The 61467-nt window shown below is 40.2% G+C and overlaps 2 protein-coding genes and 1 pseudogene across 2 annotated transcripts; 2 read left to right on the top strand and 1 right to left on the bottom strand.

The window, feature by feature from the left end:
* Positions 1-16278: 16278 nt before the first annotated feature.
* MBTPS2 (membrane bound transcription factor peptidase, site 2) lies at positions 16279-60255 on the top strand. Its single transcript, XM_068962285.1, has 11 exons — positions 16279-16378; positions 19530-19678; positions 21592-21802; positions 32206-32309; positions 34251-34378; positions 43127-43245; positions 44148-44328; positions 52894-52988; positions 53342-53537; positions 58858-58933; positions 60033-60255. The coding sequence occupies exons 1-11, from the start codon at positions 16304-16306 to the stop codon at positions 60253-60255; spliced, it is 1557 nt and encodes a 518-aa protein (XP_068818386.1). The 5' UTR covers positions 16279-16303.
* On the bottom strand, positions 24106-26142 carry LOC138071032 (heterogeneous nuclear ribonucleoprotein A1-like; annotated as a pseudogene).
* Positions 38174-39978, top strand: YY2 (YY2 transcription factor). The gene has a single exon (XM_068962286.1). The coding sequence runs from the start codon at positions 38213-38215 to the stop codon at positions 39218-39220; it is 1008 nt and encodes a 335-aa protein (XP_068818387.1). The 5' UTR covers positions 38174-38212; the 3' UTR covers positions 39221-39978.
* Positions 60256-61467: the final 1212 nt, after the last annotated feature.

The following is a 61467-nucleotide window of genomic DNA, read 5'->3' as shown; positions in this document are numbered from 1 at the left end:
TCACCTGCCGAATCCCTTTCTTGGCCTGGCCCCCTTCTCCTCACTTCCTCTTCCACTTGCTTTCTGTCCAGTGGAGGAAGGGATATTCAGGGAAGGCCTCAAGGTCACTGTCTGTTTTCTAAACTCCTGGTTCTGATGTTTCAGTTAACCAGGTTGATTAGATCCATTCAGATGTAACCCAGACTCATAGGAGGTGAATTAGTAGCAGCATTCCAAATTAATAACTTTCAGTGCAAGTGTACTGATAGTTTCCAGGCAGACCAGTGGATAAGACATTGCCTCTCTTGCAAGATAGCCTGCTTACAAGGCAATAGAAATTCAGGAATGGCTAAGTTAGCCTGTGATAACCATTTCAAAACTTCAGTGGCTGACAGCCAGCAAAGGGTATGTCTACTCACACTACACTTCGAGCACAGCTCTGCTCCATGTCATATTCACTCAGGCTGTTGAGGTAAAAAAGGAAAACAGAGTTCACAAACTACAGGAGAGGGGTACTGAAGAGAGAGAATAAAAGAAGGTTTTTTTTTTGTGGGGGGATAGCAATATAATCTATAGAAAAAGCTCCACTACTTTGGACACCTGATGCAAAGGGCTAACTCATTAGAAAAGACTCTGATTCTGGAAAGGCTGACAGCAGGAGAAGGGGACGACAGAGGACGAGATGGTTGGATGGCATCACCGACTCGCTGGACATGAGTTTTACAAGCTCTGGGAGTTGGTGATGGACAGGGAAGCCTGGTGTGCTGCAGTCCATGGGGTTGCAAAAAGTTGGACACGACTGAGTGACTGAACTGAATATAATCTACCACAAATACATGGAATCATTTCTCAGGAGAGCCCTAGACTGAGTGTCTAAAAGCAGGATTCCCTTTCTAGCTTTGCTGTATAACCAGTTCTTGACCTTGCCCAAGTCACTTCACCTCTCTGAGCTTCATTTGTACAATCAGGACAATAGGGGACTGATTTCCATGACTCTCAAAATACCTTCCAGCCTAGAGACCAGAGGTTCACGATGGCTAGACTAGGGACCCACTGACAGCCAGAGCCTGAAGCACATCACCAAAACTTTACTCTGAAGACTCTAAAACTCTTCAGACTCTAGGCTATAAAAAGCCTGCCATCTCCACTAGGTTTCCATATCTGAACCCCAGACCAGATGATTCAAGTGACTCTGTCCTCATTTCTCCCAAGGAGAGCTGGTAAGTACCATTCTACATGCAGAGAAAAGAACATGGAGTGAACACCCCTAGCACCACTGGCTCTAATCCCCTCTTGGAACTCTCTTATAACTGTCACCTGGGTCTGTTTTGTGGCTTTGAGGGAACTCAGGTCTCCCCAAACTTTGTGACAAGTTCAGTCCTGTCCCGAAATGTCTGCAGATCCCTGGGAGCTCATGATTTCCTGTATTTCCTGACCACTTCTCGGTAAGATTTCCAGCTCTTGCTGATCACACATTTCTTCCTGTTCTGTTTTCTCGTCTCAGTTCAAGAGGGAAATACAACCCCTTATCCTTCATGCAGTTGAGGGAAATCAGCTATGCCAAAAGCTAAAGAATTCTGTGTCATGTATCCCCAAAGTTAAAAACCGAAGTAACAAGAGATCCTTAATGCTTTGTTCTTGCAACATTTAATTCCTCTGTTCTTCTGAGTGACTACTGTAATTCTTTTTAAGTAGTCACCTGAATATTTTTCCACGTGAACAGTCATTCTATTTACTTTGATTCCCTTTGTTTTCAAATGTATACTTGAATTGCTTTTCAAAGTCATCTCTATTCATTTATGAATACAAGAGTCTCCATTCCCTCTGGATCCCAACACAATTTCTGGAAAGGAGTGGGAGGGTTGGGGTGGGCATCTTGAATTTTGTACTCATAAATAAGAGTAATGGTAAAACTGATGTTAAGAACTCAGGCAAATTAACCTTTGGCTCTGGCTTGGGACTTGCTCTCCTCCTTTCTTCTCACATGAATTTTTTTTTTTTTTTTTTTTTAGTAAATGTCAAATGTTCCTATTTCAAAAATTTCTGAGTCTCTGGTCTCATTGCCACATCAGTTTCAACAGAAAACATTCCCCAAAAGTCTAAATTTACAGAAAATACCAAGTACTAGATGACCTTGTTCTGAAAGTCACAGCGCCCCCCCACCAGGAATTTCTCAGGTATCCAGCCTGCTGCCCGATTGCCTGTTCACCCTGCTCTCATTCTCAGCCTCATACTCACTCAGTAAGTCCTTGCTTAGTTGCTCCCTTGCTTTCTCACTCTCTACTTCCTTCCCCTTCTCTTTCCTGTCTTCACTCACTCTGGGAATTCCTATCCATTTCTATATAGGCAATTTTGCCTACATCTTTGTTGTCTCCTTTCACGCACTGTCCGCATGCTTCATCTTCCATCGCCCAGGCAACCTATCAAAGGACTTAGACCCTTCCCTAAACTCTGGTAGCAGCTAATATAATCGAAATTTCATCCTCCTGTGCTAGCTTAAAAGGAATCATTTGGTAGAAGTACAAGTACTCCTGCTAGGATGGATTTGAGCAACCTCAGTAACTGTGTCACCAAATTTCCTATCAGTGACCTTAGTTTCCCAGTATCTAGGAACTGGGCTTCCTGTCTGTCCTGGTTCTTTCTTGCAGCAAACATACTCTCCAAAATCCAGGGGCTTAAATAACCACTTCTTTCTCTTTCACCAATCCCTTGGTAGACTGAGCTCAGCTGGATGGTTCTCCTGCTCCACATAATGTCACATAGGATTGCAGTCATCTGGGGGCCCAAGAGGTCTGAAACATTCAAGATGTCTCATTCATGAGGCTTGTGGTAAATACTGGCTGTCCACTGGGATCTCAGTTAGGGCTGTTGACCAGCATATCTGAGTTCTCCTTTACATGGCTTCCTCATGTGCCTTGGGCTTCTCACAGCATGGTGACTGGGTTATGAGAAGGGAGTGTCTCAAGAGTGAGCAACTTCAGAAGCAGAAGCGTAACTGCCAGGTCTCTTAATGACTGGACCCAGAATTCCAAGAATATCAGCATAAAGTGAGTTGAAAGGCCAGCCCAGATTCACAGGGAGGGGAAATAAGTTATGCCCTTGCTATGAAGAGTGGCATGTGCATAGAGAGAAGGAATTACTGGGGCCATTTTGGGAGACTAGCTAGCACAGTGTCTTAACACCTAGGAGCTTCGTGCCGACCTCCCCAGTATCTGCTGTCAGATCACTGTGATAACTCAATGTTGGAAAATCTTCATAATTATTCATACAGGCATACCATACTGACATTTTAGATTTTGGGCTATCCGAAGCTAATCATATTCCACTAGTCCTTTCCATGTAAACCAACTTTTTGATTTGAAATTTTCTTCATAAATCTCCTAGAATATTTTCTCTGCTTCTGTTATTTTTAGACCCTGACTATACTGTTTTGGAGAAGGCAATGGCACCCCACTCCAGTACTCTTGCCTGGAAAATCCCATGGACGGAGGAGCCTGGTAAGCTGCAGTCCATGGGGTTGCAAAGAGTCAGACACGACTGAGCGACTTCACTTTCACTTTTCACTTTCATGCATTGGAGAAGGAAATGGCAACCCACTCCAGTGTTCTTGCCTGGAGAATCCCAGGGACGGGGGAGCCTGGTGGGCTGCCGTCTATGGGGTCTCACAGAGTCGGACACGACCGAAGCGACTTAGCAGCAGCAGCAGCATACTGTTTAGTGTCCAGTCTGAAAATAGAGCCCAGATCAGTTGTTTTAACAGGAAAAATTTAATATACGGGTTTCATAAAGCAGGTGTCAGAGGGTTGGAAAAGCCAATGGGGAACACTGACCTAAGACAAAGACAATAACTGCAAGAAGCAGGTACCGGCCCTGGGACTGAGGAAGGAAAGGAAAGAAGTCAGAGTTGTTGGAGCCTCGGAGCTCAAAGAAAGAACCCCATGGAGCCGAGACCCAGACCCCGGAGGGGTGAGCTGCTCGGCTGGTGCCTCAGAGGCGTGAGAAGACAGCCTTGCCGAACTGAGGAGAGGATGACGAGCTGGCTCCAAGAGGATTATAAACAACCTGGAAAGTGGGACCAATTGGTGCTGGAAGCCATGGCTACTGATAAAGTATAGTCGCCGGCTAATGCCAGACACAGACGGCACCATCCCTTCTCTGTCTCCCAGCTTGGCAGTCTCTCCAGTGCCCCTTTGCGCAGAGCCCAACGCTGACAGCTGGCAAAGCACACATGTTTGTGGAATCCCCACCGACCCTAGCATCACAAAGAAGAGTTTGGAGTTGAGAAACAATGGCTTAATAACCTGCGTACTGCATCACACTGAGGGGCAGCAGTTTTACTGAGTTATTTTCTTTTGATGAATATATTTATAATATCACTTATGGGGATTAGTGCAGGGCGAGCACAGAAATTGCTAAATCTGTGAGTGAAAACTTACTTTAATGTACACTCCAGGGGCAATTAGTGAACATTGGAGGGCTCTAATCAGTAATCCACCCTCAGCAGGTAGCTATGCAAACATGGCCATCTGAATCTGCCCTGGGGCTTTTATATTAACTGAAGGGGTGTTGAAAGAATTTCCCAATGGTCAAATGAGAGATGTTCAAGATATGTGATGGGCTGGGAAGACTGAATGGGGCTCATAACTCTTAAGTAGTGAAAGACAGGAATCCCACATACCCAGCAGCCTGACATGTGGGCACAGCATTCTGGTGTGTGCTGCCTTCAGAAAGAACAGCAGGGCCTGATCTGACCTACTCGCTGGTCTTCAGAATAGTGCCGAGTCCACCCTGGATTAAACCTTTGAGGCCAGGGGCTTGTAGGAGTAACTAGGGAACTGACAGTAAGGTCAGCTCATAAAACAGGCTGCCTGTTTGGGGACTGTTGGCTCTAAGTACTTGTGTGTTTGGCAGAATTGGGTCTGCAACGTGCTGTGACAGTGATCTTCCATCTGCTTGCTGGGCAGGAGATCCAGGAGGCTCATGTGTCTCTGATCACTAAGTCTTTTCCCATATTAACCCAAGAACCTGGTGATATCTGAGCAGCCACACTGGCATAGGTTGATTTACAAGGGCTCAAAGAATGCTAGGGGGAGAAGCGCAAGGAGAGGTCATATGTAGGGGCCTGAGTCACAACAGCGTGGGCAGCAGATCATCCATCCATGTATACACTCCTTCCAGGGCTTATCCCCGGAACCTCAGAACTGTGTGTGTTCAGAAGTCATTTCCTCACCCTGTAGATGATGATCCTCCAGGACTCCAGATCCAAAACAAGCCTCTCCCTCCAGCCTGCTCTCCCTCATCCAGGCCCTGCCCTGCTGGGCTTCTCTCTCTGGCCACCAGATCAATTCTTGTCTCCACTTAGAATGTTCAGTGTCCTGTGGGTGAGGAGGTGGGCAGAGTTCTCCAAGGCCGTCATTAAGCAGCTATGCTGAGAGTTTCACGGTAACCTTTGAAATAATTGGGAGCTGATGAGTCACAACACAAAGGACGGGAGATATTGTACATTTGTTGTTGTTTAGATGCTTATTCGTGTCCGACTCTTTGCAATCCCATGGACTGTAGCCTGCCAGGCTCCTCCATCCATGAAATTCTCCAGGCAAGAATCCTGGAGTGGGTTGCCATTTCCTTCTCCAGGAGATCCTCCCAACCCAGGGATGGAACCTGGCTCTCCTGCGTCTCCTGCATTGCAGGCACATTCTTTACCACTGAGCCACCAGGGTTAGGAAGAGGCTAATCATACAATCTAGAGGGTCTCCACATCCCTGCTCCTGCATATAACGTGAAGTTTCCAAAGTCTCTTCATAACCATCTCCCACCAACCCCCCCAACACAAACACAAACACACACACTCTTCCCAAAGGGATTACTGAACTCATTTGAGAAATAATCAATTCTGTGTTGCCAATCATGCCCAGAAAAACCAGCCCATGTTTTTAAAGGATCAGGTTTTATGTAAGAAATTCAGAAAATAAAAAATCAATAAATGCATGAGTCAATTCCATGCCCCAGGATGATTTGGGCCTTTGGGAAAAACAGAAGCGGTTTGGCACCTTTGCTTGTGATTTCTGTTCTACTGTTTGGCTGGGATGGGAATTTTCCAACACATTCGTGCAGTTCATTAAATATGTTATTGTGTTGGCTTATGTTTCTCTTTCAATTTAGGAACTCAGCTCTTAGAAAACATTTGCCTGAAATGAGTCCAAGTAGTTTAGGCCTCAGAAGCAAATCCATTTTGACTAATAAAAGACTAATTTTCTAAATAAGCAAGATGGTTTCTCTTAAATGAGAATCTAATTGTGAAATCCTATATCCTTAAATCTAGCAAATTACTACCAGAGACGCTTCTAAGCCTATGCAACTTGGATCAGATTTCTCATCATCAGAAAAAGGAATAATTTCTCTATCATCAGAATTTGAAATGAGCTTCAAAAACATGGGCCTCAGCTGGCAATTACCTCTTGAAGTAAACAAATCCATATGCTGGGACCCTGAAAGATTTGGGTTTCTTCCATGACTTTTCCCAACCCCTCTATGCACACCCCTACCCTCCCACCCCAAACACCCTCCAACAAATCACTTTCAAATCCTTAATCAGCCTTCCTGTCTGCTCTTTATTGAGGACTAGGAGTGGTTCCTGTCTTTAATTAAATTTTCTTCCTCAAATTCCGAAGACAAAACAATACTGTTCAAATTTTCATGCAGAGCAGCTAGTCAGGTGTGACTGATAGACCCTCCCAGCCCTCAAGCCAGACTACATAAATTGACACCTTCTAAAAAGGAAAATTAGCAAGGAACATCTGGGTCTCTTCACTCAGAAATTCATCTAAGAATTAGTCTCCTGGCTATAAATAACTTGGAGCGGTGTATCTCACAAAGACAGATTCGACCACTCCCTCCTAAGGGAGATATGCCTTTGTCCCTGGACATCCAATCAGCCACCAGAGCTAATCAGTATTCCAGCTGCATCCTCTGAACTGTTGCAAACATTATCAGCCCAGTTCTGTCTTTTTTATTACAGCCACAGGGTAAAGCCTCTCTTCAAATTACTGGGGTAACCTGTAGGCTGTCTTGCAATGTAGCCTGTGGACAAAAGTCTAACAAAGGGGAGATATGTGTGATGAAAATAAACAGCACAGAGGACTTTGAAAAATACAAAGGCTTTGCACATTTTTCATTGCCATGAGTCTTCCACACACACACATATATATATACTAGACTTTTCAAACTATATTATTATGAGCAGATCCTCAAACCAAATTGCATTCTTGGTTGTTTGTCCTCACTTATGTATACATTCATTAAGTATTAGGTCGGCCAAAAAGTTTGTTAGGGTTTTTCCGTAAGCTGTTATGGAAAACCCCAAATGAACGTTTTGGCCAACCCAATAAAAACAAAATGAGTACTCTCTCTATGGAAGGCACTAATGATGTTAGGTGCTGGGAATGGTGAAATAGAGTCACAGTTTGCAACCTCATGAAGGTCACACATAGCCTATGAGGGAAGATAGTCAATTAAATTAAAAAAAGAAAAAACAATGCCTGTGCTAAAGGCTCTGATAAAATCAGGTGTTGGAGCTTTGGCAATGCAGAGAGGCAGCAACTAATTCATTCCTATAGGAGGTGATATTTACATTGATGTCTGGGAGACCTTTGGAGTAAATAGGGGCGGAAAGATAGATGTGGGGAAGGGAGAAAGAAGAGTGTGTCAGGACAAGGCAGGAGCATGGAAGAAGGCTGGAAAGTGAGAGATAGTATTTCCTATAATTGGACCTGAAAGATGGTCAGGCGAATAGAGTGAGAAGAATTCAGTGAAGGAGGTAGAGAGGTTGCAAGAGAAGAAAGTGGAAAAGTAAGAAAAAAAATTGTGAAGGGATTTGGGCTTGACCCTGAGGTCAAGGAAAAGTAGGATTCGTTGTTATTCTCAGTTCTTCACTCCATTCATACTACAGAAGTGACCATGGCTCCACAGTAGGCAGAGTGCACATCTCTGCCTTTGGGTTTAGCAATGTGACTCATTTTGGCCAATGGAAAGTTGTCAGAGAAGGCCAGAGGAAGCTTGAAGGAGCTCATTCAATTGGACTCCCCCTCCTGCGGTCCTGAGATCAGCTAAGAAAAGGATATGCTTTATGTAGTTGCTGCCCCTTCAGCCTGGGCCTTAGGATGGCAGATACTTGATGAACTAGACCTAAATCCAACTAGAAGTCTGGGGTCCTACCCAGCTGAAAATAGCCTTGGCTAGCTGAACTGCCACCAACCTACAGACCCAAGAGCGTGAAAACAGTTTTTCTTTTGGTAAGTCACTGAGACTTGGGATTGTTATATGGCAAAACCTGACTAACATACAAAACAGTGGCACAGTTTCCTAGAGGGGAGTGACATGGTCATAATTATAATTTAGAATGCTCCCTGGCTCCATTATAGAGAAGAGACTAAAGGAGAGAGAACAGGTTAGAAGAGGTGGAGAGACCAGTTGGGAGATAGTTTTGTTAATCCAGAGAGAAATGATGGTGGTCTTGCCTAGGGTGTCAGCAGGAAAGAACAGAGAGAAGCGCTGATAGCTGTTTGATATTCCTTTAGTGCAGTGTTTTTGTTTTGTGAGGTTTTTTCTTTCTAACATAAAACCTATTTTCCTCTAATACCACGATAAGCATAATCTCTCTAAGACATTAGAACTCAACAGCCTGTTTAGCAGTTCAGCTTCACTTGTTCATTCAGGTATTTATTCTACTGGCTTTTGTTGAATGCCTGCTGTGTGGCAGAATAATAAGATATGACATCCCTGCCATCCCAACGCCCACAGTACAGGAAGGCAAGACAGATATATAAACAAGTAATTGCAATATTATGTTGGAAGTACTATAATAAAAGTGAGAATAAAACCTACAGAAACAGGACTTCCTCAATGGTCCAGTGGTTAAGAATCTGCCTCCCAATGCAGGTGATGTGGGTTCGATCCCTGGTCAGGGAACTAAGATCCCACATGCTGCAAGGCAACTAAGTCCACACCCTACAACTAGAGAAGCCTGTGGGCCGCAACCAGAGAGAAGCCCACGCGCTGCAACGAAGACCCAGCACAACTAAAAACCAACAACAACAAAAACCCTACAGGAACATAGAGGCCAGTCCTTTCTTAATGTTCCTGGAGTCACTTATATTCATTCATGTGGGCAGGGGGGTTTGTCTCTTATATTCACTAATATATGTCAGATACCTAAAAGAATATGCCTAGCACCATATTTAGGAGATGACTAATAAATATTTGGGTTTTGTGCTTAGTTTCCCAACTTTGGCTCAAGTTCACCCTCCCATCTCTTTCCAGTCTGGACTACCTCAGATAGCACTCCCGGGAACCCAGGTGGTGGTCAACAGTTTTGAGTAACAAAGAGAGTATAGGAGGAAGACTGAGAAGACATCACACTGGACCACCAGGAAACTGCTACTGACTTCACATTTTTAAAATTTATTTATTTGCTGTGCCAGGTCTTAGTTGTATCACGTGAGATCTTTCCTTGCAGGGCACAGACTCTAATTGTGGTACTCCAGCTCAGTAGTTGCTGCACGTGGAACCCGTTGCTCCGCGGCGTGAAGAATCTTAGTTCCCCAACAGGGATCAAACCCGCATCCCCCCACATTGCAAGGCAGAGTCTTAACCAGTGGACCACCAGGAAAGTCCCTGCTGTTGACTTTTGAGGCAGAGTTTTGAGAGAGTGCTGGGATAGGAAACCACACTTCAAGTGTCCGCATCCTGCTGCTTGTGGTCTTATGTTCTCCATCAGTAGGGATCAGCATACTCACCATATGAACTGTAGATGCTGGAAAGAAGGTACACAGCTGAGAAGGGCTTAATGAATCCACCCTGGTCTAAGTCTGGCTCTTTGTTGTTACTGTCTGTGAACTTTCTCTCAGAGATCCTGATTCACACTAACCACGAGGGACAAAATCATACATATGAATATGCATCATGATTAATTTTTGTTGAGAAATAATAACTATTTTGTGGACTTGTTTTTTCTTAACTGTCTGATCAGTATACTTTTTCCTTTAAATAAGCTACATGGTGTGTCTATTTATCAGAAGGTGGCTTGAGGCATATGGAATTGGAGCAAAGAAAGAGAGTTTAAATACAATTAGGTTTTCCTAATCTGATTTAATTTCATGAAGTGTCCGGCCTCTTGGAGGGTATTTATTGAAACTTCCAGAACTGAAGGTGTACTGAGAGTACACAGGCTGCGGCTGGCCTGAAGGCACGGTGGGCTACTCATCCTGAACACTACTAGCCAGAAGGAGCTTGGTCATGAAGTTAGCGTGCTTCATTTAGCCAGTTTTAGAGACTGTCTCCTCACGACAGTGTATAGAAAGGCACTGCCCATATCTCCCTGCTCACTCTGTTTTTTTCTAGGGCTCCATTGCTGGCCACCCTTGTTTCTTTTTTTTTTTTTTAATGTATTTATTTTTCATTGAAGGATAATTGTTTTACAATATTGTGTTGGTTTCTGCCATACATCAACTTATATCAACCATAGGTATACATATGTCCCCTCCCTCCACCCTTGTTTCTGATTCACACTTGGGTCTCTATGAAGCCTCTGTAGGGAATTCACTCCATCAAGGCCCTGGGGCCTTCCCACGTGGAATGCTTCAATACAAAAGAGTAGACTAGGTGGATAAAATTTGTTTAAAGAAAAAAACAGCAAGCGAAGCAGTGCTAAATAAATGAAAATTTTGCTGGCCCTTCTTATAAAGCTGGATGTAGTACTATATAAGGCCGGCACACTGCTTTTTTTAATTTGTCTATTTATTTATTGGCTGTGTTCCCTCAGATCCTTATAGTTATGGAGGCTGCCTTCTCCAAGTGGGTTCAAAGGTGTACCCCTGACCCACGAATTTGCTTTCTGGGACTAGAATTAACAGGAGACTCTATTTCACATCCTGGCCCCAGCACATAATTGAGTTACTGCCTTGTTTGAGGTTTTGCTTACAGGGAATACTTTTTTGCTATTTCTCTTGAACTTTGGAGTCGATGCAGATTAGGGGCTGGCATTCAGCCATTACCTATAGATACTACCAGGCCAAGTAGCCAGTACCTCCTTGGGAATATGAATTCATAAGCCAAAATAACCAGATATCTGAAGAAGATAGATACCTCAAAAGGAAAATGGCAGACGGGAAACCAAGGCCGAAGGTCATGCAGCGCACCCCGGCCTCAGGCACTCCCACTCGGATTTTGCAACCCCATGGACTGCAGCGCGCCAGGCTTCCCTGTCCATCACCAACTCCTGGAGTCTACTCAAACTCATGTCTGGAGTCTACTCAAACTCATGTCCATCGAGTAGGTGATGCCATCCAACCATCTCATCCTCTGTTGTCCCCTTCTCCTCCCGCCTTCAATTCTTCCCAGCATCAAGGTCTTTTCCAGTGAGTCAGTTCTTCACATCAGGTGGCCAAAGTATTGGAGTTTCAGCTTCAGTATCAGTCCTTCCAATGAATATTCAGGACTGATCTCCTTTAGGACTGACTTGTTTGATCTCCTTGCAGTCCAAGGGGCTCTCAAGAGTCTTCTCCAACACCACAGTTTAAAAGCATCCATTCTTTGGTGCTCAGCTTTCTTTATGGTCCAACTCTCACATCCATACATGACTACTGGAAAAAACATAGCTTTGACTAGACAGACCTTTGTTGGCAAAGTAATGTCTCTGCTTTTTAATATGCTGTCTAGGTTGGTCATAACTTTTCTTCCAAGAAGCAAGTGTCTTTTAATTTCATGGCTGCAGTCACCATCTGCAGTGATTTTGGAGCCCAAGAAAATAAAGTCTCTCACTGTTTCCACTGTTTCCCCATCTATTTTCCATGAAGTGATGGGACCAGATGCCATGATCTTAGTTTTCTGAATGTTGAGTTTCAAGCCAACTTTTTCACTCTCCTCTTTTAGTTTCATCAAGAGGCTCCTTAGTTCTTCTTCACTTTCTGCCCTAAAAGGATGGTGTCATCTGTACATCTGAAGTTATTGATATTTCTCCCGGCAATCTTGATTCCAGCTTGTGCTTCATCCAGCCTGGCATTTCACATGATATACTCTGCATATAAGTTAGATAAGCAGGGTGACAATATACAGCCTTGACGTACACCTTTCCTGATTTGGAACCAGTCTGTTCTAACTGTCCAGTTCTAACTGTTGCTTCTTGACCTGCTTACAGATTTCTCAGGAGGCAGGTCAGGTGGTCTGGTATTCCCATCTCTTGAAGAATTTTCCAGTTTGTTGCGATCCACACAAAGGCTTTGGCATAGTCAATAAAGCAGAAGTAGAAGTTTTTCTGGAACGCTCTTGCTTTTTTGATGATCCAACAGATGTTGGCGGAGAAGGCAATGGCACCCCACTCCAGTACTCTTGCCTGGAAAATCCCATGGACGGAGGAGCCTGGTGGGCTGCAGTCCATGGGGTCGCTGAGTCGGACACAACTGAGCAACTTTACTTTCACTTTTCACTTTCATGCATTGGAGAAGGAAATGGCAACCCACTCCAGTGTTCTTGCCTGGAGAATCCCAGGGACGGGGGAGCCTGGTGGGCTTCCATCTATGGGGTTGCACAGAGTCGGACACGACTGAAGTGACTTAGCAGCAGTAGCAGCAGCAACAGATGTTGGCAATTTGATCTCTGATTCCTTTGCCTTTTCTACATCCAGCTTGAACATCTGGAAGTTCATGGTTCACATACTGTTGAAGCCTGACTCAGAGAATTTTGAGCATTACTTTGCTAGCGTGTGAGATGAGTGCAATTGTGCGGTAGTTTGAACATTCTTTGGTATTGCCTTTCTTTGGGATTGGAATGAAAACTGACCTTTTCCAGGAACCTGAGACAGAAGTAATCAAATCGACCTTTTCAGAGTACAAGTATTTCTTACATGGTAGTGACTGAAAAGATTCTATTATTCTACTCCAGGAAGATGCTGCTATTAGTCTACATGAAACAAAACTGAAACAGAGAATGAAAAACCGAGATGACTGGTTTATTGAAAGCCAATTGTATGAAAGAGAGCATCTACTTACGTGGTAGATGACACTCATGTTTACTTCCAGGTATATTCTTCTCTACTTCTAGGTATACAGAGGATTATACTCCTTCTGCCCTTTAAGTGAGGCACATCTATTTGACTACTTTAGGTTCATGAAACAGAAATGGAAGTAATGTGTGCATGTCTGGTCATAGGATTTTTCTGCCAGTGATAAACACTCTAGTCCTCTTTCTCTGCTGCATTAAATCCTGAGCCTCACTTTGAGAACTGGGCATGATAAAATGGAATCTGCATCAGTCTACCAATTTATGTTGGATATGTAGCACAAACAAAAAGTAAATCTTTGTCATTTTAAGCCAATGGGATTTTAGGGCTGGTTTCCCAAGCTTATCTTGGCTGATATAAGTTAGTGTCAAAAATGTAGAGTATAATGACCCAAGAAGTTGATGAGAAATAAATATTCTTGAAGGGAACACCAAACTCTAAAAATCTGAATACTTATATTTAACAACAAAATTGTTGTATTTTAAAATTAGTATTATCTAATATTTATAGTTCATGTTGATCCTGGTATCTCAGAAGTTTATTATATGACAGTGATATTCTGCTTCAGCCAAATACTGATTTTTAACATGTAGCTGTTTTTTTCAGGGGGGTGGGATCAAATCCATGCCCCTTGCAGTGGAAGTGTGGCATCTTAACCGCTGGACAGCCACGAAAGTCCCTAATATGTAGCTATTTTCCATTCAGCAAAAATGTATACTTGGTGCCCCTCTAAAAATATATGCTATATAAAATGATATGAATAAAAGCCTGACTTTGCATTCTTTAAGACAATTACTTGACAGAAACCTGAAACTATTTGTAAAGTAGATCACATTTATTCTAAGGAGAATACCTTGATCTTCTGGAATACAGATGGTTTTTACTGCCACCTTGCATCCTCTATCTTGTCTTTTCTGCTGCCACCAGCTGCCTTCCATGACTGATAAATTTCAGAAACCAGCAGGATTCTATTTAGTGTTTTGTTTTGACTGCTGGATCCCTAATGTGAACATCAAGTCAGTTGAATAAGTAAAAATTTAGGTTGGGAACAGAAAAACACAATCAACTCATTTCCTACATATTTTGGATAATCAGATAGCCACAAAGTATCTGTTTTTTTTTCCCAGCAAGTGGTCCAGACAAGGCTTTAGGCTAACAAAAGAGAAGCACTTTAATTCTTAATTTTCTCATCATAGGAAAAAACAGTTAAAAACTACAGTCCTTATACAAGAGCAAACAAAAGTCAGTTCAAATACAATAGTGTAGCAACAGTCTTAGTGTAGTTTTAAGCTTCAATAACTTCAGAAGTACAAACTCTATGAACTTACACATAACATCACTTGAAAAATAAAATTATTTAAATTTCTTTCATGTTTCTTTGGTCTCAGAAATTTTTGAACAGTAAATATAATTCAGTTTTTTGTTTCAGTCAATGTTTGCCTTCCTTTGGACTAAAAAATTTGAAATTTAAAATTATTCAAAATTCTCCAAGTTAAATAACTGTAAAAGAAATATAAATAAATTTTCAAGTGATGCTTTTTCAAGTTTGTAGCATTTATACTTCTGAAATTATCAAAACCTAAAACTGCATAAAGACTTTTGGGATACCTGTACATGGAAAACTGTGATATCACAGGGTGCTTGAATATAAACTTTTATAATTATACTCAGCTTTGTTTGGCTCAGAGGTTAAAGCCTCTGCCTGAAATGCGGTAGACCTGGGTTCGATCCCTGGGTCCGGAAGATCCCCTGGAGAAGGAAATGGAAACCCACTCCAGTACTCTTGCCTGGAGAATCCCATGGACGGAGGAGCCTGGTGGGCTACAGTTCACGGGGTCGCAAAGAGTTGGACACGACTGAGTGACTTCACTTGTTCAAAATAAATTGAAACATTTTATTACAACACATAAACACACATATATGCAAGAAGATGTAAAACTGAATCATAAGGTTTCTTGAAGCTTGGAAGAAATGGTGCTAAATTATTAAAACTTTAGGAAAAGTATGAAAGAGTGAAGCAAATGAGTAGCAGTATCTCTCATACAGGTTTCTTGTATTCACTGTATTTTTACTTTGCAAGAGGCTGAGGGGGCATTTTTATTTGGGATTCTTAAGATGGTATTCTCAATATTTTGGTATTAGTATTACTATTGCTGCTGATGCTTTTTCAGAGAGCTAAAACAAGTTTAACTTTTAAAGACACACACAACTCCATAAATATTAGTTTTCCTTCTCATTGGAAATCATCTAGTTGACTGGTTCTCAATCTTGCCTGCAAAGTAGAATGACCTGTTTAAAAAACACGGGGGCTTGGGTCCCATTCTGAGATTCTGATTAAATTGGTCTAAGCTATAGAACGGGCAACAGGGATTTTTAAAGTTCCCTGGTGATCCTAATGTTACAGCCAAGGTTGAGAACCACTGCTCCAGGCCAATATATAATCAAGTACATGCCAACATACAAAAATATGTAAGGGTGTTTAGAAATTTTTTTTTAACGTAGCACCAATCTCAAATTTTATAATGGAAAAGGTTGAGAAATGAACCTAAAGCTCAAAATATGTTGAACAAAATAAGCCAGACACAAAAGAGTACTTATTGTATGATTCTATTTACACAAAGTTTTTACAAAGAAAACGAGGGGTAGGAATAGGTGGAGGACGAGAGGGTTAACTGAGAATCGAGAGAAGAAAATTCCCGAGATGGAAACGTTCTCTATTTTGATTAGGGTACATGGAAGTTATCAAAACTCAGCGAAACAGTTGAAATCTGTATTGTAAATACAGTTGAAATCTGTAAATAACGTTTCAATAAAAAGAACGATTGAACATAATTAATTTAAATCTGGATACCTAAGACAGTCTGAGTGGCGGAGACGATTATTATTTCGGATGACCCCAAACTCTCACTAGATTAAAAGGAACTACACACCCCAGACCAGAACCAGAGAGAATGGAGACCTGACAGCAGGGAGGGCCAAAGACTAACAAATCGCTAGAGGGCTCGAAGCCGTAAACTAGCTGATGCCTAGGCTGTGGCGCCCAAGTGTTCCGCGAAAATAAGCCCCCGCGCACTTTTCCGGTGCGAGCATCGCGGGCCGAGTGTCCCACCAGAAGGATCCGGAAGGAAACGAGGCCACTACGAGAAAGGAACCCGTGGCAGCTTGGTCCCTGCTCAGATGCTGGGGCTGTAGGCGCCGCGCGGTCAGCTGGTTGCAGCTCGCAGGGAGGACGCCGGCCCTTGCCTTCCCTGCGCTGCCCCCGCCGCTGCCATGATTCCGGTATCGCTGGTGGTAGTGGTGGTGGGCGGCTGGACTGCCGTCTACCTGACCGACTTGGTGTTGAAGGTGAGGGCCTCGGGCCTAAGGCCCAAGCCCGTGGTGCTCAGGGTCAGGGCGCGGGACCCGAGGTCTTTTCCCCTGCCCTGTGCCTCCCGGAACGGAAGCCGTGCGGCCGGTGTCCACTTGCGGCCTTCCGCGTGGCGCGCGGTCCGGTGGAGTAAATAAAGCCCGGCTGGCTGCGGGAAGGGAGTGGCGACCTGCACGGCAGCCGCGGTCGCATTGCGGGGCTCCGTAGGCCCCGCAGCCTTCGGGTCCTGCCCGGGAGGCGCCGGTAGTGGGCTCGGGAGGGCTCGCCAAACCCCACCGCCCCTGAGAGGAAAATAAAATGTCTGCCTGAGAAAGGCATTGTTTGCCCTCGTTGTCTTTAAGGTCGCGACTCTCCAGAGAGTCTGGTAAATCAAGGTGTGATTTACATCAGTGGTTTCAGACTTTAAAGTGCGTACGATCGTCTGCAGTTCCGGTTAAAAAGCACATTCTGATTCAGCAGATCTAGGCCGGGGGCCTAAGATTCTGCATTTCTAGCCCGTTCCTTACTGCTGCCAATGCCGCTAGATAACTGACCCCACTTAAAAGTAGCGAGGATTTAGATAACTATTTACTTGAATTCTACTTTGTATCTTAGACGCCGTTTCTTCACGCTAACCTCCCCCCGCCCCCCCGGCCCCCCGGCCCCACCGGCCCCCCCGCCCCCGCCGTCCCCCCGCCCCCCCGCCGTCCCCCCGCCGCCCCCCCGCCGTCCCCGCCGCCCCCCCGCCGCCCCGCCACTTAATACCCGTCCCCCTCCGCCGCCGCAGACCGCTCGTACGCAGCCCATTCTTAAGTTACTTGGGTAGCGGGTATTAATTGTCTGACCACAGACTTCAAGCAGCCTTTTGAAGTTGCATATTGGGGGTTGGGGGTATTGTATGCGAGGAATGAAATCATGTAACTTCTCTAATATTTAATGAAAGTTCCAATTATGACTAGTTCAAACCTTCATGTTATGAATACCGTTTTAAATAGAATACTGTAGTTTAGTGTGTGTGTTTTAAGTTTAATGTTAGAATGAAATGATACTTAATGTTACTTTGTTGCATTTAAACTTGCAAAGTGTGTTAGCCACTCAGTTATGTCTGACTTCTGTAGCCCGCCAGGCTCCTCTGTCCATGAAATTCCCCAGGCAAGAATACTGGAGTGAGTAGCCATTCCCTTCTCTAGGGGATCGTCCCCACCCAGGGATCAAACCTGAGTCTCCCGCATTGCAGGTAGATTCTTTACCATCTGAGCCACCAGGGAAACAAAACTTGCGAAGTGTAAAGATAATACAGTAGAACCCTTAGAGCACGGGGCTGGACTTTGCCACTTCCTAACCATTGTGACCTTGGGCAAAAATTCTCTCTGTTCCTCTTATTTCTTCATCTTTAAAATAGGTGTAATAGTTGTAAAGACTTCCTGATATTGTAGAGAGGATTATGTTATTCATCCACGTAGAGCCCATTGTCACTCAAGCTGAGATTCGAGGACTGGCAGCACTTGCATCATCTGGGAAATTGTCAGAAATGTAGACTCTCAGGCCTCATTCCTGACCCACAGAATCAGAATCTGCATCCTCGTAAGATCCCCAGGTGCTTTCTCTCCACACACTTGGCATAGTGCTTAGCATGTCATAAGCATGCCAGTGCTTATTTACACAGTGATTTTGTCGTTTGGAAAAAACAAACTCACATGATTTTATGTTGCATATGTGACAGAAATCCAAAATAAAAGTAAAATTTTCAAACCTTTCTAGTCTAGTCCAGTGTATGAGGTGATCAGGATGTCACTTTAAGTTCAGTAACAGCTCTTAACTCCCTAAGAGAGCACTATTCCTTGAGCAGAAGTCCTAACTCTCATTCAAAGTATCTGCCTGGGGAATGGAGAAATCTTGGGTTTTAGGAGCCTGCACCTTTAGCTTCTCTGCTCCCAGTTTGGTCTGCTGTTTTATGCATAGTTTGTCTAGGATTTCCTCAGTAGACACCTGGAGGGGTGTGTCACTCTCCGTTTCCAAGTCCTAGAAAATAAACAGGTTTAAAACTTTACCTGAAGATTGAGAGCAGAGAACATTATGGATCCAAAGGCAAACACATACCTATATTCACACTCAGATCATATTTTATGACTGATAAGACTGAAATATCCTCTAGAGACAGAAATTTCTCAAATGGATGGGCATTTATATGACAAAATACTTATCATACTTACTATAACAGATAAGAGGTCAGTAGCAGTGTATATAAAGCAGCCTTATATTGTCCCAAATCCTACATTACTCAAGGACTTCAAACTTTCCTAATGGTAAAACTGTTTATTGAGCTGCATATAAGCAGCTGTCTCCCCAACCCCAAAGTATGTTAAGGAATTACTGAAATTAAGATGACTTTAGATAAATTTTGTATTTTTACATGGTCAAATCCAGGCTAAGTTCTTAGGGTTGTTGCTCAAAAGAGTATAGAAAGCACTGATTCCAAATAACCTGTCCCCTCTGTTGGATCGGCTGGGGTCTTTTTAAATTATAACACAAGACCTCTTGCTGTGTAACAAGGCTTTTAGACCTGTGCTGTCCTGTGTGGTAGCCACTAACTACATGTGGCCATCTAGCATTTGAAATGGGGCTAGTCCGAACTGAGATATGCTCTTAAGTGTAAAGTTGACATTGAATTTCAAAGACTTAGTGCATAAGTAAGTAAGAAAACAAATAGAATGTGTAATATTTCAATAATTATATTTCAATAATTATATTGATTATATTTTGAATGATAATATCTTGGTTATTTTTAGTTAAAAATACTTTAAAATTAATCTGTTTCTATTTGCCTTTTAAATTTTCTTGGCTACTGGAAAATTTTCAATTGCACATGTGACTCACATTATATTTCTTTTGGACAATGCTGTTCTAAGCAAACATTTTTTGCCCATGGGCCGTAATTTGCCGGACCCTGAGCTCAGCAGACCAGCTAGTCCAAGACTTATACTTTAATATCCTGAAAAAAATAGATAAATGTAAAGCTTTAAAAGTTATAAACATTTGATTAGTCACTATCTTGCTTTCCTGTAGAAAACACTTCTTTTTTAAAATTTTCTTAAACATTATAAATTGTTCTTCAAATTGAATGATGTAGAACTTTTCTTTCTCTCTCAGTCATCTGTATATTTTAAGCATTCTTATGAAGACTGGCTGGAAAACAACGGATTGAGCATCTCCCCTTTTCACATAAGATGGCAGACTGCTGTTTTCAATCGTGCCTTTTATAGTTGGGGACGGCGGAAAGCAAGGATACTTTACCAGTGGTATTCTTCATTTTCTCTTTATTGGTTTAAATTAGTAATTGTGATCCTGAGAAATACATGTTAAATGAATTGTTTCCATCGTTTTCAGTTTACTGAGTTTTAAAATGTTGACCATGTAAAAACTTTCTGGCTTTATATAAGTGTATGGGATTGCATCATCGTGCTTTGCACACATTCACAGTCAAGATTCTCTGTCTTGATCTGGGTGGTGGACACATGGGTGTACGTACATACATAAAAATTCAGTGAGCTGTACACGTCAGTCTTACACATTTTACCATGGAAGTTATACATCAATGGAAAGGCAAAACGCATATGGAGCATTTTCCACCAGGAAAACAATCTTAGAGAATTCTCTCCTCCATCATCACACATAGAAACAAGGGTTGTGGGAGTAATAGGGCTTCCAAAAGTCTACAGGCTTTCCTCTGTGCTTCGTCTGTGATACCCATCCAGAGGAAGGATATTTAAAATATTTATCCTCCTGTAAGGCCTATGCACAAACAAACGCCAGCCAGATTGCAGCAGCAGGGTCCTGGACTCCTTGGCTATGCTAGGCCTATCCCTTTAATTTAAAATATTTTAAAAGTCATAGTTTATAGTGTTTATGGTTAGGGGATTTATAATGCTCTCCGGGACACCCTAGAGACTGACAGTTTCTGTAGCTGAAGAAGTTTTAGTATGAGAGTAGAGGGTCTTTGTCTAAATTCCTTTTTGTTAAAAATTTAGCTCCAGCTGGAGTAGAGCTAAATATCAATAATGAGGTAATCAAAAAGCAGAAAACGCAAGAGCAGATCAAAGCAGACAAAACAGAAATAATAAAGAGCAGAAATCAATGAAATAGGAAGTATACAGTAGAGAAAATCAACAAAGCCAAAAGCTGATTCTTTGAAAAGATTAGTAAAATTGATAAACCCGTACCATGACTGATCAACAAAAAAAGAAAACAACTAAAAATCAGAATTGGAGGAAGAAATATTACTATAGATTCTGAGACTCATTTATTTATTTTGACTGTTCTACACAACTTGTAGAATTTTATTAATAGTTCCCCAAGCAGAGATTGAACCCAGGCCCTTAGCAATGACAGCATGGAGTGAGACTCATTTTGAAAGATGAAGCTATTGTGAACAGTTCTATACATATAAATTTGACAATTTAAATGAAATGGACAAGTTCCTTGAAAAAACACAGCTTATCAAAAAGTTAGAAAATGTAATAGATTATTCCCAACTGTAGAAGAATGACTTGTAATTATTAACAGTAGAAAAAACTGTTCTTAAGTTTTACCACATTACTAGTTTAAGCCCATGACAAAATTCAACTAAAATAAAATCCAAACAGTAGAATCAGTAGATAAAAAAGAATGGATTTCTATAATGTCAAAGAGCTTTCATAACTATGTGAGAATAAGATAAAAACAATGCTATGTAAATGAGAAAAACAATATGATTGGGAACAACATTCGGCCTCTTCAGTTATGTGCCATGCTGTGCCTGCTTAGTCGCGTCCCCAACTCTTCACAACCCAATGGACTGTAGGCCATCAGGCTCCTCTGTCCATGGGGATTCTCCAGACAAGAATACTGGAGTGGGTTGCCATGCACTTCTCTACAGGATCTTCCTGACCCAGGGATTGACTCCACGTGTCCTGTATGGCAGGTGGAATTTTTAGCACTGAGCCACCAGGGAAGCCCCCTTCAGTGATAAGAGAATTGTAAGTTAGAACTGCTTAAAGAGCCAAGTACCTGTGCTTCAGTCAAGTATCTGAAGTTCAGGTAGGAAAAAGAAGCAAGAGTTATTGACATTTTTAGACATTGTTTTGAAGCTATGAAATGTGGCTGGTTAACATATTTTTTAGTCCGTGGATTGTGAGGGATTGTACATTTATGTAATTTTTTTTCCTCTTGACAGGTTCAATTTTGGAATGGTGTTTGGCGTAATTGCCATGTTCAGCTCTTTTTTTCTTCTGGGGAAAACGCTGATACAGACTTTAGGCCAAATGATGGCTGACTCTTCTTATTCCTCCTCCTCCTCCTCTTCCCATTCTTCTTCCTCTTCCTCTTCTTCCTCCTCTTCCTCCTCCTCTTCCTCACTTTACAATGAACAGGTGCTCCAAGTTGTGGTAAGTGCCTTATTACTGCTCTAAGTAGCTTTGTTGAAACATAGATATAATATATTCCTTCTGGATAGCATAATTCCTATCCATAATATAAATGTGAAAATATATCAAAAGTCTTACAATCTCTCAAATTAGTTGCTTAAACAAAATCATTAGTAAGAATATAGCAAAGAATTGTTGCAATACATAGTAGGAGGAGGAAGAGTAGGAATAGTAATAATAGAACAAATGAACTACCGCCAAGACTGTGAACAATTACACAAGTATTAGATTTAATTCATGTTTTTTTTTTCCAGTGCAGATTTGTTTTTTTAAATTGAAATATAATTGCCATACAATACTATATAAGTTATAGGTGTGCAATACAGTGATTCACAATTTTTAAAAGTTGTAATCCATTTATGCTGCTGGTGCTAAGTTGCTTCAGTCGTGTCCAACTCTGTGCGACCCCATAGATGGCAGCCCACTAGGCTCCCCCGTCCCTGGGATTCTCCAGGCAAGAACACTGGAGTGGGTTGCCATTTCCTTCTCCATTTATAGTTATTATAAAATATCAACTGTATTCCCTGTGTTGTAAATTATATCCTTGTAGCTTATTTTATACCTAATTAGTAATTCATATTGTCTTCTTGAAGTGTTGAATAATTGTTACTGTCAAGGAATAAGCATACTGATTTAAAGTCTCTTTAATGTAGAAATAACTTGCATCTTAACCCTGTGCAAAGTGTTCCCCTTTACTCTTCATGGCTTTCAGACTGTAAGCAATAATATCCTTTTAATTAAAGGTAAAAGACCTTTTGAATGATCACTGTGATTTCTTGATGTGAAAAATAATATACTGAGTTGTACTTCTTTGACTGTAAGCTGCTTATTATAATTCCCACTTTAAGGAACATGTGTAGACCTATACCCTATCAATTCATGTTTCCAGAGTTTGAAAGGGTACTTTACCACCAAATACCTTTTATTTTAAATTTTTTTCATTAACAGTTTCCATTTCCATGAATCATGGATGTTACATTTTTAATGTAACAGACTGTTGCTGCTAAGTCGCTTCAGTCGTGTCCGACTCTGTGCAAACCCATAGATGGCAGCCCACCAGGCTCCACCATCCCTGGGATTCTCCAGGCAAGAACACTGGAGTAATTAGTGACTTTAAAAAATTGAAGTATAGTTGATTTACAGTTGTGTTAGTTTCAGGTGTACAGCATAGTGATTCAGTATTTTATTCTTATAGCAATCTAGGAATAAGTATTGTTGTTATCCCTGATTCACAGATGAGAAAACCGAGGCACAGAGCTATTAAGTCACTTGGCTGTGGTCACAGCTAGTAAATGATGGTTCCATCACTCACCTACCACTGACTTTAAGAAAGACCAATAATTTATCAACTATAAAGTAACTATAAAGTAACTTTGACTTGTATCTAAGAGATATATGGTGGAAGGTATAATGTATAGGAGCTAAGATGGGATATAGAGGCAGGGTCTGGTTTATGAAGGGCCATTCTAAAGAGTTTTTATTTTATCTATATAACAAGTCTATGTAAAATGGACTGGAGTAAGGTTTCACTGGAGATGAGGAGGCCATTTGAGAGGGCATTTGGAATAATTCATGTCAGAAGTTATAAAGATCTAAACTAAATTAATGATAAGAAGAATGAAGGGCTGGATTCAAGGGATCTTCTGAAGTGGAGTTCTCAGACCTCAGTGATTAAGTGAATGTGAGGCTGGAGGGAGAAGAAGGAGTTGAGGATGACTCTCAGGATACATGATTGGTTATTGTTTGCCAAGGAAGAGGATAGTAGAGAAAGAAGCAAGCTTAGAGGAAATATGATCACTGGCCTGTGACTGCTAGGATTAGAATAGGAAAAGGTTTTTTGTGTTTTGTTTTTCCTGTGGCTTTTTAGTTTTATTTTAGTTTAATGAGTTTTTTTTTGGGGGGGGGGGGTGTTTGTTTGTTTTAAAAGATATTTATTCAGCATCATAATCAGACTATTACATTTGGCAATCAATAGCATGGGTACAAAAAAAACTATGTTAAAACTCTTTATTGAAATGCTTTACACTTCCCACCAATTAGAAACTAAAATAGTTTGTGCAGTTAGTCACAAATATAGTCCTCGAGGTTTTTTTTTTTTTTTTTTTGCCCATACACATGAGCATTGTCTAAAACATGTCTTCTTCGAATCAGCAGGGCCCTGCCACCACTGTGCTTGACTGAGTTTACAAATCTCTTGTAACTTGTAGCTTCCTGGTCACTTCGCTGGCTCTCCTCTCTTGCTAAGCTTTGTTTCCTGGCAGTAATTAAAACCTCCCACTGCCATAGCTACTGCTGCTGCAGGAACCACTATAGCCACCTTGGTTTCATGGTTTGGCAAATTATTGGCCTCTGCCACCATAGGGGCCAGAACTTCTGCCTCCAAAGTTTCCTCCTTTCGTGGGTCCAAACTTTGAAGATTGATTGCTGTAATTGCCAGAATCATCATAGCTTCCGCCACCTCCAAACTGCTTCCATCATTACCAAATTCTCACAGCCACCATATCTACCACCACCATGGCTGCCACTGAAGCCACCTCAACCACTGACATTTCCTCCACAACCAAAGTTGACATTCCCACCAAAACCACCTCCATGACTACCACTAAAGTTTCCAGAACCACTTCTATGTCTTTGGCTGGATGAAGCACTAACCATCTCTTGCTTAGATACGGTTTTCCTTATTTCACAGTTGTGGCCATTCACAGTGTGGTATTTCTAAATGACAATCTTGTCTATGGAGTCATGGTCATCAAAGGTTACAGAAGGCATTCTTTCTGCTGTTGCCTCAGTCACTTTTTTCCCCCCATACTGTTCAAAATAACATGTTAGGTGCTGTTTTCATTATCTTCTTTGATGCCACCAACAAAAATCTTTTTCACAGTTAAGTGGGCACCAGGTCTTTGAGAATCTTCTCTTGAGACAGCCCTCTTTGGTTCCACAACTCTTCCATCCACCTTGTGTGGTCTTGCATTCATAATCGAATCCATCTCCTCCACTGTGGTGTATGTGACAAACCCGAAGCCTCTGGAGTGCTTGGTGTGTGGATCCCTCCTTACCACACAGTCTGAGTGTCCTCCAAAGCTCAGAATGGCTCCTCAGACTCACAATTGGTTGTTTCAAAGCTCAGACCTCTGATGAAGAGCTTCTGCAGGCTTTCTGGGCTCTTTGATAGACTCCAACTTAGACTTGACTATAGTGGAGGAGACTTCAGTGATGCTTACGTGGCATCATCCACAGGCACAAAGAAGCTAACAAGCTTTTTAAATTAATTTTTTATTTGATAAATTTGACATATTATAATTTGTAAATTTAAGGTATACAGCATATTACTTTCATACATTTATTTATTGTAATATTGCCATTGGAGCAATATCTATCAGATTATATTATTATAGTATAGTATTATTGATTTTAGTCTTTATACTGTGCGTTAGATCTCTGTGGCTTATTTGCCACTCATTGCAATTTTGTACCCTTAAACGCTCATTCTTATCAGCACCCCCTATCTTCTGGTAACCACCATTTTACACTCTTTTTTTTCTTTTTAACAGATTGGACTTTTTTAGATTCTATGTATAAGTGATACCATTTAGTACTTGTTTTTCTCTGACTTATCTCACTTAGCATCATGTGGTCAAGGTCTATCCATGTTGTTGCAAATGGCAGGATAGCTTCCCTTCTCATACATGAATAATATTCTCTTGTGTATGTATATTGCTACATTGTTTTCATCCATTCATCTATTGGTGGTCATTTGGGTCATTTCCATAATCTTTGCTATTGTGATAAATATCAGTTCAGTTCAGTCACTTGGTTGTGTCTCACTGTTTGCAGCCCCATGGACTGTAGCACGCCAGGCTTCCCTGTCCATCACCAACTCCTGGAGTTTACTCAAACTCATGTCCATCAAGTCTGTGATGCCATCCAACCATCTCATGCTCTGTCGTCCCCTTCTCCTCCTGCCTTCAATCTTTCACAGCATCAGGGTCTTTTCAAATGAGTCAGTTCTTCACATCAGGTGGCCAAAGTGATAAACATAGATATGCATATACCTCGTCAAAATATTTTCATTTCCTTTGGGTGTATACCCAGAAGTAGAATTGATTGATCATATGTTAGATCTATTTTAACTTTTTGAGGAACCTCCATATTGTTTTCCATAGTAGTTGGACTAATTTATATTTCCACCAACCGTGCGTTAGGGTTCCTTTTTCACCACATCCTTGCCAACACATGTGTTGTCTCTTCTTTCTTTTTTAAAAAAAAATTTATTTGGCTGTGCTAGTTCTTACCTGAGACATGCAGGATCTTAGTTTCTGCTTGCAGGATCTGGTTTCCTGATCAGGCATCAAACCCAGAACCCCTGCACTGGGAGCACCAGGGAAATCCCTCTTCTCTGCTGATGATAGCCATTCTAACAGGTGTGAGGTGTTATCTCACTGTGGTTTTGATTGGCATGTTCCTGATGATTAGTAATGTTGAACATTTTTTCATGTGTCTTTTGGCCATTTTGAGGTCTTCTTTGGAACTAGTACTTCTGCTCATTTTTTAATCAGATTGTTGGGGAAGGGGTTGTTTGTTTTTGTTAGTTGTTTATATATTTTGGATATTAATCTCTTATCCAGCACATGGTTTGCAGAAATTTTCTCACATTCTGTAGGCTGCCATTGATTGTTTCTTTTACTATGCAGGAGCTTTTGAGTTTAACATAATGTCATTTGTTGATTTTTCCTTTTATTGTTTGTGCTTTTGGTGTCATGTCCAAAAAAAGTCATTAACTGAATGGCAAAGTGATATTTAGAGGAGAAATTATTTCTTTTGTTTTCTTTTCCACTTATTCATAGAGCTCACAAAATATTGACTCTGTTAGGAGAGCCATGCATTGGAGCCATTAAGAAGTCCACTGCCCTCTGTATATCTACCTGGCATGTTTTTGTTTAGGTTTGTTATATCTCCTGACTTTGATATGAGCGCTTGTAGCTCAAAGAACTAACTTTCTGTTTATTCTGTAATTATCTATGGCCTCATTCAGTATTAATTCCCAAAAACCTGACACTCTATGTTATTGAGAGATCAGTATTCTGGTACATCTAATGCCCTCTGTGATCATGGCTGAGACAGATGGGCAGTCAAGTACCATTGCCAGCAAATAAGACCTACCATCTATTGGTATAGTCACATACTCAAATCCTTACCTTATTTCATTATTAAACCCATTGACATAATAAGGAAAAGGAATCAATATCCTATTGGGTCAAGCCTACTGATTTATTTGAAATAAAGGTAAGATAACCTGAATAATTTATGATATAGAGGAAATGTATGAGAATCTTAAGTACATCAGTTTAGAGAGGTATCAGAGATAAGAAAACTATAGGTCTGAATAGACAGATACCTGGCAACATGGGAAAGGAGCAGATATGTAGAAAAAGGTACACTGATGTTGGCCTTGGAGTACACAGTGAGGCAGGGCAAGGGCTAATAAAATTTTGCCAAGAGAATGCACTGGTCATAGCAAACACCCTCTTCCAACAACACAAGAGAAGACTCTACACATGGACATCACCAGATGGTCAATACTGAAATCAGATTGATTGTGTTCTTTGCAGCCAAAGATGGAGAAGCTCTATACAGTCAGAAAAACAAGATCAGGAGCTGATTGTGGCTCAGATCATGAACTCCTTATTGCCAAATTCAGACTTAAATTGAAGAAAGTAGGGAAAACCACTAGACCATTCAGGTATGACCTAAATCAAATACAATGGAAGTGACAAACAGATTCAAGGGATTAGATCTGATAGACAGAGGACCTGAAGAACTATGGATGGAGGTTTATGACATTGTACAGGAGGCAGTGATCAAGACCATCCCCAAGAAAAAGAAATGCAAAAAGGCAAAATGGTTGTCTGAGGAGGCCTTACAAATAGCTGAGAAAAGAAGAGAAGTGAAAGGCAAAAAAAGGAAAGATATACCCATTTGAATGCAGAATTCCAAAGAATAGCAAAGAGAGATTTTAAAAAAAGCCTTCATCAGTGATCAGTGCAAAGAAATAGAGGAAAACAATAAAATGGGAAAGACTAGTGATCTCTTCAAGTAACTTAAAGATACCAGGAGAACTTTTCATGCAAAGATGGGCAGGTCCTTGATGCATGCCCAAGGACAGAAATGGTATGGACCTAACAGAAGCAGAAGATATTAAGAAGAGTTGGCAAGAATACACAGGAGAACTGTTCAAAAAAGATCTTCACGACCCAGATAATCACGATGGTGTGATCACTTACCTAGAGCCAGACATCCTGGAATGCAGAATCAAGTGGGTCTTAGGAACCATCACTAAGAACAAAGCTAGTGAAGGTGATGGCATTCCAGTTGAGCTATTTCAAATCCTGAAAGATGATGCTGTGAAAGTGCTGCACTCAATATGCCAGCAAATTTGGAAAACTCAGCAGTGACCATAAGACTGGAAAAGGTCAGTTTTCATTCCAATCCCAAAGAAAGGCAATGCCAAAGAATGCTCAAACTACCACCCAGTTGCACTCATCTCACACTCTAGCAAAGTAATGTTCAAAATTCTCCAATCCAGGCTACAACAGTATGTGAACTGAGAACTTCCAGATATTCAAGCTGGATTTAGAAAAGGCAGAGGAACCAGAGATCAAATTGCCAACATCCATTTGCTAGATAATAGAAAAAGCAGGAGAGTTCCAGATAAATGTCTACTTCTGCTTCATTGACTATGCCAAAGCCTTTACTGTGTGGATCCCAACAAACTGGAAAATTCTTTTTTTTTTGGAAAATTCTTAAAGAGATGGAAATACAAGACCAACTGACCTGCCTCTTGAGAAATATGTATGCAGGTCAAGAAGCAACAGTTAGAACTGGACATGGAACAACAGACTGGTTCCAAATTCGGAAAGGAGTACGTCAGGGCTGTATATTGTCACCCTGCTTATTTAACTTATATGCAGAGTACATCATGAGAAATGCCAGGTTGGACGAAGCACAAGCTGGAATCAAGATTGCCGGGAGAAATATCAATAACCTCATATATGCAGATGATACCACCCTTATGGCAGAAAGTGAAGAACTAAAGAGGCTCTTGATGAAAGTGAAAGAAGAGAGTGAAAAACTGGCTTAAAACTCAACATTTAGAAAACTAAGATCATGGCATCTGGTTCCATCACTTCATGGCAAATAGATGGGGAAACAATGGAAACAGTGAGAAACTTTCTTTGGGCTCCAAAATCACTGCAGATGGTGATTGCAGCCATGAAAGTAAAAGATGCTTGCTCCTTGGAAGAAAAGTTTTGACCAACCTAGACAGCATATTAAAAAGCAGAGACATTACTTTGCCAACAAAGGTCTGTCTAGTCAAAGCTACAGTTTTTCCAGTAGTCATGTATGGATTGAGAGTTGGGCTATAAAGAAAGCTGAGCGCGGAAGAATTGATGTTTTTGAACTGTAGTGTTGGAGAAGATGCTTGAAAGTCACTTGGACAGCAAGGAGATCCAACCAGTCCATCCTAAAGGAAATCAGTCCTGAATATTCATTGGAAAGACTGATGCTGAAGCTGAAACTCCAGTACTTTGGCCACCTGATGCAAAGAACTGACTCGTGAAAAGACTGATGCTGGGAAAGATTGATGGTGGGAAGAGAAGAGGACAACAGAGGATGAGATGGTTGGATGGCATCACCAACTCAATGGACATGAGTTTGAGTAAGTTCTGTGAGTTGGTGACGAACAGGGAGGCCTGGCGTGCCACAGTCCATGGCCTCGCAAAGAGTCGTTCAAGATTGAGCAACTGAACTGATGTTCTTGAAAAGAGTTGCTTAATAGGATCTGAGTAGAGAGAACTTCCGATAATGAGCATCATAAAAATGTACATATCCTCTGACCATTTATTTCCACCTCTGGAACTCTAGGTTAAGGAAATCATTCCAAATTATAGAAAAAGTAGTATTTATCAAGCTTTTTATCCTAACCTTTATGAAGAATTGGAAACAACCACAATACATAATTGAGGATTGCTTAAATTATGGGATTGTCATTCAGGGTAATTTTATGAGCACATTAAAAATGATGACTATGAAAGCTAGTTTCTTAATTAGAGAAAGAACTCTTAGAATCAATGAATTTAGAAAGCAGTCCAAGCAGCATGGTTTGAATCTCTTCTTCAGTTACTAAAAAAAGGCTTCAAAGTGAAATCCCTTTGTTATACACAAAAAGAAACTGTAATTGAATTAAAATTAAACTGTGAAATTAAAAAAGACCTTGAAAGGAGAAAAATCAAGTTTCTGTTTATAGGAACACAGAATGAGAAAGACATGCATAAAATTAATGGCAAAACCATGACTATAGATATATTTGACTCCATAAAAATTTTTATGTATAAAAAACCAAAAGCAAAATAAAAAGACAAAAATCGTGGGACTACATCTATGGCATGAATCACAGAAAACAGATGATTGATATTTTAAGTGTTCTTACAGTCAATAAGAAAACACAGTACTCTAAGGAGAAAAAGAAAATAGACAAGTCAGGAGTAGGCTACTCAAAAAAGATCTCCCAGTGGTCAAAAAGTAGGGGAATGGGTGTTCAACTTAATAAGCATCAAAGAAATAGAAATCAAACGATGGGATGCTTTTTATTCCTCTGAAATTGCAGATTTGAATAAAATGAGTTTGCCCAAGGTTATGGAAGGGTCTGCTTTTGGAGAGCAGTTTGATCTGTGTCAAAATTTTTAAAGTATAATTGTTTTTATTACCTCTCTGTTAGGCATGATGTAAATGGTAGACAAGGATTATCTCTTGCAATCCTCAGAATCACCCTTTTAGGTAAATAACATGGTTATTTCCATATTAATGATGTAGAAATTGAAGTGTTAGAGGAATAATCCAAACTTCAAGGTTCCTTATATAGTATAATGGAGCCAGAACATCAGACACATCTGATGTTGTCCCCAGAGTGTGAACCAACCATGCTTGCCTAACAGTTTATCCCCTAGATATTTATGTATCCAAGACTGAATATGTTTATCACAGTATTTTGTAAGAGCAGAAACCTTTCAAAACAATTGAAATGCCCAACAGTCTACTCCATGAAATACAGTGCAGGTATTAAAAAGCATATTGAACCAGAAAATATTCATGGGAAAAGGTTTGTAATACTATTAAGTGAAAGGGGCAGATTTCAAAACCATGTTTATAATAAAAATATAGTTTTTAAAGACGGAGAAGCTCTTTTGCTGACGGAGAAGTCAGCAAAAACAAGACTGGGAACTGACTGTGGCTCAGATCATTTTCTCAGTCAGCGCCAAAGAATTGATGCTTTTGAACTGTGGTGTTGGAGAAGACTCTTGAGAGTCCCTTGGACAACAAGATCAAACCAGCCCATCCTAAAGGAAATCAGTCCTGAATATTCATTGGAAGGACTGATGCTGAAGCTGAAACTCCAATACTTTGGCCATCTGATGTGAAGAACTGACTCACCGGAAAAGACCCTGATGCTGGGAAAGATTGAAGGCAGGAGGAGAAGGGGACCACAGAGGATGAGATGGTTGAATGGCGTCACCAACTCAATGGACATGAGTTTGGGTAAACTCTGGGAGTTGGTGATGGACAGGGAAGCCTGGCGTGCTGCAGTCCATGGGGTCGCAAAGACTCAGACACGACTGAGCGACTGAACTGAACTGACTGATGTTCCGTATGGCTTTCTTTTTGCATTAAACTTCAATTTTAATATATTTATGTGTCATTTTGATAGTGCTTTTCTCACCAATGTACTAGACAAACTGATGAAATAGAAAAAATGAAGGGTATGGTGCTCCTACACCAATAAGGCACTTTTATTTTGCTCCCTTTAATGATCAACTCTCATATAACTTGATAGTAGTAAAATGAAACTGACTGAAGAGGGGGTGGAGACTTCCTGTATCACTCACATAAGTACTTGAAACCTTGCAATAACACTTTGGCGGAAGGACTGGGAATTGTAACAAGAATTCCCACATTGGGCTTCCAGCCCTGAAGGATGAATCAGCTGCTGAATCCTTCACTGTCCCTCTGACTTTCCTGGCACTCTGCCAGGTTCCCTAATTCTTCCCCGTGGTAAAGAGTTTGGGAAGCTAATATTTCAATGTTTTAATCTAGTGTTTCCTATTCGCTTTAGATTTATGTGCTTAGTTTAAAAAAAAACAACTGGTGTTTTTATTTTTATTGTGATGGGAATGGAGAAGTGGACAATCAGTGTTTATATTACTTTTAGCTTACAGAACATTGGATTTGGAAGTTTAGATGTTAGTACAGAGTGAACATCCAGGTCTCTTGGTGCCCAAGTGTGTATTTGTCGTTGTTTCTATGAACAGGTTCCTGGCATTAATTTACCCATCAACCAACTGACCTATTTCTTCGCTGCAGTCCTCATTAGCGGTGTTGTACATGAAATTGGACATGGAATAGCAGCTATTAGGTAATATTTCCCTCTTTCTCTCTCTATATATACAGGATGCAAAAAAAAGCATTTCATTTAGAAGGACTTACTAAAATGTGGGACTTCCCAGGTGGTGCTAATGGTAAAGAACCCACCTGCCAGTGCAGGAGAAATGAGAGACACAGGTTTGATCCCTGGGTTGGGAAGATCCTCTGGAGTAGGAAAAGGCAACCCACTCCAGTATTCTTGCCTGGAGAATTCCATGGACAGAGGAGCCTGACATACTACAGTCCATGGGGTCACAAAGAGTCGGGCATGACTGAAGCAACTTATCATGCACACATTACTAAAATCTGCTACATTTGATACTTTTTCTTTCTGTGACTACTGCCCAGTGCATATCAACCATTATTACTTTAAGCTACCTTCTCTTTTGTAGACATTAATATATTGATGAATATGCTTAGTTAATTGTGCACATCTATAATCTGGGTCTTTCTACCCTTTGTCCTTTGCCAGCATGGTTATATCCTCATGGTGCATCACTATTTTCATCCAATCCCAAAACCTAATCTTTATATTCATCATTGGATCAGAATGATAACCACTGCAGTCAAATCCCACCCACCTGCCTTCTTAGTACTTACTTTGGTTCATCATCTGAAATACTTTCCTGCTTCTACTCATGGCCTCTGCTGCCTACAGCAAGAACACTGAAAGCTCTGGGTTTGTTAATAAATATAGCCTGTCTAGAAAACCAAGTGGGAAAAGATAAGGGAGGATGAGACCTGGGACTTGCTTCAAGTATCATGCCCTGTTCTTGTCTTGACTCTCCAAGTGTATCATTGTAATTATACCTGAGCATTTTAAAGTCTCCTAAATGTGTGAAATCATGATAGGGGAGAGAGTAAGTCACAACTCCCCTTTATTCCTGATAATGAACACACATACTGATGGGAATGTGTTTCATCCTTTGGGTGTGTAGACCACATAAAAAGTTTTAAAGGAGAAGATTTAATCATTTCTTATTACTTTCCAGTTGCTTATGAAAAGAGTCTGTTGACTCTCATCTTGACAGAGAGTCTTGACCCTCATCTTGACAGAGCATATACTGTTACACAGGTGTGCCATGTAGTGGTTTAAATGGGCGGCTAGTTTTTTTTCTTTCACCTTTGCTTCCTCTTCTTTAGCTCTGTAGCTTTTAGGGTTTTACATAGAAAAGCATTGTTATTAACAGTTTAATAATTCATAATGTGTTTGTGAAATAGTATGGGTAATTTTTTATAAAATCCCAGTTGCTGAGGAAAAGTGAATTTCACAGTCATCTTAGATATTTAATGCTAGGTGACAGCACAAAATATTTAGATGATGCTTTTTGTCAGAGTAGCTGTGTGGTCTTATGAGGCTTTTAAATGTAATTCCATTTTTAGAGAATGAGTTGATTAAAAAAACAGTTCTCTTGAGGACAATCTGAGGCATTATGTATTTTAAAATGTACTTAACATTAATTCAGCAAGAATACATTTAGATAAAATGCCATCTTTACAATAGCTAAGACAAATATAAATATTTAAATTATTTATTAATATTTGAATTCTATTTTCTACCATCTCCTTCCCTGAAAATAATTCAGTAAACCATAAAAATGTTTTTTTTAAGTTTCTCATAGAAATACTATTGCTTTGTATTTGTGACTAATTTTAAGTTATTTGCTCAGCATATTGGTTTCTAAAAATTTTGAAATTATAAGTCTATTTCAGAATGCCCTGTTTTACAAAATATAACTTCACTGATAACTAAATCTGTATGCTATTATAAAACTATGATATACATGTATATCATATATAATTCTTTGTCCAGAGAGACTTGTATTTTAAACAAGAATTTGAATCACATTGGGGCGTTTTATGATTACATGCATTATTAATTTGAAAAATGTGATACTAGTAGTAAATTCCTTTTTCTTATGTGATTTCTTAGGGAACAAGTTCGATTTAATGGCTTCGGGATTTTTCTCTTCATTATTTATCCTGGAGCATTTGTTGATCTGTTCACCACTCATTTGCAACTTATATCACCAGTCCAGCAGCTAAGGATATTTTGTGCAGGTAAAATATTTAAATTTCTTTATATATCTGTGTGTTATTAGTGGTTTTATGGAAAGTACTCACATCACAAATGAAAACATCTCACTTTGTGGTTGATAAACTCAGATTATAAGACTTTGAGTTTGAAGTACTAGAGCAAAATAATTTACATTCCAGTTTTTTCCCCATTTTTTAACATGAGTTATTTTTAAAAGATTAAAAGTAAAATGAGCAGAGCATACAATGAAAATGTGGCTAAAGCATTGAAGTAGACATGTTCAGTTCAGTTCAGTCACTCAGTCGTGTCCCGACTCTTTGTGACCCCATGAACCACAGCACGCCAGGCCTCCCTGTCCATCACCAACTCCCGGAGTCCACCCAAACCCATGTCCATTGAGTCTGTGATACCATCCAACCATCTCATCCGAAGTAGACATGGGAGGTCACTAAATAATCATAAGCAGTATAATCCATGATGAAAATGTAATCATGCGTCTTACTGAATAAAGTAACAAATCATCAAAACAAAAATAGAAAAAAGTACCAGGAAAAAACAGAAATGTAATAAAGGAGGCTTGTCTCTCAGCAAATGGCAGTTATGTACAAAAAAGTCTTTATCGTTGAAGCTCTGATTACTAAGATAAAAGTCAATAGTAATGTCAAAACCTATACCATGACAGTTTATTTTCAAGTGCCCAGGAAACTAATAAAAATTGGCCAGTTAAATTCCAAATCATAATTGCAGTATTTTTTAAAATGGTAATGAAGTAATGTGTAAAGTTTTGCTAAAATGAAAAGTCACTACCTTAGGCAATTATTATGAAATAAGAAATGAAAGTAAATCAGTTAAGTAGTCAACTAAAGAAATGAGAAAAGAACTATGAAATAGGTAAGAATTGATGTAATTAGTATAGATAGATAGATACAGTTCGTCAATCGTGTCCAACTCTTTGCAACCCCATGGACTGTAGCCTGCCAGGCTCCTCTGTCCGTGGAATTCTCCAGGCAAGAATACTACATCAGTTCAGTTCAGTCGCTCAATTGTGTCCGATTCTTGGTGACCCCGTGGACTGCAGCATGCCAGGCTTTCCTGCCCATCACCAACTCCCGGAGCCTGCTCAAACTCATGTCCATCAAGTCAGTGATGCCATCCAACCATCTCATCCTCTGTCGTCCCCTTCTCCTCCTGCCTTCAGTCTTTCCCAGTATCAGGGTCTTTTCCAATGAGTCAGTTCTTCGCATGAGGTAGCCAAAGTATTGGAGTTTCAGCTTCAGCATTAGTCCTTCCAATGAATATTCATGACTGATTTTCTTTAGGATGAACTGGTTTCATCTCCTTGCAATCCAAGGAGCGAGCGTCTTTTAATTTCATGGCTGCAGTCACCATCTTCAGTGATACTGGAGCCCAGGAAAATAAAGTCTGTCACAGTTTAAATTGTTTCCCCATCTTTTCGCCATGAAGTGATGGGACCAAGGGATTCTCAAGAGCCTTCTCCAACACCACAGTTCAAAAGCATCAATTCTTCGGTGCTCAACTTTATAGTCCAACTCTCACATCCATACATGACTACTGGAAAAACAATAGCTTTGACCAGATGGACCTTTATCTGCTAAGAATACTACAGTGAGTAGCCATTCCCTTCTCCTGGGGATCTTAGCAACCCAGGGATCAAACCCCGGTCTTCTGCATTGCAGGCAGATTCTTTACCATCTGAGCCACTAGGGAAGCCCCATAATCAGTGTGAAAATACACAAAAAGTGTAATAAATTAGAAAAAAAACTTTTAAATTCAAGAGTTCTTGGAAGAACAAAAAAAGATTAAGCAATGGAGAAAACATTTATACAGAATTAGCAGTCAGATTGGGGAATGACAACTGATACAGAGAAATTTTAAACAATTATAAAAGTGTTCTTTGTTCATCTCTGCAAAAAATTTTCACAAACCTGGATAATTATTTTTTAAATAGCCTAAATTAACCCCAGCAGAGATAGAAAAATATATATAAATAGGATGATTCAGTTCAGTTCAGTTCAGTCTCTCAGTCGTGTCCGACTCTTTGCGACCCCATGAATCGCAGCACGCCAGGCCTCCCTGTCCATCACCAACTCCCGGAGTTCACTCCGACTCACGTCCATCGAGTCAGTGATGCCATCCAGCCATCTCATCCTTTGTCGTCCCCTTCTCCTCCTGCCCTCAATCCCTCCCAGCATCAAAGTCTTTTCCAACAAGTCAACTCTTCACATGAGGTGGCCAAAGTACTGGAGTTTCAGCTTTAGCATCATTCCTTCCAAAGAAATCCCAGGGTTGATCTCCTTGCAGTCCAAGGGACCCTCAAGAGTCTTCTCCAACACCACAGTTCAAAAGCATCGATTCTTTGGCACTCAGCCTTCTTCACAGTCCAACTCTCACATCCATACATGACTACTGGAAAAACCATAGCCTTGACTAGACAGACCTTAGTCGGCAAAGTAATGTCTCTGCTTTTGAATATGCTATCTAGGTTGGTCATAACTTTTCTTCCAAGGAGTAAGTGTCTTTTAATTTCATGGCTGCAATAGGATGATTACCACAGAAGAAATTAAGGAAGTTGAAGAATGGTCCTGAAAGTTCAATATGTAGAATTATTTCAAATCTTGAAGAAAAGATTTTTCTTTTCAATTCCAATTTAGCATAAACTTTCCAGATTACATATAGAAGGAAACCAAGAATTTTTTTAAAGTCGGTGTACTAACACTGCTGTATCCTGTAAATCACACAAAAAAATTCTATAGACAGTTGGTGTATCTAAACAACACAAAGATGGCTTAACATTAGGAAATGTTATATGTGAATGTGGTAAACACTGATTACCCTTAAGGGAAAAATATCACCTCAGCAGATATTGAAATGGGTATTTAATGAAATTCAACATCCATTAATGCTTAAAAAACAAAAATCTTTCGTAAAAGTGGAAATAGTTGGATATTTACTAATGGTATAAAACTTAAAAGCATTTCTATTTAAGCACTGGTCTCTAACCTTTTGGGAACCAGGGACCAGTTTTGTGGAAGACAAAAACCAGGGGTTGAAGGGTGGATATGGTTCAAATGGTAATGCAAGTGATGGACCAGTGCTAGTCTGTGGCCCAGCACCTTGTATTAAAGGAAAAGACAGGCATTCCCACTATCACTGATACTGTTAAATGTTCTATAAATGTGGGTCAGTGCAATTAAATTTAAAAAAGCATAAATATTAGAAAAGGATAGGTCTTCTCCTCCCCCCCACCCACCCACGCTATACTCATACAGGTGGTGGGGTAGAAGGGGATAATTCAATGAAAATGAAACAAAAAATTATGCAGAGCCTGGTTGCTATACTGAAAAGAAACACTTGCTTAGCACAGGTACCGGGGTGGGAGAGAGGGCGCATGTGCGAGCGTACAACTGTGGGCACGTACTGGACTGTGGGCACGTACAACTGTGAGGCGCCTCAGCGTAGAAGCGCATGTGCAAGGTGCCGCAAAGCGCATGTGCAAGGTGCCGCAAAGCGCATGCGTGCTGCCTACCCAGGCGCACTTGCGCCTCTTCCGGCTCGTGCTCTGCAACCGCGCGCACTTTCTCGCAAAGCACGCGGTTTTCTCCTTTCGGCTTTTTTTTTCCGCGGCCTTTTGGTCACCAATCCGCTGATTAGTAGCCTCTGAAGAGCCCTCAGCCATGGACTCCCACGAGTCATTCTACTTCACAGACGACCTGGAGTTGTATCCAGAGATTGTGGGGCTGCAGCAGGTGCAGGTGGCGCCCCTCTCTGAGGAGAGCCTCTACGAGGAGACCCACTATGAGGAGACCCCGACTGAGGAGAGCGTCTCTGTGGAGACCATGGGGACTGAGGCGATCAACGAATACAATGATGTCGCCAGCAATTGGTTCCACGGTGGCCACCACTATCCACCTCTGATTGCGCTGCAGCCTCTTTTTACAAACAGCCCAGCCCAAGCGGACTGCGACCGAGAAGTCATGGTGCAGACGCAGGAGGAGGTGGTGACCTGCTCCCAAACCGAAAGCCTTCAGGCCAGTGACCTCGACGACATCATCCCAGGCCTCGACGACAGCTACTTTGAGCAGACCTTGGCTCCTCTGTCAGGCTCCAAGTCTTCCTTAGCCTGCAACCGCACCAGGAAGCCCAGCAGCCACGGCCAGAAACGCAACGGTAAGAAGGGTTCCCCGGGCGGTGAGGCGACGGCGGCGGGAAGCAGCTCCGGGGCAGGCCCCAAGAAGTGGGAGCAGAAGCAGGTCCAAATCCAAACCCTAGAGGGTCAGTTTTCTGTCAGCATGTGGTCTGCAACCGATAAAAAAGACGCTGAGGCTGGACAGACTGAGAACTCAGTTCCTGATTATTCCGAGTACTTAACGGGTAAAAAACTGCCTCCTGAGGGAATTCCTGGCATTGATCTCTCAGATCCCAAACAAGTGGCCGAATTTACTAAAATGAAACCTAAAAAACCCAAAGATGATGTGCCGAGAACAGTAGCTTGCCCTCACACAGGCTGCTTGAAGATGTTCCGGGATAAAGCTGCTTTGAAAAAACATACGCACACCCATGGTCCCAGAGTTCATGTCTGTGCAGAATGTGGCAAAGCTTTTGTTGAGGGCTCAAAATTGAAACGGCATCAACTGGTGCATACCGGAGAGAAGCCGTTTCAGTGCACCTTTGAAGGCTGCGGAAAACGCTTTTCCCTAGATTTCAACCTGCGTACCCACGTGCGAATCCATACCGGAGATAGGCCCTTCGTGTGCCCTTTCAGTTGTTGTAATAGAAGGTTTTCGCAGTCAACTAACCTGAAATCTCATATCTTAACACATACTAAGAATAAAAATAACCAGTAAAAAGAAGGGAAGACTCTTCCCAGGCTCAGAAAGCATCTTCCAGTTGTGTAATTGAAAATGAATATGCCTCTCTTTCGTATACTGTTACTAGAAAAGAATTTTGTGACTGACTCCAATATATCTAAGGTTTAAGTTTTGATAGATTTAGTAAAAATAAAAGGTGAAAAAAAAGAAAAAATAATTCTTCATATAACATTGTTAAGAAGTTTTGTCTTGTTCTGTAGTTTTGTCTTGTTCTGTAATACCATTTGAAAAATAGGATTTTGTAATGCTTGCTTGTGAATCTCACATCAAAAGACTGCTCTTTAAAAAAAAAGACTGTTCTTTGTCCAACTGTGATAAAAATGGGACTTTTCACACTACTTTAAAAATGAAGTTTTGCCTATTGTTTCAATTTTTGAAGTTCTGTATTTTCTAAATGTTCATGTTTATACTTTTTAAGAATATGTTTAGTACTAAAAGAAGAATATGCTTAGTAGTTCTGTATATGGTTTTTCTGGAAGTAAATAACTTTGCTTGCAGGTTTTCTTTAAATGAGTGAGCAGTTACATGTATATATAACGTTTTACAGTTTAAAAAAACTTATATAGGTTTTGTTTGCTATCTTAATTTTGGTTGTATTCTTTGACATTAATGCATGTTACATAACAGTGTTTTAACTGCATTTAATTAGTAGTTTTGAATATTAGATAAGTTGTAGTAGTCAGTTTAAACCTGTTTTAGTCTTTTTACTCCCCCCGCACCCCAAATACTGCCAGGTGCTGTTGTTTAGTCCTTTCTTTGCCTGTTCAGTTAGGGAGTGGTGCTCAGCTGTGGAATACATTGTGTACGTAATGACTTTTACCATTTGGCATGTAAATCCTTTATAATAGACCAAAAATAAAATACCTGTTCTAAAGAAAAAAAACTTGTCTTTATAAGTATTGTAGCCAGAAAATAGAGAAAATGGGGAGGGTGCTAGTGGCATCTGGTGGATGGGTAGAGGCCAGGGTTGCTGCTAAACATTTTACAATGCACAGGTCAGTCCCCTACAGCAAAGAATAATCTGGCCCCAAATGCCAGTAGTGCCACTGTTGAGAAACCTTGCTCCAGAGAAAGTAAAAACGGTAACAAAATTCATTTGGTGCACTGAAAAGCAAATCATTAATGAACAAGAGGTTGTTTAAATAAAGGAAATAAAGGTACCCACATTGCAACTTACCAATCATTGGCAAATGTGAAATCTAGCAGGGTGGTCTGGTACCAGCTGCATCCCTGATAAGAGATAGGAGGCTCCCCAGAGGGTCAACGAATCAGTGTGTCTATGTGCCCCTCTGAGTGTTGCTTGGATGAGACGAGCCAGGTTTGTACGGTGGGGTCATCCTGGTAAAGAAGAAATAGGGTATAACATTTAGGCAGTTCTGTTGGACTGTACCATCGTGAGTAGTTGAGGAGAAAGCTGGATATAGCACATGGGAGTGGTGGCAAATCTAACCAGTGGGGATGGATTTTGTAAAATTGTGAGACTAGCAACAGGGTGTGGAGTGGTGGGAGGGGTGGAATAGCTGTATTCCTAGATTAGGTTCACTAGAGTAAATTCCAGTGGGTCAAAAAATCAGAGGGGTTGTTTTTTTTTTTTTTTTGGTCTTAATTTTGTTTTTTAACCTCCAATTAAAATAAATAAATTTATATTTTTAAAAAAAAGGAGCCTGAAAAAAAAAAAAGATCTATGAAAGCAATACAAGAGAACACAGATCTTCTATAATCTTGAACTGGGAAAAACTTAATACAAAGGAGCCATTTGACCACACCAAAATTTAAAATATATGCATAGGCAAAACTATAAACCTAGCCAAACAAACTGGAGGAAATTATCAAAATACCTCATATAGAAGACCAAATTCCTCAATGTATGTATTACAAATAATAATAACATAAAACATAAATAATAAAACAATATAATAATAACATAAATAAATAACGTAAAAATAACATTTTTTAATTCAAAAATGCAAACTGACAATGAATAAAAGTAAGCAGTTCTCAAAAAGCAATATAACCATTTAATAACCATGAAAAACATACAAACTCATTCATATTTAAAGAAATAAAAATGAAGACAAAGATTTTACTTTTCACCTGGCAGATGACAGTCTAAAATGATGATAGTGTTGTTTAGAGTTGTTTAGAGGGTGGGGAAACATGACAATTATAAGAATATAATGCAGACTTGGAGGTTCACTTTAATGCATATATTTTTGACCCAACAATTCCATTTTTGTGTAATTGTCCATACCTTCAGAGATGTGATCTTAATCAGACGCATAACATCATGAGCAAAGTTGTTGCAACGCTGTATGAAAAAGTTAGGACAGCCTAAGTGATCATTAGTAGGGAACCTTATTAATAAGTCAGTATGTTTTTTAAAAAATAGGTTACTCTGTAGTGGATATAAGGAATAACTTAGATATGAGTGTGCAGATAAGGGAAAAGTCAAAAGTATATAAATGAAAAAGCAAAACACAATTTCAGATAAATAGCTGGATACCATTGGTGTTTTAAAAGTTCTCTCTGTGTATAAAACAGAAAGGATTGTTTACCCAATTATGTCTTGGGCTAGAGGAACATCTTGCAGTGTTGTGGTACATGAAACATATATTATTAGCTAGAAATCTGGCTGCTGTAATACCTAAAAATAACAGTGACTTAAACACTCATAAAACATTAGAAATGTAAGTAGTTCAATGCTGATAATGGTAATTCTATGATCTGGAGGACTGAAGCGCTTTCTGTCTTAGCTTTACAATTTCCAGCGTGCAGCTTCTATGTCGTAGACTCAAGTTTAGCTCCATTATAGCTACATTCCAGCCAGTAAGACAGTCCCCTTCACCTCTGCTCGCATCCTTTTGCTGAAGTACAGTCATATGGCCACAGTCCCCTTAGATCTGGGCGATGTCTTTAAGTTACATTTCTGTCATTACAGGACACTGGTGCTGTCAGCCTCCTAGGATGTTTGGAATGTGTGGGGTGGGGGACATTGGTTGGTTGTCTCGGTGACATATATATGATATATATCCTGTCTTGTAAGCGGCAAGACCTGCACACCTGAGAATCACACTGCCCAGAGAGCTGGTATTTCCTCCACCCTCCCCATAAGAAAAACTGTACTAGAGAGCAAGGATTGGTATGGCAGGGGCTGTTACCTGGTGGTATGCTACTGAATTTTTAGCATATAGCCCTGGAGGAAAGGGCAGAGAGCTCTGATAAACCAGCATTTGCTCCTGTCTGTGGTATAAATCCTCCCACCATGGGCAATTTGAAGGCACCAACTGGTGCCTCCTGGTGGAGGAATTGATTAAAGAGGCCCAGTCAGCTGTGGCAAGCTGGTAGGAGCAGGTTCCAGCGCAACATTCAGTTCATCTATCTCTATAGAGATGGTGCAGATAGTTTATAGTCTTGATGTAAGATACATACCCCAGTTCAGCAAGAATGTTTTTTACTGCATCATAACTTTTATTTGATAGCTCTGAAATTCCTTTCAAAGATCACAAGTATGTTTAAATGAATACATAACATTTTCTGAAAAAAAGCTATGGTAAGTAAAAGATACTCTATTCACTATATACACATACTCACCCCTTCACATATATAATAAATGTATATATATTGAGAGAGAATGGAGACTCTAACAGGGTTAAATCATTAGCCTGTGGTCTTCCTAGTGTTGTAGTAACATAGTCATTTTAAATTTCAATATTTGAAATGAAAGAAGCTTATAACTGAACGTGTCTTCTGTACTAATAAATTGATCTATCTGCCTCACAGCTTCTTTTGGTGACTTTCCTAATATATCAGAATGCCGAGGTGTAATGAAATACAACTACCCTGCCCCTGGTTGAACTTATTCTTTTTGTTCCCTCTTTTCAGGTATCTGGCATAATTTCATCCTTGCACTCCTGGGTATTTTAGCTCTTATTCTCCTTCCTGTAATTCTCTTGCCGTTTTACTACACTGGAGTTGGGGTGCTTATCACTGAAGTTGCTGAGGTAAATGATAAGATTGTCTAGGGTATTCCACCAGATTTTGTGAAGTAACACTTAGCATTTTATGTCAGGAACTTTTATTCAGATTCCTCTCGTGTACAGAATGTTCAGTTTTTCCTAAAGAAATTACAGTAATCCTTTCAAATGGAAGAAATAGTTTTGTGAAACACACTGGCTCTTTTAAAATACTGAAAATTGTTTCTGTTCTGAGTTACAAGGATGATATCAAGATTTTCTACCTGTAATTTGTTGATAAAATGCATCATTTACCTTTACTGTTTGTTTCATAATTGTGCTTTTGAGTCAAATGTCTTTATTCCTAAGAAGTAAGAAAGATGAAACCTAAGCTAGACAGCCAGAACATTTCATGGGAGTTTTAAGTTATTAATGTCTTCAACTCTGTCTTTCACTCCCTTAGACTACTATGATGGTATCAAGTCGTCTCTTCGCACTTTGGGAAGAGAAAAATTACCTTTGTGAACAACTGACTCACATACTGATGTGCTGACAGTATTGTCTGCATATTTGGGACTGGTAGATAAGGTCTTGTCTTATCATTTTCTCCCTTGGTGATATAGGAAAATGAAGGCATTCTGGCAACCACTTTCACAAAAAATTTTAATTAGCAGCTTGGGGAAAACTGTCATTTTAATCTTAACTGTTGGTGAGTGAGGTTTGTTTGTTTTTTCAGTTGCAAAAAATTCAAAGTCTTAGTGAAGTATGAAAAGTATAATTGTTGGGTTTTATTTTGTTATTTTTCTAGGACTATACATCATGGATTCAAAGCTGGATGATTTTTGCATTATTCAAAACTTTCTACTTAATTCAGTGTCTTTATTATTTGCTCAGATTAATCATAGCTTGTCTTCACACATTTTCTGATTTGGTTCTGCCCTCTTACCAAGGACTCACCTGCAATTGGACCCAGAGGCCTTTTTGTGGGAGACCTTGTCACCCATCTACAGGATTGTCCTGTTACCAATGTACAAGACTGGAATGAATGTCTGGATACCATCACCTATGAGCCCCAAATTGGTTACTGTATAAGTGCATCAACTTTGCAGCAGTTAAGCTTCCCAGTTAGAGGTATGTATATTTTCTTAGCATGATATAATTTAGGACTGCAAGCAGCAGTCCTTGCCATTCATTAATTCTTAGATTATGTGTATAGATTTATTTTGTTCTAACTTCCTTAAAACAAATCAATTAAGTAATAATAGGCCTAAACGAGTAAACATCCTTCTTGGTAAGTTAGATAATAATATGTATGTTTTGTCTATTATATTTTGTTGTTGAACTTCTAATAAATTTCATCTTTGATTTTCAGAACTCTAGAATCTAATTCAGCATTTAGATAACGCTTGTGTTTAGTCAGCATTCAAGCTCATACATAACCAATTAACTAAATTCCAGTGATTAGATACCCTTGTGCTATGTGGATGGTGGCATGTCCAAAGCTATTTGGGATAGGATTTTTTTGTGTGGCAAGTGTCCAGAGAAAATCATCTTGATGTCCAGAAATACTTCCTGAAGTCAGATCTGTTGTTCTGTCTTGGAGGCAGCAGAGTGAAGCAAGTTTACCTTCAGAAGCTGCCAAATGTATTTTCAGCTCTTCCATCTCTGGAAAATCAGTCTCCCAACTCTTAATACAAAACCCTGGGGGTCCAAATTATTGAAAGTGTTGGAAAGTGCAAATTATACTCACATTTTTAAATCAAGAAATTCCTGAGTACTTTTATACATCTACTGGGATTAAGAAATATGATTAATAATTTAAAATAAGTTTACTAAATACCGTGTGTAAAGTGACAAAGTAGTAAGAACTGGTTTGAATTTTTTTTCATATGTAATCTTCCATGTATAACCTATTATTTAAGATTAACTTTTATTTGTTTGGCACAGTGGGTCTTAGTTGTGGCACACAATATCTTTATTTGCTGCATGCAAACTCAGTTGGAGCATGTGGAATCTAGTTTCCCCACCAGAGATTGAACTCAGGACCCCTTCTTTGGGAGCTTGGGGTCTTAGCCACTGAAACACCAAGGAAGTCCCTCTAACTCATTTTTAAGAGCTCTTTTTATTGCAAAAACTTTTCACACATAAATAATTGTGAAGAAAGTAGTATAGGGAATTCCCTGGAGGTTCAGTGGTTAGGACTCTATGCTTTCACTGCCGAAGATATGGGTTCAATCCCTGTTGGGGAAACTAAGATCCTGCATGTCATGCCTTGTGGCCAAAAAGAAAGAGGCAGAGTAATATAAATGAAACCTCATACATCCTTCTCCCAGCTTCAGCAATTATCAACACTTTGCCAACTTTTTCATCCAGCCTGTCCACCTTTAAAGGAAATATTTGAAAGCACATTCCAGGTATCCTGTGATTTCATTCATAAACCTCAGGATATCTTTAATAGGTGATGACTGTAAGAAACGCCGCGGGAAGAAGGAACCACCCCTATGGACCGTTGAACAGGTCCTTTTATTGGGCGGTCGCTCTCGGGCAGAACTCACGGGGGCGGGTAAGCAGGAAAGCGAGGGGGGTCTGCGAAGCAAAGGGAGTCTGCGGGGTAAAGGGAGTCTGTGGAGTCTGCGAGGTGTGAGAGGCGGGGAAGGGGTTTTATAGCCCGGGCCGGGCCTCCCATATAAGGAAGAAAACGCGGGCTCAGCGGTGATTGGTGTCCAAGGGCTCCGTGTCGGTTCCTGATTGGACGGCGAGGGCTTCGTGTCAGCTCCTGATTGGTCGGCTTGGTTGCCGGCCCGTCTCCGGGGTGTGTCTGCAGCGCCCTCTGCCGGGGCATGTCCCGACATGCCCGGGCATGCCTCAGCACGCCTGACCTTTCCCTGACCTTCATCCTGACCTCGCCCTGACCTTTCATCCTGGCCTTGCCCTGACCTTTCAATGACCTTTTAGACATGACCACAGTACTATTATCACACCTAACAAAATTAACAATAATTCCTAATATCTAATTGGTATTCACTCTTCCCTGTTTTTTTTTTTCTTTTTTACAGTTGGTATCAGTTGGATGGTATGTCTTTTAACAATTCCCTCTGACACTGTTTTAAAAAAATCATTTGTTAAAGAAACTGAGTCATTTGTTTTGTCAAATTTATCATTAACATGTTCAAGTATCCCCCACATTTCCTATAGGTGGTAGTTAGGTCTAGAGACTTGATTAGATTCAGCATCCACTTTTGACAAGGGCAAAAATACCTAGGTAGCACTCAGTACTTCAAATTGTATCTCATGCTTTTCCATGTATTGCATCTTTTCAAATAGGTATATAATCCACAGTATCTTCTTCTGTAAGAGAAGAATCCTTTATTTCATACTTAAGTCCTTTATCATTTTTCTCAAGTTTGTCTAAATTTGGTATAACTAGTATTGAATTACCAAAGCCAAAATGACATTGTTATCAAATAAAATTTCTCTCCAATAAAATCATTTTATTTAGGATATCTATGTTTCAATGTTTATAGTTAGTCTTTTCCTGGCAAACAGAATGGAAGTGAAATTTTTCTTGAAATACTCCAGAATTCTTTCCTTATTAACTTTTTGAGTATTTCACTATTATGGATCCTATGCTACATTTTGGAGGTATTTACTTAAAAACCCAAAGCAGGTTTACCGCACTCCCACACTAATAAAAAAAAAAAATCAACCCCCAAATAATAGTTCTTCAGTATATATTTCATCTCCTTAGAAGTGACTGCATTAGGATACTTGTTGATTTTATATTGTGACTGTATCTGATAAACCTGCACCTTCATTTAATCATTTTTTAATGGAGTGCCTATACTTAGCCAGATTGCAGAAATCTTAATGAGTGTAAATATAACTTAAAATAATATACTAGATTAATTTAAATGACAGGCTTGGACATTTAAGAAAGCTACGGGTTGATATTGTTTTACATGTATCTAGGTACATTTGTTTGGAGAAGGCAATGGCACCCCACTCCAGTACTCTTGCCTGGAAAATCCCATGGACAGAGGAGCCTGGTAGGCTGCAGTCCATGGGGTCCGCAAAGAGTCAGACACGACTGAGCAACTTCACTTTCACTTTTCACTTTCATGCATTGGAGAAGGAAATGGCAACCCACTCCAGTGTTCTTGCTTGGAGAATCCCAGGGACGGCGGAGCCTGGTGGGCTTTTGTCTATGGGGTCACACAGAGTCGGACACGACTGAAGCGACTTAGCAGCAGCAGCAGCAGGTACATCTGTTACCGTACATTATAATTGAGAGCATAAATATAGCCAAATATGGTAATATAAGGTAACCTATAATCCAAAAATAATTGATACTCAATTTAGAATAAAATTAGGTATGCACAATTAAAATTTTAAGAATTTATACCACTTCAAAACAGTAAAGCCACTTTGAAAAGATCTGACCCTGAAAGTGCCCATAAGCTGTCCCAGCAGTCATTTCTGGCCTTACTGCATACCCTGACTTTCCTAGGTGTATTATTAGATTTGTAAAGCTATTCCCTAAGATAGTAAACATACTAGATGTTCTCCTTTAAATGTTAACAGGTGGATTTCTGGCAAATTTTTAAAAATGTCGTAAATCTACATGAAATGACCATTCATTTTATGAAATTGTTGGGACCTTCTGTTTTTCTTCTGTCGATCCTTTCCTTTTTTAAACATTAACCTGCTAACCTAGGAGCAGCATCAACAGAGCCAAGGCTGGGTTTATTCTATGTCTGCCCTTAGTGCATGGAGTAAACCTAATGAGCTTGTCCCACACTCCTTGGAGATTGAATGGTCTTTCCAGGAAGCCCAGAAAGGATGCTGGGTGAGGGCTTGGAGACCTTTGTACCTAGAATAGATCTCTCCTTTCATTCTGAGTCAGAACAGAACAAACGTTTCCCCTGTTCATATTCAAACCTGCCATTAGTTCCATTTGAACGGAACTAAAAGTTACAGACAAGAACTAGTTTGGTTCTTTTAGGGGGACATATTTTTGGCCTCACTGCATGGCCTGTTAGTTCCACAAGCAGGAGTCATATCTGCACCGTCTGCAGTAGAAGCAGAGTCTTAACCACTGGACCACCAGGGAAGTCCCTTTGGACTATTTTCTAACAAGTAGCTTGCATTCTTTTTCTTTAGTTTGAGGGGACACTTCATATATGCCTAAAGCTAAGTTCCTTTTTTCTTTTTTGTAAGTGTTGTCTTGAATATTTGAGCTGCATTTTTAAAAAGTGTGAGATTGAATACTAAAGGCAACTACTACCTAAAATTAATCTGTGAGCCCAGACTCCTGCAGCCTCTTTGAATAACCTATATTCCTGTTCAGAGGAGGTGAGGGCATATACGTATAACTGCCTGGCAAAAGGGAGTGTTGTCCTGTATTATGCATCTTTAACTGAAGTGAGAAAAGACCATTCCTGACCTGGTTTAAGATAATGTAAGGAAAACTCTGGAAATCTTTTCCATACAGTTTGAGTACCCAGATTGTTTTTATGCCCAAATCTCTCATGTTCAGAGAAAAAGTGTATGTTCTCCCATTGTGAGTATCAAGGTAGGGTCAAGGTTTCTTTGCTCTTATCCACTGAAAAGAGAGTGTGTGTGTGTGTGTGTGTGTGTGTTTATAATTTTTTAAACTGTTTTTTACTAGGTGGTGCTGGTATAAATTCTATAAAACCAAGAATAAATAGGTTTGCCTGCCTATATTGGAACTCTAGTTACAGTTAAATATTTATTAAACTAGGGTAAGAAAATTGTTCAGTTCATTTTAGTGATATAGAAGGTAGTGAAGACTGAACTATAGACTGGAAAAGTTTCTTCCTTCCAACCTTATTCTAAAATAACCTCTGGTTTAGACCATCCTTTGAAGACTAGACTATATCTACAAGTATCTTAGGGTACATTCAAAATATATAGGTTCTCCCTGGAGTGGAATTGTGAAACTAATCTGGTCTTAATTTTCCTAGTTGTTTCCCCATCTGGGAAGATTTAAGGGACAATTCTAATCTCCTAGAGTTAAATCGAAGCCAAGAAAGCTTCTGGGACTTCCCATTGCATTCTCTCTTTTTTTTGGCTGTACAGCTTATGGAATCTTAGTTCCCCAGTCAGGGATCGAACCTGAGCCACCCGCAACGGAAGCACGGAATCTTAACCACTGGACCACCAAGGAAGTCCCCCCACTGCAGTCTTGACTATGCCTTACAATGTAGAATTGAATCAGGCTCTCGTGTTGATGCATGTGTGCATGCTCAGTGGTGTCTGACTCTTTGCGACCCCATGGAGTATAACCTGCCAGGCTCTTCTGTCCATGGGAGTTCCCAGACAGGAATACTGGAGTGGGTTGCCATTTCCTTCTCCAGGGTATCTTCCCAACCCAGGGATCATACCCATGTCTCCTGCTTAGCAAGCAGGTTTTTTACCACTAAGCCACCTGGGAGGCCCCTCATGTTGATAGCAGTATAGTAATGTGAAAATTACCTTTGGCGTCCCTGTTGTATAGGTTAAGAATTGAAAAAAAAAAAAGAATTGAGTCACAGAAATTAAGTGACTTGTCCTTTAATGTGACCCAGTAGAAAAGATTGTAAAATAAAAAATATTTTTAAACATATATATTTTTTAAATTGATAAACAGAAATGTCACAGTTTACTTCTCACATGATAACAAAATATTAAACTCTTTAAATGGAAAATTCCATATTTCAGGAGGTACTTCATCTTGTCAGGGCAGCCACAGCCATTGATTTGTGTTTTGATTGGATTAATCACCATAAGAAGCCATAACCCAGAGGTCACATATTAGTGATACGGTAGAGGCCAAATCCAGCCTTGGCACATGTGTATGATTTGACTTGCCTGGCAGTCCAGTGGTTAAGACTCCACACTACCACTGCAGGGGGCGTGGGTTCATCCCTGGTCAGGGAACTAAGATCTCACATGCCTTGAAGCCCAGCCAAAAAAAGAAAAAGTTTCTCATGAGAGTCCAGACTTAGTATTTATCTTGAAATAAAATGGATCATCTCTTGACCCTCAGTCCCAAGTCAAGTGGCCTGGCTGCTTATGCTACTTAGAATAGGATATGTATTCTCTAATTCATCACAGTCCCCACCATTTCCAATTTCCAATTTTTCCAATTTCCAATTTTTTCCACATACTATCCACTTTAAGCTTTTTATTAGACATGCCATATCAACAGTGATATTAAATTATTGACTTTCAATTCTCTGTTGCTGACACTCCTCCATGAAAAGCTAAGTATCAAGCATCAGAGGTAAATTTTTAAAAATCATTACTGATATAAAGGCAAGTAGCATAGAACGTCATCTATGTATTCAGTGCATATTGAGCTATCCACCTTACATAAAATACTGAGAAACCTTTCCTTCATAGACCTTACAGTCTAATCGAAGAAATAGACCATGTCCACATTACAGTACAAAGTTAAATATAAGGAATGATGAGAGATATTGGGAGTTGTGAGAGTTGATGGCAGTTGGTCTTGACTGAAAAGATGAGGACATGTTCATAACAGCAACTCTTAAGCTGGTCCTCAACAGTGAGTTTAATTTCAAGAGACTGTTATAAATGAATCTTGGCACCACAAATCAGGGAACTGCTAATGATTTGGTTCAGCAAGAGAAGAGTGTGAAATAAGGTAATTAAAAAAAAAAGTAGAAATCTTTGTTTTAGGCTATGAAGGGCTTTATTTGGAAGCAATGCAGGGTCTTTGAAAATTTAAATTATTAAATAAAAGAGCTACATTCTCAGAGTTTTACATTGGAAGGTTAATTATCAGGTAGGTGGTAAAATAGATGCATTAAAATTCTCTTCAAATGGGTCAAGTGAGAAAGAATTGAAGTCTACCCTTTAGTGGGAATAGATAAAGAGAAGAAGAATGAGGTAAATATTGGTGTGACTTGGCAACTGATTAGAGAGTATACTGAGGACTTTTGCCTGGATTGATTTCTTTTTTTAATTCTAAACACCTTTTTACCTTAGAGTTTACCATTAGGGCTGATGAGTGATTATAGGCACGAGTTTGTGCCATTAGATGCTCATAGTTTGGTTTCATATTTTAAATATTACTCATCACCCAGAATTTAAATACCCATTCAGTTATGGTAAGAAAACAAAGCAAAACCACCCGCACAGCCAGCCATTGCAGAGGAGAAATTGGTGCATCTGTTAGTTTACTTCACCTGTGTTTTGCTCTTCATGTCGGCAGCAATTTGTGTTTAAGGAGATCCAATCTAATCAAATAATCTAATCTAGAAAAGAAAGATTTAAAAACAAAAAATCTTTGCCTGAAATAAAAATCCTTGTAAAGTCAGATTGTATATCAACAACCATTTTCATGCTGCTGCTGCTGCTAAGTCGCTTCAGTCATGTCCAACTCTGTGCGACCCCAGAGATGGCAGCCCACCAGCCTTCTCTGTCCATGAGATTCTCCAGGCAAGAACACTGGAGTGGGTTGCCATTTCCTTCTCCAATGAATGAAAGTGAAAAGTGAAAGTGAAGTCGCTCAGTCTTGTCTGACTCCTAGCGACCCCATGGCCTGCAGCCCACCAGGCTCCTCCATCCATGGGACTTGCCAGCAAGATTACTGGAGTAGGTTGCCATTGCCTTCTCCGACATTTTCATGCTAGGACTCCTAAAGACACTCTTGTTAATACGAAAGCTTTTTGTAGTATTGGAAATCAGGTTTTTTGTGACCCCATGGACTGTAGGCCACCAGGCTTCTCTGTCCATGAGATTCTCCAGGCAAAAATACTGAAGTGGGTTGCCATTTTCTTCTCCAGGGGATCATCCCCACCCAGGGATCGAACCCACGTCTCCTGCATTGCAGGCAAATTCTTTACCACTGAGCCACCTGGGGAGCCTTTAATTGGTCCTTGCCACACATCAGTTTTGCTCTACAAGTTTGATGTGCTGAATGCAGGAAACCTTCCAAAATAAATGGATAGGAAAAAAAATTCTGTCCCAGCTGTATGAGTGATTTAACTTCCTTATTCTCCCCTAGATACAGTGAAGCAGTCTACCAAAGAACTTGAAAAAATAAATGACTAATGGGAATAGTTGCCCTTTTTCCATTGCCTTCCATGAATAACTGGGTTACTAGTATGCAAGCAAATATGTGCACATCTGTGTGGTCAAATTGGACTGCCCCAGTTCTGTGGGGAAAACCTGAAGATAAGCCTGGAGGTGGAAGAGATATTTGATATGATAGAGATGTCCTTCAGGATGAGAGTCTCTTAGGCATCCTCTTGCTCACTCTGCTAACACCACAGTGCAGGAGTTCTATAGTGATACTGGATCAACAGCATTAGGTCATCTAAAAGTGGCTCATTAAGTATTTGTGCTTGACCAGCTGGAGTTACTGCAAAACCTACTGAGACCCTGGCACTCCAGCTTTCTGAGTGGGTAAGTTTATGTGAAGACAACTAAGCTGTGGTCATTGCTGCTTCTTGATTCAACTTGGATGTATCTCTTTTTGTAATGTAAAATCAAACTCTGCAGCAAGTAGCCAGCAATCTGAACTGTCAGTTATATAGTTGTTTCTGAGTTCATATGCATTTTACTTAATTCTTTTTGTCTTGGAAGCAAAATTCTTATTACAAATGTACTTCTGTGCATTGTGTACTTCTTTTAATAACAGATTTTAATAAACCATTTCTCTTTAAGCGTACAAACGGCTAGACGGTTCGACTGAATGCTGTAACAATCACAGCCTTACAGATGTTTGCTTTTCCTATAGAAATAATTTTAATAAGCGTTTGGTAAGTTGTCTTTGAAACAGTCTTGATTGCCTGATATAATTATATGATCATGTAGAACTGAAATGGAATCCTTGAAAACATTGCCCTTTTGGTTTACACCATTTTATTAAGATCTCTACATTTCACATGTCATATTTCATCTGAGAATCTTTAAAACGTTTATAATAATAATATCTTATTTGGCCAGAGTAGAATAATCTAATTTATAGTAGATATACATGAATGGTATTTCCTTTATTGAACTTCATTCCTAATATGTTTGGTGACATAAAAGATACTGAAAGAATTTAACTTGGTGTTTTGCTTGTTAATGAATCATTTTTAGTATTGACTAATTGATGTTCTGTCCCTAGCATACATGTCTACCTGCCCGGAAAGCAGTTGAAGCCACCCAAGTCTGTAGAACCAATAAAGACTGTAAGAAAAGCTCAAGTTCAAGTTTCTGTATAATACCTTCTTTGGAAACTCATACACGCTTAATAAAAGTGAAACACCCACCTCAAATTGATATGTTATATGTAGGACATCCGCTGCACCTTCACTACACAGGTGGGTTTTATTGCGGTAGACCCTCAGAATATCGCTGTGATGGCCTATATTTTTACTGGTAGAGACTCAGTACACACCTTGCATTAATTTCATTTGTTTGATCACTTTTTAAAATCTTGTTAACTTGTTCTTAAGCATTAAATGAAATTTAAGCAGTAGGAAAATAATCTGAATTTATAAAGCAAGATGGAGCTGAACCCCATGTCTACTTATGGAGAAAGACATATTTTTTCTTCACTACCATTTATGTCCAAGTTACATAGATGACCTCTCAGATAATCTCTGAGTGTTTATTAAATTTTTCCAAGCTCCCAAATCAGTAGCAAGAGTAGCATATGCCAGAGAATGCCAGTAATCATAGTGATAATGATGATAAAGTAATTTGTGAATAACACATGAATTTTATATGAATATAATTTCAGAATCAGACCAGCGTAAATGCTTTAACAGTGGCAACATGATTGGATTAAACATATAGCTTGTCCATATGGCTCAAGATCATACAGAAGAACTATGCAAAAAAGATCCTAATGACCTAGATAACCACGATGCTGTGATCACTCATCTAGAGCCAGACATCCTGGAGTGCAAAGTCAAGTGGTGGTGATGGAATTCCAGCTGAGCTATTTCAAATCCTAAAAGATGATGCTGTGAAAGTGCTGCACTCAATACACCAGCAAGTTTGGAAAACCCAGCAGTGGCCAGAGGACTGGAAGAGGTCAGTTTTCATTCCAGTCCCAAAGAAAGGCAATGCCAAAGGATGTTCAAACTACTGCACATTTGCACTCATCTCACACGCTAGCAAAGTAATGCTCAAAATTCTCCAAGCCAGGCTTCAACAGTACATGAACCAAGAACTTCCAGATGTTCAAGCTGGATTTAGAAAAGGCAGAGGAACCAGAGATCAAATTGCCAAAATCTGTTGGATAATAGAAAAAGCAAGGGAGTTCCAGAAAAACACCTGCTTCATTGACTATGCCAAAGCCTTTGACTGTGTGGATCACAACAAACTGTGGAAAATTCTTCAAGAGATAGTAATACCAGACCACCTTACCTGCCTCCTGACACGTGTATGCAGATCAAGAAGCAACAGGTAGAACCAGGCATGGAAAAATGGATTGGTTCCAACTTGGGAAAGGAGTATGTCAAGGCTGTATATTGTCATCCTGCTTGTTTAACTTTTATGCAGAGTACATCATGTAAAATGCTGGGCTGGATGAAGCACAAGCTGGAATCAGGATTGCAGGGAGAAATATCAACAACCTCAGATATGCAGATGATACCACCCTTATGGCAGAAAGGGAAGAGGAACTGAAGAGCCTCTTGATGAGAGTGAATGAGGAGAGTGAAATAGCTGGCTTAAAATGCAACATTCCAAAAATGAAGATCATGGCATCCGGTCCCATCACTTCATGGCAAATAGATGGGGAAACAATGGAAGCAGTGACAGACTTTATTTTGGGGGGCTCCAAAATCACTGCAGATAGTGACTACAGCCATGAAATTAAAAGACGCTTGCTCCTTGGAAGAAAAGCTATGACAAGCCTAGACAGCATAGCAGAGACACTTTGCCAACAAAGATCCATATAGTCAAGGCTGTGGTTTTTCCAGTAGTCGTGAATGCATGTGCGAGTTGGACCATAAAGAAAGCTGAGCACCAAAGAATTGATGCTTTTGAATAGTGGTGTTGGAGAAGACTCTTGAGTCCCTTGGAGTGCAAGCATGGAATACCAGTTGAGCTATTTCAAATCCTGAAAGATGACGCTGTGAAAGTGCTGCATTCAATATACCAGCAAATTTGGAAAACTCAGCAGTGGCCACAAGACTAGAAAAGGTCAGTTTTCATTCCAATCCCAAAGAAAGGCAATGCCAAAGAATGCTCAAACTACCACACAGTTGCACTCATCTCACACACTAGATGGTGATTGTAGCCATGAAATTAAAAGACACTTACTCCTTGGAAGAAAAGTTATGACCAACCTAGATAGCATATTAAGAAGCAGAGAGATTACTTTGCCAACAAAGGTCCATCTAGTCAAGGCTATGGTTTTTCCAGTGGTCATGTATGGATGTGAGAGTTTGACTGTGAAGAAAGCTGAGCACCGAAGAATTGAAGCTTTGAAACTGTGGTGTTGGAGAAGACTCTTGAGAGTCCCTTGGACTGCAAGGAGGTCCAACCAGTCCATTCTAAAGGAGATCAGTCCTGAGTGTTCATTGGAAGGACTGATGCTAAAGCTGAAACTCCAATATTTTGGCCACCTCATGCAAAGAGTTGACTCATTGGAAAAGACCCTGATGCTGGGAGGGATTGGGTGCAGGAGGAGAAGGGGAAAACAGAGGATGAGATGGTTAGATGGCATCGTCAACTCGATGGATATGTGTTTAAGTGAACTCCGGGAGTTGGTAATGGACAGGGAGGCCTGGCACCTGCAATTCATGGCGTCGCAAAGAGTCGGACACGACTGAGCAACTGAACTGAACTCCTTGGAAGGAAAGTTATGACCAACCTAGACAGCATATTGAAAAGCAGAGACATTACTTTGCCAACAAAGGTCCCTCTACTCAAGGCTATGGTTTTTCCACTGGTCATGTATGAATGTGAGAGTTGGACTGTGAAGAAAGCTGAGCGCCGTAGAATTGATGCTTTTGAACTGTGGTGTTGGAGAAGACTCTTGAGAGTCCCTTGGACTGCAAGGAGATCCAACCAGTCCATCTTAAAGAGATCAGTCCTGGGTGTTTATTGGAAGGACTGATGCTGAAGCTGAAACTCCAATACTTTGACCACCTGATGCAAAGAGCTGACTCATTTGAAAAGACCCTGATGCTGGGAAAGATTGAGGGCAGGAGGAGAAGGGGACAACAGAGGATGAGATGGTTAGATGGCATCACCGACTCAATGGACATTGGTTTGGGTGGACTCCGGGAGTTGGTGATGGACAGGGAGGCCTGGCATGCTGTGGTTCATGGGGTCGCAAAGAGTCAGACACGACTGAGCGACTGATCTGAACTAACTGAACTGAACTGTGAGGAGATCCAACCAGTCCATCCTAAGGGAAATCAGTCCAGAATATTCACTTGAAGGGCTGATGCTGATGCTAAAGCTCTAATACTATGGCCATCTGATGCAAAGAACTGACTCATTTGAAAAGACCCTGATGCTGGGAAGGATTGAAGGCAGGAGGAGAAGGGGACGACAGAGGATGAGATGGTTGGATGGCATCACCGACTTGATGGACATATGAGTTTGAGCAAGCTCCAAGAGTTGGTGATGGACAGGGAAGCCTGGCGTGCTACAGTCCATGGGGTTGCAAAGAGTCGGACATGACTGAGCAACTGAACTGAACCAAGATCATACAGTCTAACTTATTTTGGTGTATAAGATTTTATATGTTCCCTTTTTAATAACTTTTACTGAAATATAATTCACATATCATATAATTTACCCTTTAAAATATACAATTCAGTAGTGTTTAATATTGGAGAAGATAATGGCAACTCACTCTAGTACTCTTGCCTGGAAAATCCCGTGGACGGAGGAGCCTGGTAGGCTGCAGTCCATGAGGTCACTAAGAGTCGGACACGACTAAGCAACTTCACTTTCACTTTTCACTTTCATGCATTGGGGAAGGAAATGGCAACCCACTCCAGTGTTCTTGCTTGGAGAATCCCAGGGACGGGGGAACCTGGTGGGCTGCCGTCTATGGGGGTCACATAGAGTCAGATACGACTGAAGCAACTTAGCAGCAGTGTTTAATATATTCAGAGTTGTGGAACCATCACCACAATCTAGTTCCAGTATTTTTTCATCACTCCAAAAAAAGCCTATACCCATTAGGAACCTATTCTACTTCTCAACACCCACCTACCCCATCCCTTGGCAACCACTTAATCTACTTTCTGTTTCTGTAAATTTGCCTGTTTCCACACATTTCCTATAAATAGAATATTTTGTGATTGGCTTCTTCCCCTTAGCATAGTGTTTTCAAGGTCTGTCCATGTTGTAGTTTGTGTTGGTGCATCATTCCTTTTTTATGGTGAAGTAATATTCCATATTGAAAAGCAGAGACATTATTTTGTCCAACAATGGTCCGTCTAGTTAAGGCTATGGTTTTTCCTGTGGTCATGTATGGATGTGACAGTTGGACTGTGAAGAAAGCTGAGCACTGAAGAATTGATGCTTTTGAACTGTGGTGTTGGAGAAGACTCTTGAGAGTCCCTTGGACTGCAGGGAGGTCCAACTAGTCCATTCTGAAGGAGATAGGTCCTGGGTGTTCTTTGGAAGGAATGATGCTAAAGCTGAAGCTCCAGTACTTTGGCCACCTCATGCGAAGAGTTGACTCATTGGAAAAAACCCTGATGCTGGGAGGGATTGGGGGCAGGAGGAGAAGGGGACGACAGAGGATGAGATGGCTGGATGGCATCACGGACTCGATGGACGTGACTCTGAGTGAACTCCGGGAGTTGCTGATGGACAGGGAGGCCTGGTGTGCTGCGATTCATGGGGTCGCAAAGAGTCGGACACGACTGAGCGACTGAACTGAACTGAACTATTCCATTGTATGGATATATTACTTTTTCTGTATTTATTCATCAATTGAGGGACATGTGGGTTTTATGTTACTCTTTAAAAGGCTCTCTCATTGCTCTGTAGTCATATCCTAAGATACAACTTGGGTCATTCTTCTCATTTATTGTTTTAACACTAGGTGTCTCTGGAGTACAGATATTATATACATCCTCAACAAATGTAGAAATAACCCTCTTCAAGGTAATTTTCAAGAAATGTGTGCTACGAATTCTATTTAATTATAAGTTTTTAAGTGTTTTAACAAAAACAGAGTAATGGAATCCACAAAGTGAAAGAAATCTTAAAAATCCCCTAGTATTAATCCTTGTTTTAGCAATGAAGAAAACACTGAGACCAGAAAAGATTAAGTTGCATAATAGTTGGAGTGAACATGATTTTAAGGTTATACCTCTTTGAAAAGATAAGGACTCTTGATATAAATTCTAGTGTAAAGTCATTCTCTGTATTTGGTAGTCATAGTTGGTATATAATCAGTTTTTATTCTAGTCTCACCTCACAATATAAATGTACATTGAGACATGAATTTCTGTATCCCACTCTTTTTATTAGCTGCTCTAGAATTGTTGATTTACTTTTATAGTTGGGCCATCGAGCCTGTCTGCATATGTTTGGGTAGGGCTTTCTCAAATCAGGTTAATGGGCTAGTCCAGTCTATACCCACATAGTAAAATTCATTATTCTGTTGCTTACCTGTATAAATAATATTAATTATTTATTATTTTTCTTTTTTAGTGAGCATCACCAGTTTTATCCCACGTTTCAAGTTTCTAAGCATAGATCTGCCTGTGGTTGTGGAGACATTTGTCAAGTATCCTTTCTGATGTGAAAGATATTTTAAAAGTGTGCTGCTTGGAACTTGATCAGTTTTATCTTGACTAGAGAGCTTGAATAGACCTTGCAAGTATCAGTCTACTGCTAACACATAAAAAAATGGACTTTAGAGTTGAGAAAGATCAGATTGTACCTAGGAAGTCAAAGAAGAGAGATTGATTGGGAAGAGCGAAAGGTTAAGGTGTGGAAGGGAAAGAACCTAGAAGACAAATTGAGAGTTGAAGTTTAGAGGTCTAAAACCTTTGAGCATGTTTATAAAGGATGAAGTCTTCAGCTACTAAATGAGGCGATGTGTTCCACCCCTCCTGAGCCTGTTGACTCTGACCAAATGGAGGAATGCATAAGGGACATCAAACTGATTTCCACTGCTGAAACAACACTCCACAGAATCTCATGTGTTCTTTAGCATATTATGTTTGCATATAAAGAGATTTTTAATTGGTTATTATATAGAATTTGAATATATTCGAACAGTTTGAAAAGGTTCTTTATTTTTTGTTACTTTTATATCTTTAATTTCTTTCTTTAATGATTTGCAAAAAAACAGAGACAGAAAGTAAATGAGCAAATATTAGTTAACAAATGAGTTACTGAAAAAAGGATACAGTCAAAATTGTACCTTGTAGACTGCAGCTTTATCTCAGAGATAGTTACACTATGGCCTTACAGATGATAATAAAATAGAGTTCAAGGGACTAAAATCTTAATAAATCTAAGCTATACTTTGTAAGGATTGAAGAGGAATTTTCCCTCATTTCTTATTCTTTCCGTATTCCTTTCTCTTGTATCATTAAAGAGAAAGCCTTTCAAGGAATTTGTTACAGACTGCCTTAGTTTACAGGTGGTTGGCCTTCATTTTTTTTGTCAAGTTTTTTTTAACTTTGAAATAATACAAATCATTTGTTTTAAATAGAGATCTAAGAAGCAATAGCATTTACTGGTGGGCAGAGATTTTTAAAAAGGAGAGAAGTCACCTGTAATCTCAAATCCACTCCTCGTAAAATACACACTTCTGATTCCTAGAAATGGCTTTGCATGCAGACCTCACAGTAGGCTCCTTAACTGATTGCAACCAGGTACCTGATTTCCCTCTCGGGAGCTCTGGCAATTGTTAATGCAGTGCCCTGCTTTGCTTTGGACGGACAGTGGATTTTAAACTCTTTCCTAGATGCTACTCTTACCTCAGTGATTGGAGACAATGATGTCAAAGATCTGATAGGATTTTTCATCTTGCTTGGTGGCAGTGTACTTTTGGCTGCCAATGTGACCCTGGGCCTCTGGATGGTTACAGCACGGTAATATTTGGACTCATCTGATAGAATCTCTGAGTTACAGTATATAATACTGAAAACCTTACTTGGTATGAAATAAAAAGTGATTCCTTAAAATTGCATTTTAGCCAACAACTTTAAGTTCTTTATTCAGCATATCCAAACTCTGGGATGGGGGAGAAACAGAAGAACTGAAAGACATACTCCATGATTAGTTTTACAGACTGAACCTACAAACTTCAGATGTTTGTGGAACAACTGAAACAAGTGCAAATTCATGTTAAACCATTTTTGTGTGGCTATATACTGTATTGAAATACTGTGAAGGAAAACAGAATTGGGTAGGATTAATTGAGAAAAAACTTCCTGAAAAAGCATCATTAATCCAGATTTGAAGAAGACCAGACTTTGGCCAAGTGGGAAGGTGAGCATTTTCTTGGTCTATATTTCTTGTCTTTAATCTTGTTGGAAAGTATTTTAAAATTCAGTGGTATGTTGGTGGCTCAGATGTTACAGAATTCGCCTGCAATGCTGGAGACCTGGGTTCAATCCCCGGGTCAGGAAGATCTCTTGGAGAAGGGAAAGGCTACCCACTCCAGTATTCTTGCCTGGGAAATCCCATGGACAGAGGAGCCTGGCAGGCTACAGTCCATGGGGTTGCAATGAGTCAGACACGACTGAGCAACTAACACACGCATTGTTTTGTACTCTTGACAACTGAGGTCTGATTACAATTAATAAGATTCTATAAAAGAAACTACCAATGCAAAAGGGAACATCTTTGTTAAATGATCCCAGTAAATGAACACCTCGGAAGTAGACTGTAATATCATGAGACATGTCTTGCCACCCAAGAGTTGCCTCTTTGATAATGTGCCCCCATACCCTCATAAAGCAGCAGCAGCCTTGACATTCAGAATGAGCTGTAGGAAGTATCTCCTACCTGCAGCATGTGAGCTTGAAACAGTTAGGGGTGAACCTCAAAACTGAGCCAGCTGGCTGTTGCGGCAGATCACAAGACAGATCACAGAACCTTCTGCAGCCCTGGTTACCTTTCTCTACGAACTTCAAAGCTTGGAACCGCTCCAGAATAGACATTTTCTCTTGTGCTGCTGGGGCTACCTTGGACCTAGCTCCTAGGCCCCTGTCTTCAAGAAGCAATTACTCTAAGCCATGAAGCATACTCAGTCCTCACCAGTGTCTTCCATGTTTCTCTGTGTTGGGGAATTAAATACGTAGT

Source organism: Capricornis sumatraensis, chromosome X (genome assembly GCF_032405125.1).
Source record: "Capricornis sumatraensis isolate serow.1 chromosome X, serow.2, whole genome shotgun sequence".
Taxonomy (NCBI): Eukaryota; Metazoa; Chordata; class Mammalia; order Artiodactyla; family Bovidae; genus Capricornis; species Capricornis sumatraensis.
This window is presented reverse-complemented; position numbering and strand designations above follow the sequence as displayed.

What these genes read in the sequence shown, in the direction of transcription:
- MBTPS2 (XM_068962285.1), top strand. Translation starts at nt 16,304, where the DNA reads ATGATTCCGGTATCGCTGGTGGTAGTGGTGGTGGGCGGCTGGACTGCC. An exon ending in CATGGAATAGCAGCTATTAG is followed by an intron (nt 32,310 to 34,250) that starts GTAATATTTCCC and finishes GTGATTTCTTAG; the next exon opens with GGAACAAGTTCGATTTAATG. An exon ending in GTTGTGGAGACATTTGTCAA is followed by an intron (nt 58,934 to 60,032) that starts GTATCCTTTCTG and finishes GATTGCAACCAG; the next exon opens with GTACCTGATTTCCCTCTCGG.
- YY2 (XM_068962286.1), top strand. Translation starts at nt 38,213, where the DNA reads ATGGGGACTGAGGCGATCAACGAATACAATGATGTCGCCAGCAATTGG.